At 40.9% G+C, this 56,719-nt stretch overlaps 1 protein-coding gene across 1 annotated transcript; it reads left to right on the forward strand.

The window, feature by feature from the left end:
- Positions 1–28,735: 28,735 nt before the first annotated feature.
- LOC131480817 (alcohol dehydrogenase 1-like) lies at positions 28,736–44,660 on the forward strand. Its single transcript, XM_058667015.1, has 9 exons — positions 28,736–28,887; positions 35,021–35,122; positions 35,687–35,825; positions 36,883–36,970; positions 37,067–37,283; positions 39,649–39,909; positions 41,409–41,544; positions 42,366–42,504; positions 44,494–44,660. The coding sequence occupies exons 1-9, from the start codon at positions 28,870–28,872 to the stop codon at positions 44,516–44,518; spliced, it is 1,125 nt and encodes a 374-aa protein (XP_058522998.1). The 5' UTR covers positions 28,736–28,869; the 3' UTR covers positions 44,519–44,660.
- Positions 44,661–56,719: the final 12,059 nt, after the last annotated feature.

A 56,719-nucleotide genomic window follows, 5' to 3' on the forward strand; every position in this document is an offset into this window, starting at 1 on the left:
AGAGATGAGAGCATTTTATAAAGTTTTCTATAGGGTCCACAATTTTATTTTTGATTTCTTCCTAGAGACAATAACTAACAAAGGTTTTGTTTGCTTACTAATTGGTTGCTTGATTTCTTTAAATCTGTGTAATCAAATTTTAATCTAGTTACTGACTACCTAACTTCTGCAATTCCTGTCTTTTGGAGATAGGAAGAGTTTTGTCTGTAGTCAAGTTAATGGATTTTATAAGTATCCCATAAATGTTCAAAAAGAACATGCTCTTTGTTGGCTGAGTAAGTTGCACGTCACCTCGTTAATTTACTCAAAATTCTTACATATTAGGTAAGTGTATGTCTGCTTGCAAATAAAGCATGCGCATATGAATAATCCAAGCACCTTGTTAGAGCATGGATTCTTAGTCATGAGGTGTGAGACGGGTTCTAACTTCTGCATCTCCAGTGAGTTAAGACAAAGGCTTATGCAAGCCATTGTTAGTATTTTGTAACAGTATCCAGGTACTTCCATGTAGAGCAATCTAACCTATATGCATTTCTTTCCTTAATTGCAACTGACAAGATTATATTGCAACTTCCTATTCCCATTAAATATTTGCTTCTTTGATGTTCTCCTTAATTCTAACTTACAAAATACCACATTACTTAATACCAGGAAGAATTTCTTTTTATCAGTGCAAATTGTTTCTCTGTGTCAGCTCTCATGCTTCTTTGACTTCAGTTAAGCTCTGCCTGATGTTTATGAAACATTCTGACTTCTTTTTTTGTCTGAATTTTCCCAATATGTGCCTAAATATAGTCACTGCTAGATAATACTAATGCAATGCATTAACTTGCATTCAACTATCATATGATTGTGGACCTTCAACTTACTCAAGAAGTGACTCCCTCACTCCTTCTGTCTCAGTTTATTCCAGGGTCTCTTGATGAATACTTCAAGTTTGTCCTCAAGATCACTGATTTGATGTCAGGAATGCATGTCAAATTATATCTTTAGTATTTCCAAATGTATGGTTTTAGTGTTAGTGTTCGTTTTGCTTTTCATTATTTTATTTCTGGCTTATTTTTACTCATCTTAGTTTCTTCTCTCTCTTTCATAAGTTGTATAAATTGAAGAGTCATGAAGAGGCACTGTACAGAAATTCTCTATAATGTAAAGGCCTGGGATATAGTCCAATGCTCAAACATATATATATATAATTTCTTTTTTTGATTTATTTTATTATTTTATGATACAAATCTATAGGCTCTGGAATTCTCTCTTCCCCTAATCCCCTCCCCCACAATATTATTATAACAGTGTAGTCCTTCATAAACAGTCATAAGTCCATTGTTCTGCTATTTAAGTATACCCTGACATTGTCAGCACAGACAATGGCAGAGTCCAGCATCCTATTGTCAAGATACATTTAACAGTTTCCCATTAGGTTGGGAGTCATTTGTGTTACCTTATCTAATGGCTCAAGTACCGATTTCCTGGAAACTATACTATTCCCACTCTTGGTGAAGGTCTATAAAACAATTGTTTTCTAAAGTTAGACATTGCTTCTTATGTAGAGTTATTTTCTCTTACATTTGAGGATATTGTTTTCTACCCTATTATAATCAACGTTTAAATTTTTCTTTTATTTTTTCTTACATGATCAATAATACATTTGTCAAAATCTAGGAGGAGTCAAACAATGTTAAATTCTCATTCTATACACCTGGGAGGTTCTTTCATAGCTAAAGCTAAATATCTAATTTATAAGCACAATTTCTAGCTCATGTTAAACTGCTTTACAATGAAACTGCCACAAATTATGGAGGTTTTTTATTGAACAACATAACACATGGGACTAGAACTTATGAATTGTTCCAACATACTAACTCTATCCACATGTGAAATACTTTCCTTAGGTGTTAGCCTCCCTCTCACCCCTCCACCCCCACTCCCACCCCCAGATATCATGTACTTTCTCCAGCCTCCTGTTGCACCCTCTTGCATGGAGAAAAGAGACAGTGATGTTGCAGGATCTGGCTAAGGGGAGTAAGACTAAATAAGGCCGAGAGAGTTTGGGCTTGTGACTAAGATGCCAGTTAGGATGTTTGCATCTCCAGTCAGGGTGGAGTGCTTGGGCTTGATAATTCCTTTGGCATCTGATTCTGGTACTGGTCCCAGCCATGACAGGCATTTGGATAGTAAACCAGCAAACAGGAATGTACTATTTTTCTATCCTTCTCCCTCCCAATCTCTCTGCCTCTCAAAACAAAGCAAGCAAGCAAACAAACAAAAAAACAAACACAGAGAGATAGAAACATCGATAAAAGAATAATTCTAATGGGGAAAGCCAATGTTTCAAGTGGCCTGCATGATGGTATAGAGGGTTGGACTGCCATTTGTGATGTTGGCATAGAACTTGTATTGGAGGCTCAGGTCCCAGATGCTACACTGTGGAATTAGCTTCTGTTAATACACCTGGGAAGGCAGAAGAAGATGGCCCAAATGAGTGGGTCCCAGAATTCATGGGGGGGACCTAGATGGAGTCCTTGGCTACTGGCTTCAGCATGGCCCAGCCCTGGTTGCTACAGCATTTGTGGAGAGAACCAGTGAACACAAGAATCTATCTTTCCATTCATCTCCTTTGTTTCTTTGTCATTCTGCCTTTCAAATAAGTAAATAAATAAATTATTTTAAAGAGCACAATATTTCATAGTCAGTTCAGGAATCTAAGCAGGTAGAATCCTCTGCTCTGAAAAGGTGTAAAGAAGATAGCAAAAATACTTATGTACTTCCTTTCACACTATTCAGTGCTAACCAAGCTCAAAACCTAGAATATATAATATACCAGGATATACTTCTTACTACAAATGGAAAACCTATTCTTTTTTATCATTACTGTTATTTTATTTTGATGATCTTTACATAGTTGACTAGGGTGCAAAGGGCCAAGGGCTACAGGACAGGGGGTAAGACTACTGTTTCTACATTTTCTTTTTTCCTTCCTATATCTGGGGGAAGGGTAAAGGGAGAAGCCACACCCAGCCTCCCAACCATCCCAGGGTCCCCAGTGCGAGGCATGCTCTGAGAGCACTGCTCAAGTGATTTTGATAGTTCAAACCACTTCCTGAGTTGCTGCCAATCTCCAGTCCAAGCACGATGAAATCTCTTCAAAATCCACTGGCTGACATAGTTCATCTTAGATTCTCCATTTTCCCAGATTTTCACTGCCAACAGTTGGCTGGGGTAGTTGAGCAATTTGTTCTGCCCTCTGTCATGGTACCAAGTGTCCTCTGCAGGCTCCAATGTACTGCCATATTCTCCATGTGCACCTGGATATGCTGTCCACTGCTCTGTCTGAGCCGCTAAGAAGGCTCAGCTTTGACACATGCATTCCATGGTCAGACCATAAAACCTGCAATTTCCTCCATGATTGGAGTTCTGAGTCCAGTCTGAGGTGATCCCAGACCTGATTCTTGTGTGTATTGGCCAGTACAGGGTTTGACACAGTCTGTCACCCTAATCAGCTTATGCACACGCTGGTGGTTGCAATTGCTGGGTCAGTTCTGCTCCAGCCCTATCTTCTACACAAACCAATGGGTGTTGCAGCCCAGCTCAATCCTGCCCACACATTCGACCCTAATGCAAACCTGTGGGAGATGCAGCCTAGTCTGAACCACCCACAACAATGCCCACCAGGCCTACCCCCTGCCTTGGTTCCTATGCTTGAAAGTATGTACAACAGACTGGTCAAGTCTGCTCCACATCCCATTAAGCTCTCATACATGTCAATGAGCATTGAAGCCTAGTTCAACCCAACCAGTCCCACTATTCAGGCCACACATGTACTGTTGGTGCCACACTCTGTCTAACCATGGCTGTCCTAGTCCTAGTTCTCATGCTCACCAGTGGGAATGGCAACGCAAAAAGGAGGTGCCCGCTATTTCCCTACTGGACCCACTACCACTTTCAGATCTTGCACTGTCCAGGTGGTTCTGCACTTAACTTGACAGAATTAGCCCCAAGTGCCAGCATCTGCCAGCTGATGCTGCAGTAGACCCCAACCAACCCACACTCACTCTGACTTATGCTTGCACCAAAAGGAACAGTTAGCCCAGCCTGACTTTTCCATGATCCAGCTCACATGTGGCCAACAGGTATTGTAGACCAGCCTAGTCTGGTCTGCGCCCATCCCAACTCACGCTCTCCAATGGGAGTCGTGGTCCAGCATGGGAGTCCCAATCAGCCCCTCCTACCAGCTTTGCCCTGCAACCCCTAACCCCCACCCCCCGGGTCTCACGTATGCTGGTTGGATGCTGAGGTCCATTCTGGCATTGCCTGCCTCACCTTGGCATTTGCCACTGGGTGCTGTAGCCTGGCTAGGCCCGGCATACCCCCAAATCCAGCTCATGCTGGGAGCAGGTGCTATAGCCTAGACCAGCCCAGCTGGCACCCAGTCCCAGACCCATGTAAACCGTCATGTGTTGCAACTTATCCCGGCCTGACCCATACTCCATTCTGGTGCTCATATTTGCCAGCTGGTAATACGAACTGGCCCAGCCTGGTTTGCACCCGATCTGTGCCAAATGTATGCTGGTGGGTACCATATTTTGGCCTGATCTGGCTGTTCCCTATCATGGTTCTTGCACTCACCTGCAGTGACTGTGTCCTGACACAGAAGTTTCCCAAGCTCTTCCATCAGAACCTCTCCCAATGCCAAATTTTGCCCTCATTGGTGAGTCCATTTGCCAGTTGTACTTAGTCCATCTCCTGTCCTAGCAGGAACAATGGCCTTTCCTGACTGGCCTTCACCCATTCTGGTTTTTATTGTTGGGTGCTACAGCTCAGTCTAGCCTGGTCCACACAGAGACACAGCTCACACATGGTGCAGCAGGGGCATAAACCTAGCGTATCCTGTCCTACACCTACCCTGGTTCTCATGAGCACCAATGGGTGCTGGAGTCTAGCCCAGTCCGGCGCACTCAGTCCCGGTCCAGTCTTGTGGTGAGCAATACTGCAGCCATATCCAGACCAGAATACAGTTACCACTCCAGCCCCTGCTGACTGGTGGGAACCACAACCCAGCCAGGGTGTCCCCTTAGTTCTCCAACCAGTCCTGTTCCCAGCCATAGATCTTATGTGTGTCAGTGGTTGCTCTGACCCAGATTGGTATAGTTCCTCACCCCACTTGACCTTTGACTTTGGATGCTGTAGCCTGGCCTGACTGAGCCTGCCCTCAGTCCCAACTCTGGCTGGCAGGTGCTGGAACCTGGCCTTGCTCACTCTGCTGCCATCCCTGGCTCATGCAAACCAGTAGGTGTGATAGCCTAGCCCAGCATGACCTGCACTCCCATTGGTTTCTGGACCTGCTGGTGAGCTAAGGTTTGCTTGGCCCTGCCTGGTCCACCCCTTCCAAACCAACCCACACATTAGCCAACAGTTGGAACTACCTTGCCAAGCTTGCCCAACCCCCCCAAGCTTGTACCATGTGCTCAACAGGGGGAGCTATGGTCCACTAGGGGAGTTTCCCATGTTCCCCCAGTTGATCTACTCCCAGACCCAGATCTCATGCATGCCATCGGGTACTAGGCCCTTGCCTGATATAGCCTGCCCCTCCATCTTGGCCTTGTGTGAGCTGGTGAACGTTGCAGAGCAGCCTACCTCACACCCTGTTTTAGGATGCACATGTGGGTGTTGCAGCCTGGACCTGGCCAGACTGTTCTCAGTCCCTGTACCCATGAGTGATAGCAGGTTCCATGGTCACACCTAATTCAGTCCATCTCCATCCCAACACTTGAACTAACCAGTAGGATTTGTATTCCCCCAGGGTTGGGCCCACATATCCCCCACAGAATCTACCCCCAGACCTGGTTCTCTCACATGCTGGCTAGTGTCATGGCCCTGCCTAACGTTACCAGTCCCCTGGTTTGACATTCAGTCAGGTACTAGGATCTAGCCCTGCTAGACAGGTCCCCAGCCCTAGCTTTCGCATGCACTGCCATGTGGTGGTTAGCAATATTTCTTGAAAATAAGCACTATTCAGGAATCCCCTGTGGGCTGATGAATCAGTCTGACCCATACAGATCTTCCTGTCTCTCCCCTCCAAATCACCAGGTCTCAGTCATCTCGCTTACCTGCAAGTACAGTGACCCTGTCATTGGGAGTCCCTCAGCATTCATTCCTCACCTACATGCACCTTCATGGCCTTATTCATGGATTTCCCTAGACAACAATTCCACACTCCTATGACCCCAGAACTCACTGCCAGGCAGCCAACAGGCAGAATCCAGTGCCATTGGCATTCTGGCTGCCCAAAAGCCCAGGACCCACTCACTGGCAGCAGTGGCTGTGGCTAGGGCCCCAAGCAATGAGTCTGACCTGGCTCAGGTACCCTCAGCTGCTGCTGGAAGCTCCCACCACCCCCAAACCCTGAGGTTGAAATGCCCTAGGGCCCTCCCTTTGCAAGATGTTTGCAGTGGGCAGAGCCAGGGATCATCCCTAGCTCCCAAGATATCCCTTCACAGCATACTTACACGGAGGGAGAAACTTCTCGGGCCTACGCAAGTCCGGGACTCACTCATTGAGTCTGACCTGGCTCAGGTAACCCCAGTAGCTACCATGCTGCTGGAAGCTCCCATCACTCAAGCTCTGAGATCGAACTGGAAAACCTATTCTAACCATTGTCTTTTGAATTTAAAATGCGGATGCCATTTTTTTTTTTGTAGTTACTGGTCATGCTGGGTGAACAGATGTAAGGAACACTGCTTCTGTGTCATGTTAACCCAATAATTTAACCACAAAAGGCAATAACTTAGAGAGAACTATTAAGCTTGTGATCCGACACGGAGCTTAGTCAGGCATATAGGAAAATGTAGAGTTCCTATTATAGATATTTCATCAACATTTTGCAAACAGAATAAATTGCATAATCCAGAGGACCTTTGATTTTATTACATGCAAAATATATTAGACTAGATTATCTCATTTACCTATGACATGTCATAAGAATCTCAAAGTGCAATGGAAATTATTTTATTTACTACAGGGTTGCAGAGTCAGAAAAGCCATATAGTGGGTAGTTGTTTGCCACAGTAGTTAAAAGACAGCATGCTATGCACATTCCCTATCAGAACGCCTGGGGTTCAGTGCTGGCTCTGCTCTTGATTCCCATCTCCTACTAATGTACATTTCAGGAGGCAGCAATGATGGCTCAATTATATAGGCGCCTGCCACTCATGAGGGAGGTTCAAATCGAGTTGTTGGCCACTAGGTTCTGTCTGCCCCACCCTTGCTGTTATGACTCTGTGTGTGTGTGTGTGTGTGACCCTGTCATTCAAGTACATACATTAAAAAATATATTTTTAAAAGAAGTTTGCCAGCTCCAATGTGGAAGCCTAGTGACTAAAGTCCGTGCATTGCATGCGGCACCAGAATCCCATATGGGTGCTGGTTCATGTCCTGGTTGCTCCACTCCCCTTCCAGATCTCTGTTTGTGGCCCGGGAAAACAGCCAAGGACAGCTCAAAGCCTTGGTACCCTGAACCCGCATGGGAGACCCAAAAGAAGCTACTGGCTCCTGGCTGCTGGCTGCTGGCTCCTGGCTCCTGGCTCCTGGCTTCGGATCGGCTCATCTCCAGCCATTGCAACCACTTTGGCAGTGAACCAGCACAAGCAAGATCTTTCTCTCTGTCTCTCCTCTGTAAATTTGACTTTCCAATAAAAATACCTTTTTTTTTAATGAAAAGGAATTTGTCATGGAAAAAGAAAAATTACATTCTTTTGCCTGATTCTACTTTCTAATATGTTTATGTTCTGTATAGTAAGTTTACCAATATATGCTTTAAAATTATCTACATGCTTTTAGAAGAATTTTGCAAACTTGTCTCATGATTAACTTTGCTGTTTCTTTTTAGATTCTTAAAAAACAATATTTGATGCAGGTTGCCATAACACACCCAGCTATTAAGACTTCCTGGTTAGCTCATTAATCCATTGTCCTGATAACATGATTAAGCAGAAACTAGGACACTTACTCAATGGCTCACATGCTTTGCTGGATGCTTTCCTCTTTTTGGTTACCAAGGGGTGTTCCAATTAGACTTTAATCCATAAAAGTGAGATATGAGATTTTGTGTGTCTGTTTTTCTTTTTTTTTAAGTGTTGGAGCTGTGAAACCTGGGTGAAATGTGCAGTGTCATTCCACCTGGAACATAGCCACACAGGATGAGAAACACTTTTTCCTTGCTTTGGGCAGCAGAGCAAACAGAGTGAACACAGACAAAAAGAGAGAAAGGCACAGATGGCTGCGTGTTTTATTAGTGGATGTGCAGCTCTGGGAGGATTTGTCTCCTCAAGACCAGGAGCTTTTATTTTCCATGCAGTAATACTGCACTTAGGCAAGCACAACAAATCATTCTATAAGCCTGCAATAAAGCTCAAAGAGCATGGAAATAGCACCAGGTGTCCAGAAGGCAGGTAAGCAAACGTTTCCATCAGCAGCCAAGTCCTTCAACCTCTGGCCAAAAAAAAAAAAAAAAGGTTTGAACAACTGGAATTTTCCACCCAGCTCCAACGCTGGCCGGCTGCATTAGAAGTTTTGCTCTTCTTTGACACTATCTACTTCTTCAGCCTTCCTCTCAAGTGATTTGAACTATCCTTAAGACTTGTGGCCAGAGAAATCAAGATAATGCTGTCTTTTGTTGACATTTAAAATAGGACTTTGAAGGAAGACAATTAATTTAAAATCCAAGTGTCACAGGGGTAGAATTTCTAAGATTCTTTCTTTCTTTCTTTCCTTCTTTCTTCCTTCCTTCCTTCCTTCCTTCCTTCCTTCCTTCCTTCCTTCCTTCCTTCCTTCCTTCCTTCTTTCTTTCTTTCTTTCTTTCTTTCTTTCTTTCTTTCTTTCTTTCTTTCTTTCTTTCTTTCTTTCTTTCTTTCTTTCTTTCTTTCTTTCTCTGTCTTCTTTCCTTCCTTCCTTCCTTCCTTCTTTCCTTTTTTTCAAAACCTGAAGAAGACTTAGATTTTGGACACAGTGGGAAGAACTCTCCATGTTGCCCATGGCAGCCAGGGCTTGTTACACAAGGACTGTAAGGGAAGATGACAAGATGCCGAGGAGGGAAAGGAAGAGAGTCTGAGGTTAGGGACAGTGGGGCTAAAAGAGGAGAGGAAGAAGGAGTTGCAGGAAGCAGGTGAAAGTGTTCTGACTTCTCCCTTGTGGCTACAAGGAAAGAGAGGAATCCTGGAGGAAGGAATCTTCCCCACACCCTAAGTCTTGTTTGGGTGTGAAGGTGATGAACTATGGAGCCATCAATCAGTTTGTAACCCAGATGACAGACGTGCCCATAAGGCCTTATTAGTTAACTGGGATGGACCAGCAGGGGAAAGATTTGCAGGATGTGAGGTTTGCGTTACCAGCAAGAGCTAAAGAGCATTGAGTGAGCTGGAGAGCAACACTGGGCTCTCAGATACCATCATAAAGCAGGCCATGTTCTACCAGGTGAAGTCCAATGCTACGAGTGAAGTAGGTACGCATCATCCAAGGAGGTTGGCATCCTCTGGAAGAGACACATGCAGAGCATTGCAAGTGCTGCCAGGCCCATCGTCCCCCATTTCCCTTGATACACTGGGAGAGAATCAGGGCATATGATGACTTCACAAAATCAACTATTTCTTTTTGGTAAAATGTAAAGAACATGATCTGCAAAGATTTTTAAAAATATCATTATGGTGGTACACATATTTTTATACATCAGATTAAACCTACATTTTTACTACATATCTGAGATATATGCTACAAATTTTCAACCCTACTGCAAAAGCCTGTGGAGGGAAAGAAGGGAGAAAAGTAAAGGAAGGAAGGAATTAAGAAAGGAAGGCAGAAGAAGAAAAACAACTTTAATGTTTGAAATGACTTATTTCCTTCAAAGAGTTTCCCAGAAAGGTAAAGGCTAAAATATAAACCATTGCATTAGCACAAAATTTATGGTGCTTTTCCAGGAGTTAGTCCAATAGGGATTAAGATATTTGGGCCCGGTGCAATAGCATAGTGGTTAAAGTTCTCGCCTTGCACACCCGGGATCCCACATGGGCACCGCTTCTAATCCCGGCAGCTTCACTTCCCATCCAGCTCCCTGCTTGTGGCCTGGGAAAGCAGTCGAGGACGGCCCAAAGCCTTGGGACCCTGCACCCATGTTGGAGACCTGGAGAAGTTTCCTGTATCCTGGCTTCGGATCAGCGCTGCACCGTCTGTTGTGGTCACTTGGGGAGTGATTCATCAGACAGAAGATCTTCCTCTCTGTCTCTCCTCCTCTCTGTATATCTGACTTTCCAATAAAAATAAATAAATCTTACAAAAAAGATATAAAAATGTGTGAAGTAGATACAATTTGTTTTCTCTTCTCCCTATGCTCAATGTTTATCAAGTTACCGATACACTTTTTAAAAATCATTACAAATACTTTGTTCTTAGAAAAAAATCTTTTGTGATTATTATTTGTATTGATGATAAATTATGAATATATCTAAAGGTATTTAAAGTAAAACTAAGTCTAATTTTCACAATAAGCAGTGTGCATTATAAAAGAGTCAAAATAGACTCTTACATCATTCTAAAAGTAGTAATCCATTTAATCAGGGGTTTGACCAGAGCCATGGGCCTGATTTAAACATAAGCTGGTGGATGAGATGTTTATAACAAAATCTTTAAGACTCAGTTCTCTCCAAGCAATCAAAACTCAGTAAAGACATCACACAGCACAAGCACCTTTCCCCATGACATATATAACCCTTGTTTCCTAGCTTAATTACAAAAATAAGGCTTCAACTAAAAAGCTTAGCTCATGGAATCATCCTGTTATTTTGGTCAATTAAACACATTAACAAAACAAGAATATAGGAAGCGAGATAATACTGTTATCTGAACATGCAAGACACAGGGGCTGATGTAAAATAATTTCCTCCTAATCTCATATAATATTCAACTTCTGTAAACTTTTTACACTATCCTTATATTGTAGTTTATGTTTTATATGAAAGAATTATTATTTTTTCACCAACAGTATATTTTTATGCTATAGCTTCCTTCACATCTTTCTTATTCTGTCCCATGACTAGTTCCCTCAACCCATATCCTGAAACAATCTCTTAACACTTTTACATTAAGAGAAGAAATATCTTCTAATAAAAGAACACATAACATTATATTTCAAGGTAGTTTTTGAATTTTGAAGGAATTAAGTAAGAGTTTTCTATTTCTTTTTTAAGATTAATTATTTCCACTGGAAAGGCAGATTTACAGAGACAACAAAATACAGAAAGAAAGATCTTCTGTCCACTGGTTCATTCCCCAAGGGGCCACAATGGCTGGAGCTGAGCCAATCCAAAGTCAGGAGCCAGGAGCTTCTTTCGAGTCTCCCATGTGGGTGCAGGATCCCAAGACTTTGGATCATTCTTGACTGCTTTCTCAGTCCTAAAACAGGGGTGGGAAAAGGAGCAGCAGGGACACAAACTGGTGCCCATATGGGATCCTGGTGCATGGAAGATGAGGATTTTTCCACTTAGCCTTTTTATTCAATATACTTTACCAAGGGATGCCAATCCCAAAAATTTCAGAAAAATCTTTAAGCATAGAAGACTAAACATTTAAGCATAGAACCACAATGTTTTTAGTAAACAAACAAACAAAAAAATGACCATAAATTCAATTGCGAATATTTTTCAGAGGATAATCGGAAATATGGATGAAAAAGGACTTAAAACAGTCCTGATCAAAATGAGAACAATTCAGCAATTTGTGTCCTTTAGAAAGTACAACAGGGTTTCATAATTTTATCTTTTAGACTTCAGAGTTATACTGGGGGCAGGAATGGCAGTGTTATAACAAAGTATATACTAGCCTCAACCTCAGAATAGAGGGCTTTAATAGGTAGGGAGAGTTAATGAGAAAGAAAATGGGAACCCGTTGGGTCAGAGGAGCTGGAAGACCTATCCTTGCCAGTCTGGGGGAAAAGCTTAACAGGGAGTTGAAAAACGTTCCATGCAAGGTTGGTGGCAGATATCTTTTTAAAATAAACTATTAACAAAACCAGTGCTTGTAGAGCTTTTAAAAAGTGTCAAAGGTGGCAGGGAAATGAGACACCTGGCTTCCTTTAGTAAGGCCAAGGGGGCTAGTTCAAAAGAAAGCGAATGAGGAAGCCTCAGTCTCTCTAAAATATTTTTAACAGGACTTGTTATGGGGAAGGTATAGGTGTGTGGTTTAAAATGTGCCTAAGGAATGTGGGCATTGACTTGAGGCAATGGGATGCCTAGTGTAACCTTCCTCTTCCCACTCCTGGTTATCCTAACATGACAGCCGTCTTGAAGTAAACACTTTAATAGATTGCTCTCTTCATGCCTGTGTGGATGCAGTGAAAAGAGATTGAGGGTGCTGTTGCATGAGGCAGACAAGCCAAGAGAAAGGACAGAAGCAGGCTTGACATAGAATATTCTTCAAGTCAGTAGTTAAGGCTGCTGAGCTCTCCTGGCTGGCTTGCCAAAGCTATCTTAACTGGAGATGGCTGAGATAGGTTCTTACATACCCATAAAAAAGAATTTCAGACATGAGATCAGAAAGAAGCAAGACAATGGAGTTTTAATGAACAGACTACAAATGGCAGACTGGGTGAAGAACTAAGAGTCAGTTTGCATCCAGATTGGAGTTTTTATTGGTATGGGCTCATGTTTTCTTAAGATGTATTTTTTTATTTCAAAGGCAGAGTTATACATAGAAAAGGTGTGTGTGTGTGTATCTGTGTGAGGAGAGAGAGAGAGAGAGGGAGAGAGAGAGAGAGATATCTGCTGGTTCACTCCTCAAATAACCACAATACCTGGAGCTGGGTCCATCCAAAGAAAGGAGGCAAGTCTTTAGGTCTCCCACGTGGGTGCAGGATCCCAAGGACTCGGACCATCCTCTGCTGCTTTCCCAGGCCACAAACAGAGGGCTGGATTGGAAGTAGAGCTGCCACAACTCAAAGCGACACCCATATAGGATGTTGGCATTACAGGTGGTGGCTTAACCTGTTACACCATGACACCAGCCCCTGCTATGGGCTAATCTTTCTCTCCTTTCCTCTTCTACAGGTATATTGCTGGATAGGAGACTTTCCAGGTATAGAGTTCATAAAATTCCTCCAGAGGCTTTCTTAGCGCAATGTTACTGGACCTGATAGCTCCCTTGACAGAGGCTGGCTAGATTCCCTGACCCAAGGGATGGCTATGGCCCACATATAGTGTTAGCAGCTAGACACAAAACTTTTGATGTGTAAATGCTGCATTGCTTCCAAGGCATACTTCTACATTTCTTCCCTTACCTAACTATACAAACTTCCCATTTTTGTTCTTTAGCTTCTCTCCTATACATAGGCTAATGTCTATTATCCTACTAACAAAGGTAGGTGGAGAGCTAGTCATGGGTGGGACCTCAGATTGGAAGATCATGCTGCATACTTCCAAGAGCTGTGTGGGTAATTTCCCATAAATCCAACAGTAGAACTTCAGCTTTGTTTACAAAAGTGAGAAAAGAAATGAGTTGAAATCAAAACCTTTAGGAAAACAGTTTTCTATAAGGTCACAGCACTGTAATACCTCTCAGCAATATTAAAAAAAAAAAAAAACCAGACTTCTAGAGCCAAGAACTCTATTTTTGTTAGTGTCCTCCACAATTCATTCTTTGTATTCACACAACTATTGGTGGTATTAAGGCACTAATGTTTTTGCTTACTGTTGTAAATGTCAAAGAAAATGTCCCTCTGCCCTGTGGAAGTTCATTACGATAACCAAAGATTCAATAATAGGCATAAGGTTTTATCAATGTGCAAAAGCATTAACTCATAACACAGGGTAGAATCACAGGAAAGTGATTACCCAACATACTCAGAAACTTTTCTGCTCCCTTTTCTGTAAGGGGAAGAGGAGAACGAGGAGTGTAGACAATTATGAAGGCTCATTTATGCTAGGAAGAATGAACGACTTTAGAGACGGTCTCTTTGGAATCTGCATGAGCCCAAGAAACAGAAATTACCTGGCAACAGAGGCCCATCTAGGTGTGGTTGCTTTCCTCAGTTCTCTTTTCTGTGACAGATAATATAAGTTGTGACTGAAGATGGAAGGCCACTGTGTAATCTGGTCTTATTGTGGATAAAAACTCCAGAAGCTTCCTCGCTGCTCTTAACAGGGATGGGAGGAACAGAAGTTAGGGGGACTTTGATTCTGAGTCACATGCTTTAAAGGTTTCCAAATCCCTTTAGATCAAATTGCACCAGCATGAGAAAAAGTTAGGGCATCATTCTCCAAGCCCCAGAAAGTGTTAGCTAAAACAAAATTGCAAATGATATGTATATGGTGATTAATAAGTTCATGACCCACATAACTGCAGCAAATATTCTGTTCTATCACATTTACACTACTGAACATTTATTTATTTGAAAGGAAGATGGACAGGGAGGGAGGGTGGGAGAGAGAGAAAAAAGAGAGCAAGATATCTCCATCTACTCGTTCAGTCTTCCAAATGCCTGCAGCAACAGCAGAGTGATGATGAGTTGCTGTCATGACCCAGAAACTCCATCTGAGGCTCCCATATCGGAAGGAAATCAAATTCTTGGGCCATCATCTGCTGCTTCCCAAGTGTATCAATGGTAAGTTGGTTTAGAAGTGTGGAGTAGCTGGGACTCTAACCTGGCACACTGTTACGAGATTTAAGCACCCCAAGAGACAGCTTATCCTTTTGTATTAAAATACCACTGTCGACATTCATATCTGAGTATCTAAACAACCATGGCAGGTAAGTCTGGGCAGAGGCACAGGTGTCTGAATCTTCCAGACGTCTGGCTGTGGTTGGGAGAATCCATGCCAGGCCAGGCTTCCTGTTGGGGATCCTAGCTCTGTCCACCACTGCCAGGTGGTGGGAAAATCCTGAGCTTGTCCAGGCCTGAGGCCTGAGAATTTTTTCTGTCCACAGCAATCATGCTGTGGGCAAATCTTAGGCAGCTCTGAGCAGGCTCAGGAACCTGGTTCTGCCCACTGCCACCATGTTGATGGAGAGAGTCCAGGTAAGTCTGGGCAGAGGCACAGGTGTCCATGCCAGGTGACCCAGACACCAGTGGTTCCAGGCCACGCCTGCGGGCCACCAGGCAATGCACTCTGGGAACTTGGAGGTGTGGGCTTACAGGAAGTCTGAGATGGCACAGGGATCATAGAGTTCATGCCCAGATGAGGAATGACCTCTCTGGAACTTCCACGGACAAGGCCACTCTACTTGAAGGGCTGCAACATGGAGCTCACCAGAGAACATCAGAAAAGGAAACAGGTGCTGTCAGGCTGGGCCAGGTACTAGGGCCCACCTTCGTAGTGGGTGTCAGGTCTGTGAGTCCAGGGGTGAGGTGTCCAGTGAGGCATGGGTCCTTGGAGCCACCTGAGCAGTTTGTACTAGATCCATAAGCCCCAAGGATGAGAGTCCTGGATGAGCCTGCATTTCCTGGTCCAGGTCACCAAGCCTACCTACATCGTGGGGGCTGGGGTTGTGAACCCCAGGGGTTGGGTCTGGCAGGTCCTGGGTTGCATGGCCCAGGACCATGGGCCTGCCTGTGAGGTGGTTGCTAAATCTGTGAGCCCCAGGGGTAAGAGGTCTGACGTGACCTAGGTTGCCTGTCTCAGGTCCATGAGCCCACGCATGAGAACTGGTTTTCCTCAGTGTAGAAGATGGAGTACTGGATGGGGATGGCAGACCTTGGTGCATATGGAGGACATGGTAGCTCACTGGGGCCTGTAAAGGGCATCTGATACCACAGAAGAGAGCAGATAACACAACATATGGACAACTACCACACCCAAACGATGACAGCAAATATCTGGGTGATTGGAGACAATAAGGTCGATAGTGTCAGCTAGTGGACATTGGAAGGGATTCCTCATCAGTGAGATCGACAGCATTTTGAAACTATCGCATCCATCTGAATAGAACCTTTGGAATGTGAGCCATTGTGACCCTGGTTTAATATGGGGTGGCTTTTCCCATCCTTGGGTACTGGGATAGTGGAGAGGTTGGTATGGTTTATCCTCTTATATCTCTCCTTTCCCTCCCCCGAAAAGGGAAGAAGATATATAAAACTTGAAAACAATGATCACACCCACTTCTCCCTAACTCTAGACCCTTCCAGCCCTGATAGACTATGAAAATATAATCTCAAATAAAAAATTAGCAAGTAAGCCAATTAATTAAAAAAACAGGATTCCATATGGGCACATGTTCTAGTCCCAACAGCTCCGCTTCCCATCCAGCTCCCTGCTTGTGGCCTGGGAAAGCAACCAAGGAAGGCCCAACGCCTTGGGACCCTGCACCCGCATGGGAGACCCGGAAGAGGCTCTGGGCTCCTGGCTTCAGATAGGCTTATTTCTGGCCATTGTGGGTGTTTGGGGAGTGAATCAATGAACAGAAGATCTTCCTCTGTCTCTCCTCCTCTCTGACCTTCTAACCAAAAAAAAGTCAAAAACAAAAACAACCACAGCATGAACCCAACTTAATCATATTATTATCATTGTTATTTATGTATTGTTGACATTTATCTGCAATTTTGATCTGCTAATGCCTTAACGACTTTGCACCTATATTCATAAAGATTGTGGAAGGTGCCACCCCCGTCGGTTTTCTGAAATGGAGTAAAAACTGGTACATCTTCTCTTTAGGTGTTTAGCAGATTTTACTATTGGAGTCACACTGCCATGGGGTTTATTTGTGGAAGGTTTTTAATTAAAAAATGTAATTAAAAAAACCCATAATTTTATAGAGAGAGGCAGAATTGTAGCATAACAAGTTAAGCAGCTACTTACAGTGCTTGTATTCCATATCAGAGGGATAGTTCATTTCTTTCCTACTCTGCTTCCAATCCATCTTCCTGCTAATGAACTAGAAAGGCAGCATAAGATGGCCCAAATACTTCAGTCCCTGCTACCCACATAGGAAACCTAGATGAAGTTCTAAGCTCTTGGCTTTGGCCTGCTCTAGCCAAGGCCATTGTGACTATTTGGACAGTGAACCAGAATGGAGGAGCTCTCTCCTCCTCTCCGATTAAGAATCAAATTTTTGACTAGTCATGCAAATCTTGAGGGTTTTTTTGTTGTGGTTGTTTTGGTCGTTTTTTCGTTGAGCAGTTGATAATTCATGTCTGTAAAGAAATTTTTGTACTTCATTCAAATTGTCAAATTTATTGGCGAAAAACTTTCCATACTAGTCCCTTAGTTTTTTTTAATGTCTCATAGCTCTTGTCTTATTCCTAAAGCTGCTATTCAGGCCATTGTCAAATGATCATATTGGTTAGAGGTTTTTCAAATGTACTGACATTTCTTTTTTTTTTTTTTTTTTTTTTTTAAGATTTATTCATTTTATTACAGCCAGATATACACAGAGGAGGAGAGACAGAGAGGAAGATCTTCCGTCCGATGATTCACTCCCCAAGTGAGCCGCAATGGGCCGATGCGCGCCGATCCGATGCCGGGAACCTGGAACCTCTTCCGGGTCTCCCACACGGGTGCAGGGCCCCAAAGCATTGGGCCGTCCTCAACTGCTTTCCCAGGCCACAAGCAGGGAGCTGGATGGGAAGTGGAGCTGCCGGGATTAGAACCGGCGCCCATATGGGATCCCGGGGCTTTCAAGGCGAGGACTTTAGCCGCTAGGCCACGCCGCCGGGCCCTGTACTGACATTTCTAAGAATTAGTTTTGACTTCATTTTTTTCTGATTTATTACTGTTAACCTTCAGTTTTCTATTTTACTCTTTCTACTTTGAGTTCAGTATGCTTCGGTACTTCATAAGGAGAAAGCTTGAATTTAATCTTCTGTTCCTTTCTTTTGTTATCATCTAAAGATAAACAATGTCTATCTAAATCACGGCATACCTGCATTACATACTTTTTATTAGTTTATGGTTTTACTTTTCAGTTTTAAATATTTTGTCCTTGGATTTTTTGTCCCACATTTCCTAAATAAACAGTTTTTAAAGATGTGTTTGTTTTTATTGGTTTTTATCTTAAATCTGCTGTAGTCAGAATTCTGCTTAATTCTTACAATTTTGCTTAGGTCTGCTGTAATCATTCCAAAATTGTTGGAAATTAATTTTAAACATGCATTTTATTTTTATTCAGAAAGCAGAATCACACAGAGAGAAGGGTGTGTGTGTGTGTATGTGTGTTTTTATATGTGGATGTTTATGAAAGAGAAAACCAAAGAGAGAGAAAATCTTTCATCTGCTAGTTTACTTCCCAGATAGTCACAATGGCCAGAGCTGAAATATTTCAAAGCCAGGAGACAAAAGCTTCCTTTGTTCCCACATATGGGTGCAGGGACCCAATGACTTCAGCCATCCTCTACTGTTTTCCCAGGCCATGACAGGGAGCTGGATTGGAAGTGGAGTAGTACACAAATCGGCACCCAAATGGAATGCCAACAACTCAGGCAGAGGTCCTGCCTATTATGTGATGGCACCAACCCTGGAAGTTGTTTTAAAATACAAGACAGGATCCATTTTGCTGAATGTTCAAAGTAGTTTAAAATATATTCATGTTGTGTCAATTAAGTTATCATCACTATAACAAACACCTGAGAGGAGCTGTTCATCAAGAAAGGTCTATCCTGGCTTACGGTTTTTCGAGGCTCATAGTTCCAGACACAGTAACCTCATTGGTTCAGTGTGCGATAAAGGCAGTGGCTTGTGGGACATGCGCAGAGGACAGTTACTGAACTAGGAAGTAGAGAGGGCAGCTGGATCAGATTTTCATAGCCGGCACTCCCCTTCCTACCTACCATAACTGGACCAAATCTCTACACTTCCAGCACTATTAACTTGTGATTTTTGAGATTAGATGGCTGCATACAAGAGTTCAGAGATCACATGCTATGTCGTTGTTGAATGTGGGGTTCTGTTGATGGTCATTGGCTCAGGTTGCTCAGTAATGTCTCTTTATCCTCATTGATTTTCTTTCTATTTTTATCTCTGGCTAGATTTATATGTTTCCCCTTTTAATTTGCAGCAGTCACTGCTTCAGGTACTTTGAACCAGAGATGGGTGTTTACACAAATTGAATTTTTTGATTGAAATATGATGTTAACTGTGGGGTCATTGTATATGTCTTCTATTGTGTTGAGGCAGATTCTTCCTATCCAAATTTGTTGAGCATCTTCACAATGTAAGAAGTTTGAATTTTATCAAATACCTTTTTTGCATCTGTTGAAATGTCCAATGTCTTTTCATCTGTCAATATCATGTATACTACTTACAGTTATACTTGCATTTCACTTAGAAATCCACTCAAACAGAGTAAAGCTGTTTTTGAAGTGCTCTTAAATTTTTACTGGCATTTTGATGAAGATTTTTTATATTTATGATGATTTTTGTATCAATGTTCATTAGGGATATGGGTATGATTTCCTTGTAGCATTCTTGTTTGCCTTTGGAGTCAGGGCTACATTAATCTTATGCATGACACTGTTTACTCCTCTCAGTTACTGGAAGAACTTGTGAAGGATTGATAGTGGTTATTCTTTGCATACCTGATATAATTCAGAAGTGAATTCATTAGATCCTGGACTTTTCATTTCGTGGAGTTTTTAAAAACAACTGATTTAATCCCCTTAGTCATTATTGGTATACTCAGACTTTCTGTTTCTTTATAATTCAATCTTGGTAGATTATATGTATCTAACAGTTTACCTATTTCTTGTAAGTTATCTTCTTTGTTGGAATATTCAGCACGGTCTCTCATGAGCTCATGCACTTCTACTATTTTGATTGTAATGATCCATTTTTACATTTCTGATTTTGTTTGAGTTTTCTTAGTTTTTTCTCAGTTGGTCTAGTTAAAAACTTTCTGATTTTACTTATCTAAAAAATCAACTGGAGTGTGAATTTGGCATAGTTCGAGTCCTGGTTTCTTCATTTCCGATCCAGCTTCTGCAGGATGTTAACAGGAGGCCATAGGGTTCTTGGTTCCGTCACTCACCTGGAAGTCTTGACTTGAGTTCCCATCTCCCAGCTTTGACCAGATCAAATCTTTGCTGCTGTGGACATTTGTAGAATTAACTAGTGATGGAAGAACCCCTATTCCACTCTGCCTCTCTTTCTCTCTCTCTCTCTGCCTTTCAAGTAAAATGAAAATAGATCAATACAAACATTTTAAAGGATCTCTTACTTTTATTGATAGTTTCTATTGTTTGATTAGTCCTGTTGTGTCCATTTCTTCCCTAATATTTGTGATTTAATTGTTTATATTTATTTTGGGCTTAGTTTGTTCATAGTTTCCCAGTTTGTTGAGGCATAACATTAGGCCATCTGTTTGAGATCTTTATTTCTCTGATGTAGTCATTTATTGCTCTAAACATTCTTCTTATATTGCTCTTGCTGCATTCCATGTGTTTTAGTTTATGCTCTTTTTTTGATCTCAGAATTTTTTCACGTCTCTTAATTTCCTCATTGACCTGTTGGAGCAACCTGTTAGTTGCTCAGGGGATGTTGTTTAATTTCCATGTATTTGTGTGAATTTTCTAAATTCTTGATATTTTTATTTTCATATAATTCTGACCAGAAGGCTACTTGACATCATTTGAATTTTGTGACTTTGTCAAGGCTTGTTTTATAATCTATTCTATGATCATTCCTGGAGGATGTATCATTTTTGTTTGAGAATGATAGGTATTCTGATGCTTTTGGATTGAATATTCTGTATATCTATTCAGTCATGTAGTACATTATGTCATTTAAGTCTGACGTTTCTTTATTGATTTCCTGCCTGAATGATTTGTCAACTTCTACAAGGAAAGGCTGAATTTTCCTTTTTTTGGTGTATTACGACCTATTCTTCCCTACAGATCTATTAATACCTGCTTCATATATTTAGCTGATTCAGGGTCGGATGCATGCTTATGAAGTATCCTCAAAATTTCACAGAAGATGCAGCTCATTTTTAAAATTATGTATGGATTTCAAACATGTTTACAATGAAATAACTGCATTTTCCAATTCATTTTTAAAGTACTCTCATAAAAGTAACTATTCTTGCTCTCATTTGGCTTTCATTTACATGGGATAACTTTATCCCTCTCCTTTCTGCTCATGCATACTCTTATAGGTGAAATGAGTCACTTGTTGGCAACATAAAAGTAGCTCTCAGTTTTTAAATTCATAAACAACCTCATGTCTTTTGTTTGGAGAATTTAGACCAGTTATATTCTAGGTAATTATTAAAGGCATAATAACTTATTACTGCCATTTTGTTTATTATTTTCAAGTAACCAAAGATTCTTTGTTGCTGTCTTGTGATTAAACATTTTATTCTAACAATAAGGTTTGCTTGACTGCTTGCTTTAGTTTTAAGTGTACATATTATAGGGTTTCGCTTTGTTATTACCACCAGGTTTCCCAAAAATGTCTTAAAATTATAAAAGATTATAATGGTTTATTTTAAGCTGATAAAACTTGATTTTGTTAAAAGAAACAACAAGAGCAAACAAGGAGCATTTGTGTTTTTTTTTAAGATTTTTTTTATTATTATTGGAAAGCCGGATATACAGAGAGGAGGAGAGACAGAGAGGAAGATCTTCCATCCGATGTTTCACTCCCCAAGTGAGCCGCAATGGGCCGGTACGCGCCGATCCAATGCCGGGAACCTTGAACCTCTTCCAGGTCTCCCACGCGGGTGCAGGGCCCCAAAGGTTTGGGCCATCCTCGACTGCTTTCCCAGGCCACAAGCAGGGAGCTGGATGAGAAGTGGAGCTGCCGGGATTAGAACCGGCGCCCATATGGGATCCCGGGGCGTTCAAGGGGAGGACTTTAGCCGCTAGGCCACGCCGCCGGGCCCGAGAGAACATTTGTTATAGTAATTATGTCATCACTTCAGTTGCCTATATCCCATACTGCACTGCCTGGGTTCAACTTCTGACTTTATTGCCAGTTCACCTCCCTGCTAATGTGCACCTGGGAGGTAGCAGGTGACTTACAAAGTACTTGTGTCCTTGCCACACATGTGGGAGATCCAAGTTGAGTTCCCAGCTCCAGATTTTCACGTGGCTGAGGCCTGGCTGTTGCAGGAGTTTGGGAAAGTGAACCATTAAGCAGAAATAGTAGAAGACATTAAAATATGGAGAAACCTACTATGTTCCTGGATCGGCAGGAACAACAACATCATGAAAATGTCTGTATTCGTGAAAGTAATATACAGATTCAACATATGTTATGTATATTCATCCCAATATCATTCTTCTCAGAAAGAGAAATGATGATATAACAGTTCATGTGGAAAAAGTTCATCTGGAAACACAAGAGACCATGAATAACCAAAGCTATCCTGAAAAATAAAAGCCAAGCTGAAAGAATCACAATTCTCGACCTCAAGACATATTACAGAGCAGTGGTCATCAAAACAGTCTGGTATTGTTACAGACACAAAGAAGATCAATGGAACAAAATAAAAACTCCAGAAGGGAGTCCACACATATATAGTCAATTAATCTTTTTAAAAAAGATTTATTTATTTTTATTGGAAAGTCAGATATAAAGACAGAGGAGGATAGACAAACAGAAAGATCTTCCACCCTCTGACTCTCCCCAAATGGACACAGTGACTGCAGCTGAGCTGATCTGAAGCCAAGAGTCTGGAGCTTCTTCTGGGTCTCCCACGTGGGAGCAGGGTCGCAAGGCTTTAGTCCATTCTCCACTGCCTTACCAGGCTATAAGCAGGGAGCTGGGTGGGAAGCAGGGCTGCTAGGACACAAACTGATGCCCATATGAGATCCCAGCACATGCAAGGCAAGCACTTTAGCTGCTTCAGCAACACATTGTTCACTCAGTAGCATGCAATGTAACTTCATGTTGTGTTTAACTTTCTATTTTTTCTTCCTGTTGGTGACTTTGTTTTATAGCTTTTCATCTAAAGGGATGTATAGTAACTGTGTAATAGAGACTATCACATATAGAAGTGAAGATACAATGCAGTGTGCATCTCTGCTTTCAAATCAATGATGGACTCCCAATGAAACTGTTGAATGTAACTTTACAATAGAATGCTGGACTCTCTTCCATTGTCCATGAGTACAGTGTCAGGATACACTTAAATGGCCAAACGATGGACTTATGACAGTTTGAAATCAGTGGGGGTAGGGGAAAGAAGATTTGAAGAGCAGGCAAGGGAAATCCCAGAGCCTATGGAACTGAATCATGGGATATAAAATAAATAAATAAACTTCTTTTAAAAAACTGAAAAAGTTGTTGAGAGTTATTTTATGGCCTAAGACATGATCTCTTCTCTAGAATGCTCCATGCTATGATGGGTTTTGATATTTTTGTCCTTATTTTCATTTCTTCAAAATACTTTCTTTTCTCTTATTAAATTCTTCACTGACTCATAGATCCGAGGGGAGCACCATTTTCTCCAAGAAACTTTTTTATTTTTCATTTCTTCCTTGACACATTGGTTATTCAGCAGCATGTTAATTAACTCCGTGGTGCTGTAATTTTTTTTAGCTTTATTTCTGTGTTGATTTTAGTTTACGGCTTCTCATTTAAGGGAACATATAGTAGCTGTGTAACACAGATGATCATATCTAGATGTAAAGATACAATGCAGTCTACATCTCTACTTCCAAAGCAAAGATGGACTCCCAATGAGATTGTTGGATGTATCTTGATAATAGGATACTGGACTGTCTATACTGGCCTTGTCAGGTCACACTTAAATAGCAGAATGATGGGTTCATGACTGCTTAAAAAGGACTATGCTATTGTAATAATATGGGGAAGCCAGTAGGGTGGAGGGAATATGGGGAGGGGTGGATGGAAATCCCAGAGCCCATGGAATTGTAGCATAAAGTTAAAAATAAAATAGAAAAAAATGTTACCATGCAAACTATGTGCTGTGACCATGGAAGGATCAAACTAGAAATCAATCCCAAAAGGGTGACAGGAATATGTCCACAGTAAACACCTTCTTGTTCTTAAGATCAAATATATAGCCTCACATGATACTTGTGTAGATTAATCACCTTCTTGTACCAGCATCCCACATGGGCACAGGCTCCTGTGCAGGCTGCTCCATTTCTGATACAGCCCCCGCCCATGGTCTGGAATCACAGCAGTGGGTGACTCCAGTCCCTGGATCCCTGCACCCACACAGGGCACTTAGGAGAGTCTCACGTCTCCTGACTTCAGATCAGCAAACATTGTGGTCATTGAGGGAGTCAATCAGTGGATGGAAGAGTTCAGTTCCTTCCTCCCTCTACAAGTCTGCATTTCAGTTAAAAATAAATTTTAATTAAAAATAAATCTTTTAAAAATTATTTTATATCTTTGAAAGATAAAGGTGGAATTACTGAGAGAGAGAGAGAGTTGTTGACACTGAAACCAGGCTGAAAACAAGACTCAAATATCTCATTTAGGATGATTAAGTGAGAGAAAGGCCATATGGCTTGTGGACCAACCTCACTGTCTTGCAGGTGCACTATCAGGGAGCACGAGCAGGATCAGAACCAGACAGCCAGTTCTCAAACTATGCTCATGTGTTTTGCATGTGCTGTAAGTGAAGAATTAATCCACTGTGACATAATGCTGTCTCAACAACACACTTGTAAATAATTTATATGTGAAAGAAAGACCTCAATGGTAGGAAAAGCCATTTGTAATGATACCAAAATCATCTTTTTTGCTGTGTGAGATGCAACTACGTTTATAAAGAATTAGGCGTTCACACTGAACTAATGCAAAATTTGTGGTTCTATTTATTTAACGCCAGTATTTCTACAATTCTTAATAGAATGAAACATGGGTAAAATTACTCCATGATCTCTTACACTTTTCTTTTTTTTATTATTTATTATTTTTAATTCATTAATTACATTGTATTATGTGACACAGTTTCATAGGTACTTGGGTTCTCCCCACCCCTCCCCAAACCCTCCCACCATGGTGGATTCCTCCACCTTGTTGCATAACCACAGTTCATGTTCAGTTGAGATTCCCCCATTGCAAGCATATACCGAACATAGAGTCCAGGATCTTATTGTCCAGTCAAGTTCAACGGCTTCTTAGGTATACCCTCTCTGGTCTGAAGACAGAGCCAGCAGAGTATCATCCCAGTCAATTGAAAGCTCCAACATACCATCAGCAAAAATTTACATCATTATGGAATTAATTGACATAGTAATGAATAACCAATATGTTAAAAGTAAATGCGAGTTCTTAACCACCTTCTGTGACCACCTCATTGACATTTCAATTTTAGTTCATACACAACATATAACATACATAACATAACATGTTATACATAACATCATTATCATCTTAAATTAAGGCAAACATGTGGTGTTTAACCTTTTGGGATTGGCTCATTTCCCTTAGCATTATGGTTTCCAGTTTGGCCCATTTGGCCACAAAGAACTGCATTTTGTGTTTTTTAATAGCTGAGTAGTATTTCATGGAGTAGATGAACCATAGCTTTCTTATCCAGTCCTCTGCTGATGGGCATTTTGGCTGCTTCCATGTTTTTGCAATTACTGATTGTGCTGCTATGAACATAGGAGTGCATGTTGGTTTCTCATAAAACAATTGTTCCAGATATATTCCTAGGAGTGCTATTGCTGGATCATACGGTATGTTGAATTTGAGTTGTTTGAATATTCTCCATACTGATTTCCATAGAGGCTGTACCAGCCTACAGCCCCACCAGCAGTGGAGTAGGGATCCCTTTTCCCCGCAACCTCGCCAACAAGTGTTGTTGGTGCTTTTATTCATGTGGGCCAGTCTTACTGGCGTTAGGTGGTACCTCATTGATGTTTTAATTTGGATTTCCCTTATTGCCAGGGAACTTGAGCATTTTTTCATATGTTTATTTGCCTTTTGGGTTTGTTCCTTTGTGAAGTGTCTGCCCATTTCCCGTGCCCATTTCTTGAGTGGCTTGTTTGTTTTGGTGTTTTGGCTGTTTCATAGTTCTTTGTATATTCTGGAGATTAGCCCTCTATCACCTACGTAGTGCCCGAAGATCTTCTCCCATTCTGTGGGTTGTTTTTTTACTTTGTTGATTATGTCCCTTGCTGTACAGAAGCTTTTTAGTTTGATGAGGTCCCATTTGTTTATTCTGGTCTTGATTTCTATTGCTTTTGGTGTTCTTCTTAGGAAGTAGGGACCTACCCCTAGATCTTACAGAGTATTTCCAACATTTTCTTCCAAAAGTTTGAAGGTTTCTGGATGTAGGTTTAGATCTGTTATCCATTTAGATTTGATCTTAGTGTATGGTGAGAGATGTGGATCTATCTTTTTGTTTCTGCAGGCTATTAACCAGTTGTCCCAACAGCATTTATTGAACAGACCTTCCCATTTGCCTGGATTGTCGTTTGTCTTTTTGTCAAAGATTATTTGGCTGTACCTGTTTGGGTTCCCTTCTGGTGTTTCTATTCTGCTCCATTGATCTTCCTCTCTATATTTGTGCCAGTACCAGGCTGTTTTGATAACCACTGCCCTATAGTATGTCCAGAGGTCCGGAACTGTGATTCCCCTTATTAACTTCCTGTTCTTAAGGATGGTTCTAGCTATCCGTGGTTTTTTGTTACACTTTTCTTTTTACCTTTAACCCCCACTATTAAAGAGTATTTCTTAATTTGAGATTAAAGCTATTTTACTAAAAATAAAAGGATGTTTGGAAGTAGAGACGCATGATTAAGTGTTATATATACATATATAACATACATATTTCAAAATGAAAATATTATATTCTTTAATATATATTTTAAAATATTTATACATTATTAGAAGTTACAAAAACATTATATGGAGATGTGATATTTTGTCCCTAAGAGAACCTTTCAATGATGAAAATAGAATAACTATAAAATTTTTCCTAATATTTTCTTGAATACAGTTTTGTTTTTGAAGCTAACTTCTGTTAGCAAGGACATTTAGGAACCTTTAATAACTGAGCTGCTCCTACTTCATGTGTAAAAATTGAAACTAATAGTAATACATTCCTTTGGAAGGCTGCTCTGAGGGTTACACCTGAAAATGAATGAATCACTTCCCACAGAGTTCTACAGACTTAATAGGTGATGAATAAATTGTAGAGATTTGCTCTCTGTAAATTTATATATTAAAATAAGCTACCAATATATGCAGAACTAAAACGGTTCTTGATACCCAACCATGTCTGTCTCTCACTGAGCAAACATATGGACGAGTTTCTCAGATGGATCAGGGCAGGAGCACTACTTGACATCACCCACATCCTCTGCTAAATGGCTAGACTCCATTCTGCACCATGGTCTCCACAAGTCAGGGGAGGTAAAGACGGGTCAAGGAGCAGACTGAGGGTCATTATCAAGCAGTGATTGCAGGCAATGATTGCAAGACCACACTGAAGAGATGAAAGACCGTCTGTCCCTGTGTGATGGCATGGAGCAGCCCAATATGACTCTCTGCACTTCTGTAAGTAAAGCTGGAAACAGACACTTGGTGCTCCTTGACAAGTCTACTCAAACATAAGCCTAAGCTTATGAGTATAGTTGGCTGACTATAAACCAACACATGGTTATCTGCACCGTGTCCCTACAAGTATTGGTGGAAGACTCAAGACTTCCTCAAAATTAAACCTATACTCTGTATTTCCTTTGTCAGTTTTTTAGCATGTGACAATTTGTAGCACTTTGCTTTTATAAACTTTTCAGTGGCTGGTGCGCTTTTGTGTGTGTGTGTGAGTGTGTGAGTGTGTGTGTGTTTTAGCTTGTATTAATACAGTTTGGTAGGAATAGGGATTACACTGAGTATGGTCCCATTTGCCAAAACAGTCATTGATCTGAAACACAAAGAGGCTTCTTTCTCTAAGGCATCTTTGGAATCCTTCAGTGGGAATGCCTTCCCTCTCCTTAGCCCTGCCCAGCCAGGATCATTCTCTTGCTTATGCACCATTCTTCTCCATGGACTGTGCCTTTCCTATGCCAGATATAATAACAGAATGTTCCTGCTTGCCAGTGTTCCATGAGAAGTGCTTCACATGTTTATTTCATTGATATACCAAACAATCCTTTGACCTGGTACTATCGTCCACCCAAATCTTACAGATAACAAACTTCAGAAAACGAAGAGTTAAATAACTTCAAGGTCTCAAAGATAGTCAGGCCTGTTTGATTCCAAAGGCCACCCAGTGCCCTGAACCTATGCTGCCTTTGGCACTAGTCAATGTCACCAACTGACGCCAGTCCAGTGTCTGGAACAGTGGAGTGACCAGTCCACCCTACAGCAGTCAGGGAGGTGATACTGACTGATGTCATGTAAAGCAGAAATGCAGCAACAGTGAGAACCTTTGCTACAACAGTTGGGTGCCTAATTCTGGGCTTTGGAGAGGAGAGAACTTCAGCAAACACACTCATTGGCTCATTCTGTCCTGCTTCATTGGTGCTGCTGCTTTTCCCCTCCTCCTTCCCAGTTGCAGCCTGTAGATTCAAAGTTCAAACTTGGAGCACACAAGGAGAAACAGTACGCTAAATTATCTTAGTGGGATTGAAAGAGGAGATGCATGGACACACACATGAAAAGATATGTATTCAAATGTAGGTGTAGGGAAATGGTTAATCTAACAACAACAACTTGTAATCTGCAGAGTGCATTGCAAAACCAAGGTTTTGAATTCAGGTTTTGAGCTCTGTTTTTCTGATTTGATTTGGTGTGAGGCGAAGCTGATGGGTGTGGCTTAGAAATTGAAATCACAAATCATGTGCGAATTTGATGACACAAGAGCAAACAAAATATCTGTGCTATATATTTGCTTCATGTACTTGTGCAAGCAAGAAGTCCACAAGAATTTGCCAGTCTCCTGGTCTGCAGAGAACTCAGAAACAACATGAGCACAGCAGGAAAAGTAAGCAAAACCCTTTTTCTGTTGGCATTGCAGTTTCTTCATAAAGGATATGACATCGATGAGCAATTAAAAATTCATGCGTACACTAGAAGGGATATACAATGTGAACTATATGCTATATTTACAATGTATGCTGCACTGTAATGGAAAAAATACTTCAAACATCTTTAAGTAGGATGCATAAGATCTGTTTATGTTGTTTTTACTCAAACAACAAATCAGTTTGTAATACTTCGATAGATTATTCTAAGACAATTATACCTAATGTGAAACTTTATAACTGGAACTCTTTAATTAAAAAGGGACCTATGTTAAAGTTGGCAGTTGTTTAAATTTTATTTTTGAGGATGTCTACATATTTGAGTATGATGCATTCCCTGGTGGACCACTGATTAGGGTGCATAGGATCAATAATTATGGGATATGGATGAAATGATGGTTTTCAAGTTTCTTTTTCTTTTTCCTGTATCTGGGGAAACAGAGAGAGAAGGGAAGAAGCTGCAACCAGCATCCTAACTGCATCAGTACACAGGGATAGGGAACAGCCACCTGATCATCCCAGTATCCCTGATGTGGAGAATGCTCCAAGGCTTCTGCTCAGTGGTTTTGAGAATTAGGATTAGTTCTGTGTCCAGTCCCATTTCTTATGGAAAACCATGGGTGTTGTGGCCCAGACCAACCCTCTCTACCACACACCGGGCTCTCACATACACCAATGCAGAACAATCAGAGTAACCCACACTTGGCCTGCTTGCAGGACTGCTTCCTGCATATGTCAGTACATGCAGTAGACTGGTCTGATCTGTGCCGCATCCCATTTGGCTTTTGTACACACAAAAGGGTGCTGTAGTCTTGCTCAGTCCAACAGACCCCACTATGCAGCCCACACTTATGCTGATGGGTACTACTGCTTGTCCAGCCAGATCCACACCCAGCCCTGGTTCTCATACTCACAGTTGGGAATTGCAGCCCATCACACATGTGTCTACAGTCTCCCTACTAGGCTTACTCCCAGTACTGGATATTGTGCTTTTCAGGTGATTCTACAGTCTAGCTTGTCAGGACTCGCCCCCATTCCCGGCACATGTTAGCTGATTCTGTGGCAAACCCAGACTAGCCTGCACTTATTCTGCCTCATGCATGCAGCAGTCAATACAGTAGATTAGCACAGCCTGGCTCTTCCCTAACTCGCTCATATCTACCCAAAGGTGTTGCAGCCCTGCCTAGCCTGATCTATTCCAGGTTCTGGTTCTCACACTCATCAGTGGGAGCAGATGCCCTGCAGGGGAGTCCACACTGGCCCCTGCCAGACTCACCCTGTCCCAGCCTCCCCCAGGTTTATATATGCTGGTGGGTGCTGTAGCCTGGTCTGTCCTATTCTGCTCCCAGTTCCAACTCATGCTGATGGGTGCTACAGACTAGCCCATCCCAGTCCAGTCCTCCCTAATGTGAACTGGCTGGTATTGTGGACCATCAGTCCTATCATGCACTCCGTCCTGGTTCTCAGAGGGGCCAGTGGGTTTTTATGAACTGGCCCTGCCTAGTCTTCCCCTGAAATTGAGCCACATGTTAGCCAGCGGTTATGCAACCTGGCCTGGACTTGGCTGCTCCCAGCCTTGATTCTTGAACTCACCTGCAGGAACTGCATCCTGAAAGAGCAGTACCCCAAGCTCCTCTATCAGATCACCTCACAGTGGTAGATCTCACTCACACAGATGGGTCCTTGGCCTAGACTAATTTGGTCTACTCTCTGTCCTTGCAGCAACAGTGGCCTTGTCCAATTGCACCACACCCATTCCAGTTCTTACCACTGGGTACTACAGCCCAGCCACACCTGGTCCATAGCCAGACCCAGCTCTTGCATGGTCCAGCAGGTCCCAAGACCTAGCCCAGCATCTCCGACATCCACCCTGGCTTTCATGAGCACCAGTAGGTGCTGGAATAAAGTCGCAGTCTGGCACACCCAAGACCTAGGGACACATCCCATACCCATGCAAAGGGACACTACAGTCATGTCCAGCACAGATCACCACACCCATTTCTGGTTCTCACAGTCACCAGTTTGAACCATCACCGAGTCTGGATGTCCCCTTAGCTGTCCAACAAGGCCTGCTCCTAGCCACAGATCTTGTGCATGCCAGTGATTACTCTGAGCTGGATTGCCACAGCCCTTCCTTCACCTTGGACTTTGCTATCAGATGCTGTAGCCTGGTCTGTCCTGGCCTACACCCAGTCACAACTCTCGCTGGTGGGTGCTACAGCCTACACAAGTCCAGTCTGTTCTCATCCCTGGCTCATGCAAACTGCTTAGTATGATAGCCTAGCCCAGCATGACCCATACTCCTTCCAGGCTCTTGCACATATCAGTGTACTAAGATTTGGCCTGGTCTTGCCCCATCTGCACTCACCACCAGAACCAACCCACCCACTTGCTGACAAGTGGATTTACCTTGCCTGGCCTAACACCCAGGCATGAATCACATGCTCTCCACTGGGAGATACAGCCTACCAGGAAATTTTCCCAAGTTCCCCACCAGGCCCACTCTCAGACCCAGATCTCACATGTGTTGGTGGTTACTAGGCCCTCACCTGGCACAGTCTGCCCCCTTCTTTCTTGGCCTTTGTATGAGCTGCTGGATTTTGTGGTCTGGTCTGCCACACACCCTATCTTTGGTGTGCTTGTGGGTGCTGCAGCCTGGATCAGCCTGACTGGTTCCCAACCCTAGTACCCATGAGTGTTGCCGTCTTCTCTGGTAATGCCTAACTCAGTCCACCTCCACCCCCCAAATCTTCAGCAAACCAGCAGAAACTGCAGTTCCATAGGAATGGGATCACATGTCCCCCACAGAATCTGCCCCTAGACCGGACCTCTCACATGCTGGTCAGTGTCATGCCCAGCCATGACACTCACTGGAAGATACTGTGATTTAGCCATGCCAGGTAGGCCCACAAACCTAACTTAAGTGTGTACTGCTGGTAGTGGTCAGCACTGGTCGATACTGGCTAGACCAGCTCTGGTTTCCCACATGGGCAGGTGCATTGGTCTGACCCAGAAAGTTTCCCCAGCTTCACTCTCCAAACCACTTGATCTCAATCCCTTCACTTACTGATGGAAGTCCCTCAGAAGTCCTCACCTACAACATACTCCCTCAGTGGTCCTCCTTCCCACACATACCCTCACTCCCTTCCCTGACCAATCCACAGTCCCTGCACTTGGGAGCAAATGGGTTTTCCACTATAGACTTCTGAGGCCCATTCTTCCAGTGGGGTGCTATGCTAGCCTGGAGTTCTGCCTGCCCACAGGGACCCAAGCTCCTGCCATACATGCTGAACTGGCAGCCTACACCTTTACCCACCCAAGACTCCAGAACATTCAGTTTCCCAAGCCTGGTCCACCAAAACAGCACACCTGCATGCTGAACTACAATTATCCTCTACCCTGTCCCCATACCACCTAGGGCCAAAAAATCAGGAAATCACCAGGCTCACTCTGCCTACGTTGGTGTGAGACTGAAGCTCCTCTCAGGACCCTGCAAAAGCCATCTCACAGGCCCTCTGCAAGCTTACACCCCAGGCCACCATCAACCAACCACACCTGTGTAAGACAGGCACCAACACCAGCACCAGAAGTCCATAATTTCAATGCGCTAGTCTTTGTAATCATACTACTTTTCTGACGTCTGGGGGGTTAAGGGTGACATTATATGAGAATTTGATTCAGAGGACTTTGAAATATGTTATCACTTCCACAAGTATTTTATCAGAGAGCATTAGGATCAACATCTTAGAAGAAGGCAATACTAATTTGTAATTTCTACCAAATTCCAAATGAACAGTTTCTTCTCCACATAAAATCAGCATGATTTTACAGAAAATAAAAACTCACAAAACCCAAGTCTCTTACTAATGACAGGCACAAAGAGAGTTGGTTTTAAATCTTTCATAAATTTATACTTTTTAAAACAATTTGCTTCCAATTGCAGAGAAATGTATTCAGTCTTTCAAAATAATCTGTTCATTTTAAGTGCTTCATTACAAAAGCAATATGATGATATGCAGTGTATTTGCTGTGTTAGGAACAGATGATACAGTGAAATACTCACTATATCAGATCCTCTGAAAGGTTCTGACATTTCCAAACAAAAGGCCTTTATCAATAACATTGGTTGGAGGCACAGGAGCAGCTAACTGCCAGTGTTCTTAATCTGTCTTGATTTCCATTATTACTCTTGAGTATTTACAACAGCATTTTCTATTTAAGTAAAAATAATTAGGAAAAAACCTTCAGTTTAGTCATGCACAGCTTAGAAAAAATCTTAAATTGACACAGTCAAAGTGTAAACCACTTACATTAATACATTACACATGAAGAAATGGGACATCTAGCAAGCCTGTCCTCTCAGGTACACATCAATCACTCAGCCTGCTGATAGTGCTTCCTTTATGTTACACTCATTTCCTTTCACTTTCCTCAGATGGAAAATAACATTGACATAATAAAGCAGTCGTGAGAGGTTAATAAATTAACACTGTCAAGCACTTAGAATAATAGCTGGTACATAGAGTAAGTTATTACATGTAGGTCATTTCTATTATTGCTGGTGTTGCTTAACATTTTGTTGACTTTTCACCACTACAACGAGAGGAAAATTTCAATTCTCTAGGAGCCAGTATTTTTGACTTTAGAAAATTGCTCCCTAAATCAGCTGAGCTTCAGTCTTTTCATTCCAAAATTAAGGCAAAACAATGCAATTATACTCTTCATTCTTAAATCTTAATTCTTACAGATGAAGCTTGTAACTCATTACAAAACACCATGTAAGTGCCTCTGATTATCAAGACCTCAAAATTATTCGTGTGTCAACGTCAAGTACTATTATGTTTATTGACTTAGTTGAGAAGCTGTTAGAGAGATTGACTGGCCAACCCTGGTACAGTCTCAAACACCACAGCAAGGTAGCCAAAGTCAGGATCTCAATCCAGGCCTCTCACATGTGTGGCAGGAAACAACTCAAGACAACAGTCCTGTTTCTTAAGGGCTGTGTTATCAGGAAGCTGGAGTCAGGTGCTAGAGGGAGGTATTGAACCCAGGCCCTCTGATGCGGGATGTGGGCATCTGAATTGGTGGCTTCATTACTAGATCAAACACCCATCACAAAATTTATTTTGACACTGATGATGGAGAACATACTCCATAGTAGGAGCATTTGAACATAAATTAGGAAAACAAACTCTCAGAAGGATAAATTTCAACTAAATTCTTGACATATTTGCAATTATATTAATTCTCTTTCAAGAAAGCTCACAATTGTGTTTGTCTTAAAAGAGTCAGTTTGAGGAGCTTCAACTTCTTAAATAATTAATATCATAGAAAGAACAGATTTCATGTGTTTCACATGTAAAGTTCGAAGAATATAACCATACTTCCTTCTCTTCTTCTGCTTCTCTGAATCTCCCTCATTGCTTCCTTCCATTTTTATTTAATATTGACAAAACATAATTTCAACCCACAATATGTGCACACGCAAACAAAATACTGTGAGCACAAATCTTATCCAAGAGTCTCTACACATAAATAACAAAATTAACAACTCAAAGTTTTAAATCACTAATGCAAATAAAGAGAATGAAGATGTGCTCAAGAGAGAAAATCAAGAATGGGCAAATAAAGAGAGAGAAGTCATCCTGATCAATTATCCAAGATCATACACATAACATCAGAACCTTGTTTTAAGCAGAAAATTAAGCAACGAAATAACAGCTTTTATGTGAATGTAGGCTGACTTTCAAAAAATAATTCTTAGAGTTTCATGTACAAAACAGCATTTGTGCATACAGTAGCAATCAGGAACGACCAGAAATAAACACTCTTGGTGAGGGGAATCAAACAAATGATGCCATTGGTGAATATATTCCTGTTTATCTCAATATCATAGTAGAGTGTTTCTCCTTATAGTATTGCTTTGAATATGACTTTCAAACAGCTCTTTAAATTTTCCTTGTTCATTGCTGTGATACACTTCTTAGGATTCAAACATGATGTTACATGCATGTGACATGCATGTTGATGAGAATCACAATCCCTGCTGTTAGACTGGGGGAAATGGCATCATCCTTCTGCTTGACTTTCCAGGTAATAAAATGCAAAGCAGCTGTGCTATGGGAGCGAAACAAGCCCTTTTCCATCGAGGAGGTGGAGGTCGCACCACCTAAGGCCCATGAAGTTCGTATTAAGGTGAACCACTTTTTATACTTCAGCAGATTTTTACATGCAAAACTTTCAGAAAATATTAAATGGAAAAATTTTTTAAATACATTCAACAACACTGAATACATGTTTATCCAGGCAACAGAATTGCATTTGTAATTAAGGAAAGATAAACACTTGCTTTTAATCATTTTAAAACTGAGCAAGAGCATGTATAGTGAAAGTGGAGAATATTAAGAGAAAATGTATGTATTTATAGAAAGAAAGGATGCATGATTTCAAAATTGACTACTACTGGGTACTTCCATGAGTTAATGCGCAAGTTTCATTTGTACAACTCATACATTCCTGCACCCTAGATAAGACATATATGTCAGGATAAATTATTTCACAGAATATTCCAAATGGCTTACTTAAGGGGATGAAGGCAGACTAGGCACAAAAGGCTTTAGATTCACCTTCAGACTCAACTGAATTGTAATTGGGAAAAGTAGGGAGTTTTAGTAAAACTCCTTAGAAGTACACCTCCACGAAATGATACAATCCATCTGAGGATCACATCCTCACTGAATCTACTCTTTTTCTCTTTAGATGGTGGCCACGGGAATCTGTCGCTCAGACGACCACGTGGTTAATGGAAGCATTGTCTCGCCTCTCCCTATTATTCTAGGCCATGAGGCAGCCGGCATTGTGGAGAGCATAGGCGAAGGGGTGACAACCGTAAAACCAGGTAAAGAATTCACACTCAGAGACGGTGCCTTGCTTTTAGATCCCAAGAGCATCCAGCTCAAAGAACACACTGAGGACATGATAGAGGAGACAACTTGCACAAGTTCACTAATGAGCTGCTTTCCTCTTTCTCCTCTGCCTAACTTGGGCATATACATGCATTCAGGCACTCAGGCACTCTCTTCTGCAGTAATTATGTTTTGAGCATCTCCTAGAGGCTAACTCACTTGGAAAAGTCAAGAATTGGTTATCAACATTCTCATTTTTACCATAACCCAGGCTACAGCAGATTATCCAGTCTCCTCAACATGTAATGGAAGTATGGCAGCCCACTTGGAACTAAATTACTACTTCTGGAGAAAATACTTAGGCTTCAATTCACGAAAGAATAAGTGAAATTGTGTGTGGAGAGAACCCAGCAGAAATCAGGGAGTGCAAAAGTGAAGAATTAATACATTGGAAGTTATTTATAAAAGTCTGTGTTGGGCCCCAGCGGCGTGTCCTAGCGGCCAAAGTCCTCACCTTGAACGCCCGGGGGTCCCATATGGGCGCCGGTTCTAATCCCGGCAGCTCCACTTCCCATCTAGCTCCCTGCTTGTGGTCTGGGAAAGTAGTCGAGGACGGCCCAAGGATTTGGGACACTTCACCCGCGTGGGAGACCTGGAAGAGGTTCCTGGTCCCGGCTTCAGATCGGTGCCAATCGGCCCGTTGTGGCTCACTAGGGGAGTGAATCATCGGATGCAAGATCTTGCTATCTGTCTCTCCTCCTCTCTGTATATCTTATTTTGTAATAAAAATAAATCTTCAAAAAAAAAGTCTGTGTTGACTCTCACATTTGAATTTCCTGTATGGGGGTGTCCAGGTACAAACAAACCCACTGCTGATAAAAAACCTTTGTGAAAGAGTGATTAGTGACAGCTGGGATTAGAACCTATTTCTTGGAGATTTCTAAAAAAAGAAACCCAAATCTATATTACATACTTTGTGATGAAAACCTTTTGATCATGCTTTATTTATTCCTGAGTAAAAACCTAAGAATTTATTTTCTGCCTCTCCAGGTGATAAAGTCATCCCACTCTTTACTCCCCAGTGTGGAAAATGTAGAATTTGTAAACATCCGGAGAGCAATTTCTGCATGAAAAATGAGTATGTTTCTGACACTCTCCTTGCACAACAATGTGTTTACATATTCATTATGCTCCTGCCTCATGTCCTTGTGTGTTTCTGTCTTGCTCTGCACAGTTTGGCCCAGCGGGGGACACTGAGTGATGGTACCAGCAGGTTCACCTGCAAGGGAAAGCCTGTCCATCACTTTATGGGCACCAGTACCTTCTCCCAGTACACAGTGGTGGATGAGATTTCAGTAGCCAAAATTGATGCAGCTGCACCACTGGAGAAAGTCTGCCTCATTGGCTGCGGATTTTCCACTGGGTATGGGTCGGCAGTCAAAGTTGCCAAGGTAGGAATGACACTGACCAGTAAAACCAGTTCTATTCAAACTATCAGGAAACAAAGGGGAAGCCATTTCTTATAGGAACTAGAGGTTCTTCTGCAAACTTCAGCGGTGGTAGTGATGGATATGAATAGAACTCTAGCCCTGGAAGAAATATGGGAGCATGTCTTATAATACGGCCAGTTGTAAAAATGGTTGAGCTATTGATAGTTAAGAAAATGTAACAGTTTAATTTTCAATAATTATAATTTAACTAGCATTTGTTGTTGATTAAATATTAGGCTCTGGGACTCTCTGAATCATAATTTTAGAAATAGAAATCATCCATCTGTACACACGTGACACAGCTGGCTCTGTCAGCCTCGGAGGCAACGGGAGGCCCTGAAGTCTTCATGTCAGTGCTTGAAGGGGGAAGCCTGTCTTCAGACGTGCTCTTGAGGGCGGCTTATTTTCTCTTTCCAGAATTAGTTATTAATAGTAGATTATAAAGGCTTTTCTGTAACCTGCCATAGAAAGGTCACTTACCATTTGTATTTTTAAGAATCAGGAAGTGAAGTTTTATTGATATTCATTCCACTGAAATGGAATTTCACTACCACATTTCCTCCTCATCATGAGCACACACTCTCTCTCTCTCTCACACACACACACACATATTTGTTAAGTGACATATGTGTAGTAGAATTCTAATCTTTTTCCCCTGTTTTGTTTTTTTATTTTTATTTTTTACCCTATGTGTTAAAATACACTATTAGGGTCATTTTTGAAATTGAGATCCAGAGACATAAAGCTATTTGTCATATTTATGATCGCTGATTTAAAAAGTGTGAGGATGAAAATATTTTCCTAAGATTTCCTGCTGGATTTTAATTCAAAATACATGATTAGAAACACTTTCAAATTATAATCATAAAATCTACATTCTCCCAGAAATTATAGGAGGTGATTTCATAGCTTGTGGCATTGGTTTTGAACTTACTTGTTCTTGTTTATTGGAAAGACAGAGTGACACAGACACAAAGGGAAATCTTCCACTCACTAGGCCCTTCAATCCCCAATTGCACACAGCTATTAAGGCTTGACCAGGCTAAGCCAAAGGCCCAGTCTCTTCCCAAGCCAAGAGTTTCCAACAGAAGTGTCCAGGACCAAAACTTGACACCTGCTGTACGCCAATGTGTAAATTAGCAGGAAGTCAGAAGAAGAGCTGGGACTCTATTCCAGGCACTCCAACAGGGATGTGGATGTGCTAAGTGCCCAGCCTTACTCTGGCATGCAAGAATATTTGGTGAATGAAAGTGAATGAAGACCAACAAGAATACATAACAATAAAAATAACTGGGTCAAAGGGGTATTTTATCCACTCTGAAAAATGACGAGAGGATACTAAGACAGGTTCATTAAATATTTCCTAGGCAATTGAATCAATTTAGAACATGTCTTTCCAAAATTTCTGTGACTTTAGTTCCAGGCGCCTGGTGCCATTGCTTACTCAGTTTTAAGAGATGATATAAGTGAGCCTACATAGAGACTAGAAGCTAAGGGTAATCATATTGATGGATTTTGGTCAACACTTAAAATGACATCTTTTCATTACACTATTTCATTACATTATCATTTCTGGGCATTTAAACTCAAAGATCAAATTAATGAAGAGCACATTGGTCTCAAGGTGTGTTTCTTAAGTGTTTTATGCTGAATTTCCCCTGTTGTTTAGGCTTTGCTTTAAAACAAGATTAATTTGGCCATGTTTCACAGCTAACTTTTGTTTTTGTTTTACTGTGAATGAACCAAAAAGGAGTTAATTCTTGAGGGCGTGATTGTGTCATTTTTCAGTCTTTGGGCATGACCTTGTCCACATATTTCATTTCCCAAAATTGCTTGCATGTGTGTATGAGGTACTGAAACTGGATGATGATGGATTTGAGCCATTGAGGGTCTTATGTTCCCTGGTGGTCTAATGGCTAGGATTTGGTGCTTTCACCATTAAGGGTCTCATCATGACTGGAGTCATTGACATTGTGAAAATCATCCAAGCCACTGGTTCCTAGTTTGGGCTCCAGTTGCATCATCTGGGGGTGGATTTAGTCCACAGAGATCCTGATTTAACTGACACAACTCTAACTTAGGCACTGGGTTTTTGAAAAAAAATAAAATAAAAAAAACTCCCCAAATAAGTCTTAAATACAAGAAAGTTTGAACAACTAACTCTTTCAACATACTCCAGATTAGACATGAAGCAAGAAGAGGTTTCCACAGTGGGTTTGATGGAAGACTATGAGGAGCTGCTAGTAACAGACATGATATGGCACTTCACAGCTTAGTTTTTGAATAAGTGTCACTTAATCCATTTTTGCCTTTTCTGAAAACACAGGTCACCCCAGGGTCGACCTGTGCTGTGTTTGGTCTGGGAGGAGTTGGCCTCTCTGTTATTATGGGCTGTAAAGCAGCTGGGGCAGCCAGGATCATCGGGGTGGACATCAACAAAGACAAGTTTCCAAAGGCCAAAGAGGTCGGTGCCACTGAATGCATTAACCCTCAAGACTATAAGAAGCCCATCTATGAAGTGATACAGGAAATGAGCGACGGAGGTGTGGACTTTTCATTTGAAGTGATTGGTCGGCTTGACACCGTGGTATGTATTAAAATATACCTTGAGATTTCTACTTCCACAATCTGGAATCTGCTTTAAGCAAAAAATATATATATAATATATTAAGAATTACTAGAATGATGAAAGACAATTGTTTTGCCTCCATTTCTTTGATCAGGACTGTTTCATTTATTGTTAGGAGAAATTTTTCATTTAAGCATCCCATGGAAAATCATAGCCTTAATACATCATTGTATCTTAACAGAAACAGCACAAAGCCTAGCACTGCACACACCAGGATCAATGTGTTTAACTTACAAGTTAGCAGGTTTTATTAGGCTACAAGTTTCCATTTTGGCTATGGATGACATGACACAATGTGTGTGAAACACTTATAACATGTAAATGACCGTTGGTTTTACTGTTTTAAAATTTCTGTTCCTAATCTTCAGTAGCAACATTTATCATACATGTAATATTACTTCCATATAAATTCAAATGTCATCAGTAGCCTCAGGGCACATTCTAGCTCTAAGTCATCTAACCTGAATTCTTTTGATTCCTATACTTGAAGTTCCCAGGGACTACACATCTCCGCTGTTGAAGTTCTTCAGTAAGTTGCAGCAATGTTGGTAACAAGAAGCTAATCTGTAGTTAAGTCTCTACAGCTTTGCCCTACTGTGATAAGGTATAAATGAATTAACTTCTGGGAGAATCCAGCTCTTTCCAGACTGAAGGGTTTTTTTTTTTTTAACATTCCTTTTACATGATCCCTCATGAAAAAAGGTATTGACTGTATTTGAAGGCATCAATTCCTAATACCTACCTGTTTAATGGAAAACTATTCTTCAAGCATCATGGAAGGAGTAAGCATTACATAACGGGGGAGAACCCAGAGATTTCTCGTTCTTCAGCAAATGTCCCCCAAAATGACGGGAGAGATGAATTTCTGGATTGTCCTTTAACTTTTCACAAAAGCAGGTGCAGTTTAAAGCAAAACCAATATACATTTTCAGAAGGTAAAAATACACTTTGATATGTCTATTTTACATGGACACAACACTGATCCATTGGAAAGGGACATGAGAAAATATAAGAAAAACTGTTAATGATATCATAAAGTTATCAGACTCACAGGTTGAAAATGCTCACATAGTAAATCGAAATAAAATGAATTAAGCAATTCACAGTTTGCCCAACAACCATATGATGATCAAACTGTAAACTTACTTGAGGAAACAGTGTTGGTACTTTCCATGATAATAAAAAGGTTTTCCACCTTATTACTTTCAAAAGAAGACACAAAATACATAAAAACTCATCAATTCATCTTTCCTTCAAAAACATTTCTTTATGGACACTTTCTACAGTGACCATCCTACAGCACAGTCGCTGGCACCATGGGGAATTAAGGAAGTCAGGAACATAATCCCTTCTCTACACACTTTCTGGCCTGGTCTATATTACACTATATTACATGAGCAATATTAGGAACTATCAGGGAATCTACTTTAATAATGCTCAATGTGCTTTTATTCCAGACTGCTGCCCTGTTATGCTGTCATGGGTCGTGTGGCACAAGTGTTGTCGTAGGGGTACCCCCAGATTCACAAAGCCTCACAGTGAACCCTGCGCTACTACTGACAGGACGCACCTGGAAAGGAGCAATTTTTGGTGGTATGTAGACACAGTCAGCCTTGAAGAGCTGAGTCTAAGAATTTCCCACCTTCTACAAGTGACAAGTCAGAGACCCAACCATGGGTGCTGACATAGTTGGAGGGCAAGGAGTAACTCTCTCCCCTTCTCTCCTCTCCCTGCAATTTACACAGGAGAAAAAAAAGGTACTGAGATATTAAAAGCACCCACCTTCCTCCACACCTTGACCTCTTCACTATAATCAGAGGCCCCATGTGGTTATGCAACATTCTCACCTATGTAATCAGTAGTAAACATCACATCAAATTACAAAAATAAGCAACAAGGTCAGGTTTGAAAAGCAATATAATCAAAAGAAAATTTGATTTCCTCTTGCATGTATACATTCCATCAAGACAGGAAATAAATGGACAGAGGAAATCCTAAAACAGATTTTCTGGTGACCTCAAAACCTAGTCAAGAACTTTCAGTACCACCTCTTCTGATTTTTATGACTGCATAAAGCATCCACATTCCTAGTAGGACATAGGAAATCTATAGCTATCGTTCACAACATCATCCATGTCTCAAGGATAAGCAACTGCTCAATTTGCTCCTTAACCTAGGCTATAATCAACTGTGCCATAATTTCTCCATGAAAGAGTAAAGAACTCAGCCCCTGGAATAGCCAGGGAGAGTTGAAAAATAATTGAAACCCTACAGAAGGATGCTAAAGTATTACCTCTCTATTAGGCTCAACAATAACAGTCTGTACTTGTAATACTTCTATAAACATTCATTTGATTGTATTGAAAAGTGTATTCTCCGTGTTGCAACTAACAATAATGCTGTCTTCTCTTTAGGCTTTAAGAGTAAGGACTCTGTTCCCAAACTCGTAGCTGATTTTATGGCTAACAAGTTCCAATTGGATCCACTAATAACCAAAGTTTTACCCTTTGAAAAAATAAATGAAGGATTTGACCTGCTTCGTGCTGGAAAAAGGTAGATTTTAAGCTTCTTGTTGTGGTAGAAGGTGGGCTCATTTTGAATGAAAATGTGGAAGGCTGAGAAAGCCTTGGAGTGGTTTGCTTTTTCTCTATCACTCAGTCTTTTGAGGTAGAACATCTAAGATCAGGCTGTAAAAATTACTGTTTTGCAGTTCCTGTTGTGCTAAAAACAAATGCCATTGCTTACAGCACATCTGACTGATCAGAACCACTCAGACTTCTTCACAGTAGAGCATTCATCCTTCAGGGAATAGAAGCCATCCTAATTCCATCATGGAGTCACTGAGGCCTCTGGCTGGACACAGACACCCCCTTTAGTATGTGTACATTTGAATTCCATTCATAATATTCCCAATTTGCACTGTGCTACTAGGTGTCGTTACTGTGCGACTGCTTTCTATACAGATATTACCAGCATTTAATCTTAAAGCTACTGTAATTTTTACCTCTTCTTACACTTGATAGAGACTTTTCACAGAGAAAAGTTGTTTTAAGAGTACAAAATGCTATTTGAAATGTAAGTTTAGTTTGGGAAAAGCCAAGTTCCTTTCTTATTTGTACCATTTAGCATTTAGAACCATCGCATAGCATGAGTTTAGGCACCTGCATGTACATGAGGCACAGCTGGTAACAGCCAATAATAGCGCCCTTCCTCTGGCCCCATTGGCCACAGTGGAGCTTCTTTTCCTGTCCCACACTTACTGTCTTGAAGCTTCCAATGATCAAAGACATTTCTTGGACACTCATAACATACACTGGATATATCAACAATCTTGACAAAGAAAAGAAGTCAGCATCCTTAAATAAGTGTTTAAGTAAGGGTCTCATTTTAATTATCTAACATGGCTTTCAACCAGTGCTGACATGCTGATCCCAATTTCACCATCAAAGGGGAAAAGTCAGAGGAGTCACTTGGCCAATTCAGGCAGAGGGTAGGCTTGGAGGCCAGAAGTCCAAGTTAGATGAACTGCTACCAAAGTCACTTTTCTCTCTATTATATCACATTGACGCCTAAGCTCTAAAGCAATGAAGTCCAGTAGGTATGAAAGGTCAGTTACCAGTGACTAGTATCATCGTTATTAGGCAGTAAAGCTGATGACAAACACGAAGGGACTTTAAGAACTTGATGAAAAAATGGTGTCAAATGAGACATTTATGTTGGTACCAAAATTATTGCAAATCACAAATTCTTTTATAATACACAATTCCTCAAATATTTTGAAGATGTCTGTCTAGACATCACCAAAATAAGAGAGCAGCATTCAGCTTCAAATGAATTTGTTAAGCACGCTTCCATTCTCTTTCTGTGAATGCTACATGGGTGATCATACATATTTAAATAAACAGAGCCCCGTTAACAAGCAAAGATTCAAAACTATAACTTTCAATTTTGATAAGCATAGGGCAACATGGGCACTTTAATATACTGCTTACAGAAATACTGTTGCAGAACAATTGGGTAATTTCCACCAGAAACCTTTAGACACAGAGACACTTTGTCCAACAATTCTACTTTTAGAAGTCAATTTTTCATAGAAAAAGAATGAAAATGGTAACCCACATCTCTGATTGAATATACATATTGTATAGATCCATACATATATATATGTATGAGTAAGAAATTGTTGAATGGCTCACATTAAGGCACTGATTAGATTCTAATCATATTAGAAGTGAAAAAACTATTAAAATTATTTCAATGCACTTAGAAATCTCATACTCTCAGGCTCAGAAAAAGAGAATATGAACTTATATGCATAATGTGACCCTAAATTTTCAACAGAGTAGCAGTAAAATGGGAGAATACTCAAAATAGAACCAGAAAAGAACTGCTCTTCTACTTGACGTGAAAGCACGGGAAGGAAAGGGGAATGGCTGGGAACATAGATTTTCTCTGTGATTTACAGAATGTTCCTTTGATTCTAGTGTGCCAGAGTATGAACTGTCTAAATGTTAAAACAGTATCTGTTATTTCCTATTTCAGTATTCGTACCATCCTGACATTTTGAGATCACACAAATGCCTTCCTTGGACGCAGTCCTCTGATTCCTGTGCTCTACATCACCTGCAAGACAAGCCACACATCATTACCTGTACTTCTTCTTTCTGTGAGATGCCCCAATAAACGAGATGTGAAAGCTCTACCAAAAAGCTGATGTGAAATAATTTTTCAAGCACTTGCTTAAGTCTTACTGAGATCTGGGTAGGATATTGAACATAATCTGGGAAATAGGAGGCCAGTAACTGAGCCTTTGTAGTCATTCTACACATGCCATCTTTTCCACTGAGGAAAGACATTTCCTGAGCTGTTCTGAATTTTTGCATCTCTGCAATACTTAATCATTGACCCCTAGTGGACAGGATCATTCATTTCTCCTAAAACATACATGATAGACTATTGTACATGGGCCTTCAACCCCTTTGGGAAGCCATGCAGTTGGGACAGATGGAGTGAGGCTGTGACTAGCACCACTCCTCAGTTAGCAAGGCTACAAGGAGATTCTGGTTACGTGGCAAGACCCGGCAGAATGTCTCTAATAACCCCACTGCTGACTCATCCCATTGAATGGACACTCGATGACTTCTCTAATATTTCATACAATACTGCTGAGGCTGTTGTTTCTGTTTTTCTGCAAATGTGCAATGATTCCTGTAACCGGTATAACACCTCAAAGTGATCGATCATGTTATGGTGAAAGGGTCTTTAGCAACTTAAGGCAATGACACGCAGCTAAAAGCATACAATAGTACAAGAGAACCTACACTGTCACCAAACATCCTGTTACGTGCCCACCTTTGTCCTGGAGCTTGCCCTAATATAAGTAATGCTTTCCTTAAGAAATGGCTTGATAATATCTTGGAAGAAATGGGGCAATCATGGAGGCTCAAAGACTTTGTCTACTGTGCAGCCTCAAACTCTGACAACACATGAAATGACACATTTTGGTTTCTCACCATGAAAAGCAGAAAGTATATTGGGCATCTTCTAAAGGGAGACAAATGTGAACCTCCAAACAAAAATGGCTTAAAACTTCTACCTTATATTGACACTTATGTTCAGCAAGAGAAAATAGTGTGGAGAGATAAGAAGAAGTTTTTTGTAAAGGCCCCTCTGTTCACGAAAAGGTTGAGTTGCCCTGATCCCTTTCACTGACACTTAACAAATGAACAAAACACAATTGAATCAGTACTAGGTGAAGGTGATGGTAATTAGTATATGACTGATTATAAGATTTAATCAAGAATCTAGGCTCTATGCCTTTGTAAATTCCTTCCATTTATGAGTGTTCTTTTTAATTCTGCACTCTTAATATTTTAAGTAATGTTAGTTTAGGTTTAGTGAAAACTGATTTTGGATATAAGTAAACCACTTGTCACTATGTAACCACATGTGCTGCCAACCATGGAGTTCCTGGCTTCAGCCTCGTGAATGCAGGTTTGAATGAGTAAGGGTTTGCTGAAAATGTTTTCTTTGAAGTACAATAATAATGTTATTTTAGGATTCTTCTCGTATTCTCTTAACCATGAAGTAAAAAGGAAACAAATGGATATCATGCAAAAGCATGTCATGAGTTCTGTATAAATAAAGAAGGCAGCTTTATTGAGTTGTCCATTATGAGCATCTTGCCATAGTGGTCCACGTCTCCCTCTGTCTTCTTGCCAATCCACGCATCCTTTTCAAGCGATCAAGTCAGCAGGAGCTGGTCTCTGGCAACCCCTATTTCTGTTTCCTCAGTCCGTAATCTCATTTCTTCTCTTTTCGTTTTCTTATCTTTTATTGGAAACTTTCCAGCACTTCTCTTCCAATTCTTCATATAGTTTAGCAAACATTATTGTGAACCACAGTTACCCATGGAACCTCAGAACTTGTCACTCCTCTTTGTGTTGTAAATCACTACCCAACCCCACTGGACCTTGCTCTCCCCCACCATTCTAAACGCTTATAATGCCTCCTCTAACTTCAGACCTACTTCTTAAAGTTTTACACGTCAGAGAGAACATGTTCTTGTCTTTCTTTGGCTTATTTCACTTAAAATAATGGTTGTCCATTTCACCCATATTGTGGCAAATGTCAATATTTTAGCATTCTCATGCCCAGACAGTATTCCATCGTATAGCTTTACCACACAGCCCTTGGAAAGTTCCTGAGACAGCATGTCCCTAAGATAACCACTTATCTTAGGGATGCTCAGTCACTTTTACATTAGAGCTAGATTATGTCTGTTCCAGAGAAAGACAGGCAGTGCTCAATGCCTGCCTCACAGCACGTGCATGTAAACCTTGAGGCCTGCATCCTGCTCCCACTCCTACTTCCCAGGTTGGGCTGGGCAGTGAGGAAAGAGCATAGAGGTAGGGGGTTGAGGTGGGGAAAGAGGCGATGCCTAGTGTTGTTGTAGAATGGCACAGCCCTCAGGGAACCTTCAGGACCCCACACCAGCTGTTGGTTACGTTCACATTGGTAGGGACAGAATGAATTCAAATAAAAGTTCACAAAGGGTGCCACATGGGCCAGGCATTTGGAGCAGTGACTGGAACATCTGCAACTCACATTTGAGTACCTCGCATCAAGTTCCAGCTCCCCTCCCATTTACTGCTTTCTCCTTATGTGCACCCTGATAGACAGCAGGTGATGGCTCAAGACGTTGATCTCTGTTGTCCATCTGGGGGATTCTGTTGAAGTGTACAGCCTCCTGCCTTCAGCTGGGCCCAACTCTGGAGGTTGTGGGCATCTGAGAAGTTAGCCAGCAGATGGGAGGTGTGTGTGTGCTTTTCTGCACATGTGTGCATGCACTCGTTATCAAATAAACAATAAGTGGAATCATAGAGTGACTAGTCCTAACATTCATACACTCAGGATGTGCTAGTAGCTTCTGTCAAATTTTGACTCTGGCATCAAGAGCTTAACTTCCATGCTTGCTCATCTCCAATAAGAAATGTAACTTTGTAAATGTATGTGGTTTGCACTCACTTGTAGCCAGCAGGACACAGCTTAGTAAAATGAATGTCGATTACATTTAAAAGAGACAGAATTCAAGGTTGATAGTTTAACTGCTCAATAACCCCAATACACTGCTTTAGCACCTCCAGAGAATGTACATAAACAAAAGGAGTAATACCACATAAACATTATCCACGCACTGCTTCACAAATCACACATCTGCTCTAGGTCCAGAAAGAAAGATATTGATTAAATTTTCATGAAATCATTCAAATGAGGAAGTAGAGTGAGAGCATGTGTGTATTTTGTGATCATATGTTCAGATATCATTCATCTTTATTCACAAGTGGCATTACACAAGTAACTGGAACTAGATTTTTTCCTCAAAATGTTAGGGGAGAAATAAGATTTTACTATAACAGTGATTATACCATTTTCTTTTTTTCTTGTTCTGAATTTTTTATTTTATATGATTATTTTCCCCCAGCCAGATATGTTGAAAATCTTAAAAATTAAGAAAAACTAGAAATAGGTATTAGAATAGATACCTAAGTACCATTTATGAGGATTCATTTATTCACATCCTGTCACAATCGTTCATTTCATGTACATATGAATATGTATTTCCATTGTAGACATTGTGCTATCCTGACATCTAACCTTGTATCAGTTAAAGTCAATATGCAGCTCTGTAACCATTATTACACCTAAGAAATTTAACATTTTTTGATAATGTTATGTCCAAATGTCTCCATTAATTTCCCTTGTACTTGCGATTTTCTGTTTTCCTTGGTTCTATATTACTTTTAAAATATCAATAATTGACATTTCATTTAGTTATTGAACTTTGTTAGACCCTTTTTATCCAAGCTAGCTCTCTTGCTTGTGTTTCATGAGTCTATGTTTTAGAAAATTCAAGCCCTTATCTTTCGGAAAGCCATGGAGGCTGAGCCTGTCCAGTTATTTCCACATGAATTTTTAAAACAGTTCTGACAAAATTCCTGCAAATTAATATTATGTTTTATCAGAGGCACATAACTGGTTCATTCCCATTATTGATTCAGCTATTTGATCTCTTAATGAACATGACACTTTCAAGACCAACTCATGTTTTGAATTTTTTTTTTTTTGCCTTGAGCTCATTAACTAATGTATAGAGTGTTTCTTGAGTAAAAGGTAAAAATTCTGCATCCTAAGAACCGTGCATCTAGTGGCTTTGTCGTCCATTGATGATTCTTGCCTAAGGGTACTTTTTGGTTTATATTATTCTTGCATATCTCTTGATTGACAAATGAGGGTTCTATACCATTTCAAGCATCACAAAGGAAGATCCACAGACCTTTCCAAATCAATATACATAACATAGGTACAGGAAGAGACAAATCCAAACAAATGATTTCAAGCATTGAAAGCTACAGCTAGTCACGAGGAAAAATATATAAATAGTTTGGAAAGCAAATGCTGCTATTTTTCCATGAGAAGCATTGTAGAAAATAGTATGTGTGAATATGAGTGTACAGTTTTATTAAAATGAAAGCAGGGAAGGTAAAATGCTGGAAAGATGATGACTCTAAGTGTTCATTATATTCTAGCATCCACAAAATATAAAATAAATTAAAACTGAAAAAGAACTCTTTTCTATCTGCAAACAGATTGGAACTAGCATTTTCAGTGGCGATATCATACAAGAACTAGAAAAGCATTTCATTTCTCAAATGTCTCAGAGGTGATGAGTGATCTGGAAAACTTCCCTTTGAAGGAAATGAAGGGTAAGCAAAACACTGTAGATCAAGGCAGTTACTAAACCTGTAATGGAAAGAGCATCTGGCACTGGTAGGCATCTCCACTTGCTTCCCCTTTGTTGAATATTATGGCTATTTCCACTTCTCAAGTCCCAGAGACATACTCAGTGCAATGCTTTCTATTTCAGAAAACTACAACCACTAAAAGACATCAACTCAAGCTGTGTAAGCATGAATGTTTACTTGACAGTCAGTTACTGAGACAACTGCTTCTGCCAATGGCTAAGCCATGCTTTCAGTTAGGAAAATAAAAGACTGCAGGATCAGGAGTGTAGTGTACAGGTTGAGACACCTGTGTCCAATGTCTGAATGCTGGGTTTGACTCTTGGCTCTTGCTTCAAATTGCAGCTCCCTGCAAAGTTAAATCTTGCTATGTAGTGGGGATGGCTCATGTAAGTGGATCCATCCCACCTGCACACAAAACGTACATTGAGTTCCTGGGTCTTGGCTTCAGCACAGCACAGTCACATTCATTGTGGACATTGGAGGTGTAAACCAGCACAGGGCAATGTTCTCTCTCTCTCTGCCCCTAAACCCTCAAATAAATAGATGATTATATTTCAAACAAAGCAGATTTATTGTATAAAACTGATTATAGATTTGTTGGAAGCCGAAACGATTATAAAGGGCATTTAGAGGCGACTCATGCCAAGAGAGCTTGACTCAGCCTTGGCTGCTCCCTCTGAGGAAACCAGGCAAGGCTGGTGCCTGGAGGAACGAGCTGCTGCAGGATGGAACCCCATCCATGATACAGGATGGCATTATTGAAAACTGAAAAGAAATACCTCCTCCCTCTTCCTGCCTTCACAGCTCTCTAGTACCCTTCACTGGCAGAAATGTTAGGGAAACTGAGTGTCAAGGAGGTGTGAGATACTGTTTTTACAGGGTCACAGTTCAGTGGCATAGGACAAACTATTAAAGACTAGATGCTGTGAGGTAGTAGGCAAACAACAACAACAACAACACCACAATACACATGTTTTTGTGTTTATGTGATACCCAGACATAATCCTTTCGACTTCCACCAGATTGCTACATTCAACTACAAGGAAGCTCTAATTTCAGAATGCTAAGCTCTGCCATTTGACCCTCCCTGGCACTTGGGGAACTATTTCAACAGGCATCTCTTCTCCAGTGTGATGAGCAGATCCAGTCTTCCTAGCTCTATTTCCATTCCACCAGCACACAGCATTAACAGTTGTAAAAGAGAACCAGGCAATGCAACTTCCCTCCAGCTGCTCTCCTGTTTCCTTCCCTTCCTCTCAGAATGGCTTGCATGCTCTCTGATCCTTTCTGGCTGCCCAGTCTCCTGGATGCAGCCCACCTCTCTCACACATCCACACAGGTCCTCCAGGAGCCAGGCACCTACCTCCATTAACCACTCTCCTCCTGTCACTTGCTGTTGAGTTCTCACTGTTCCCTGACACACTTTAAATGATAAAATGGTATTAGGTAATTATATCAGTTTCAGATTCTTACTCATCTCTTTGGCCTTTTGCTGCCAATTTTCTTGAATCCTGCTCTTTCCAAAACTTCTCTTTCAAGAAATCAGTACACATGAAGAACTAGAAAGTATCATCTTTCTCTGGAGACAAATCCATGTGTTAAGTCATTTTGTGTTGGCCAGATGTTCCCCAACACCCAAAAGGAAATGCTAATCCGGGCATTTCAAAATTACCCAAAATTTAACATGTTGAAATCAATCTCCCCAACCCTGCTTTTTAAATCAACAAGATCACTTATGTTCCTGAGTACTCTTTCAAGTTGGGACGTTTGCAGTTGTTTTGCTATCATCACCAGTACTCTGGTTCCCCTGAAGAATTTATCTCTTCATCAGCACTCCTTTGCCATTCCACTGAGTCCTAGGAATACAACAGGAGTGTAGACATGTTCTAATCTTTTCTAACCCAGAGTTCTAACCCTAATTTTGCTGCAGCCAGTTGGGAGCACAGTTTTGGGCCTTTCTTTCTGGCCCCATACAAAGTCATAATAGACTATAATATTGTCATAACAGGGGGGAGAATAGTGGGACAGTTGTAATGAAAGAATGCAAGAGGAAATCCCAGAGCCTATGGAACTGTACCATGAAATAAAAATAAAGGTTAAACATGGAAAAATAAAGAAGTCATAATAATCATACCTCAGTCTCATTGACTGATGTGAAATAAAACAAGTTAATAAATATAAAGCATTTAGAACAATGCTTCACACATACTGGGTACCTCTAAAATGTCAGCCACTGCTATTATTACTTGCAGCTCTGATAAAAACCTCTTACACTCTTACCTCAGGCAACTTTCTTCTTTTCTTTTAGCATCTCTAAAGCATGACTTGCAATAAGATTTTCCTAATAAGAGTTAACTTTTCCAACGTAAGTAAGATACTTAGTTGTTACTACTCAATAAACTGTGGGCAATACTAGCGATAGGATATGATGAAATAAGATGTAATATATGAAACATGACCAAAAAACCTTCACCCTTAAAAAGCTATCTTTGAGGAACTAAACTATTGTAATACTGCAGGGGAAATCAGGGGAGGGATGAGATTTGTGAAGGCGAGAGAATCTCAGAACTTATGGATCTGTATCATAAAATTAATTGGTTAATTTAAGAAAAGAAATTTGAAACAAGCCAAGAGAAAAAAAAAGGTATCTTTGTTTCTGGGGGTGTTGAGCAGTGGGTAAAACACTGTACATGAGGCTAGCATCAGTATGGGTGCTGCTTTGAAACTCAGCAGCTGACTTCCAATCCAGTTTCCTACTAATGTGCTTTTCAAAAGCAGCAGAAGATGGCCAAGTTTCTGGGACCCCTGTAAACCATGGGGGGAATCTGGATAAAGTTCCTGGCTCCTGGCTTCAGTCACTTAAGAGAGAAAACAGCAAATGGAAGAGCACTCTATTTCTATAGCTCCTGCTCTCTTCAAATACTTTAAAATAAATAAATAAATAAATTCTGAAAAAAGTTATTTTGAATTTATAAGCCGCATTCTCTTATTGTGTGCATTTCATGTTTTGATGTTTTTATTTTATTAAGATTATTGGATTGGTGCCATTTTGCGCAACATTTAAATCACTATATAATTTTTGCTTCAGTATTTTCTTAAAAATGATCATTTGCCTGGTACTTCATCAGTACTTCACTAAAATGTTTTTGAGTTTGGCATTCAGTACCAAGAGTATCTCATTAGCTTTGCCTGCTGCTCCTCTCAGAGAATTCATGAGGAGATCCAGGAACAAACATTTCCAAGAACCAAAACAAGCTCTTTATGCCAGGGTCCAGATTTCAGTAGGCCATCCAGGTTTTAAATTATGGGAAAGGAAGTAATCTTAATTCTCTCACCTTCCTTGGCTTTCACATTTAAATGAAAGAATAAGAAAGGACCAGATGCATGGTGTTAGATTTGGGTAGATGAAACACATTGCCTTAGCAACTTAAATCTTTGCTCCTTATCCTGCTTAAATTTCATATTTTAAAGTTTTCTTTGCACTCACAAGAGACAACATGTTTTTTCATTCCAAATACCTTTTAAGTAAATATTAACCATATTATACTGCCAAGTCCTTTGACCTGCAAGTGAAGGACTTTGGACAGGATGATTCCTGGCACCTTGTCAGTTACTGTGCTTTTTATTGGGTCTTGCAAAATGTGGGGGTGGCCTTTGTGGGTGGATGGCTCACTCCAAGGCTCTTCTGCCCAGGTCCCCTTCGGCACAGTCGAGGACAGAGTGTGTGCTTCTGAGCCACACAGATGTGCCTTGGGATTCTGTCACTGCTACATAGCATTTTCACAGCACTTTTCAAGATGGTATGCCTTTGTACACTCACACATCCTCAACCCTCTGATTTGAGTGGCTTAGTTCATGACCAGACATCTGACTTAGGCTTAATACTTGACCCAATAGCTTCTGAATAACAGAAATATTTTCAGAAGAACAGAAAGAGTCTGTCCAGTTAAGACATATTAGAATTGTGTCCAGGGTCCAATGAGGGTATGTGTAGGTCGGTAGAGGAGGGATAGTGGGGTTTAGGGAAGGAAAGAGGGTTGGACAGAGAGCAAGAGAGAGAAAGAAATGTGATATCCAGTCAGATTTTGATGGCCAGTAGTCAAAATACATCACTCACTTGTCTTCTTGTCTTTTATGCTAATGTGATTTTCTTATTCTTCCTGTAACTTTCTAAAATTTTGCCATGAAATTTTTTGAAATCCTCGTCCAATTTCGTTCATGATTCAGAATGATATTTTGTACTGAGTATGTAACATTTATTCAGTTATATGTTGTTAATACTTAAATGTATTGGATTAAGGAAAAGAATATGCAGAAAGCATATGATTCTAATATTGAATAAATGAAAGCAACCATTGTTACATCAATATAGAGTAAAATAATCTTGATTAAAGAAATATTCCAGGGAGGGAAAAAGCATCATATACTAACAAAATGTCCAAACTACCAAGGAGATATAATAATAATCAATGTCATGCATTTAACAATACAGTTTAAGCATATTTAAAACAAAAACTGAAAGACTACAAAAAGAAAATCCACAATTATACTCAAGTTCTCCAATATCACTCTTTCAACTATTAAGAGCATGATTATACAGGTATTTAACAATATTATCAAGCAACAGAATCTAGCCAACATTTATAGAAGATTTCATGCAAGAGGGAAAAATTCATATTTTTTTCAAGTTTCTGGAAATACATACTTCAGACCATAAAAGAAATAATTTTTACTATTATTTTTATAAGATTTATTTTTTTGATTTTGAGTTGTTTGAATGTTCTCCATACTGATTTCCATAGAGGCTGTACCAGCCTGCAGCCCCACCAGCAGTGGAGTAGGGTTCCCTTTTCCCTGCAACCTCGCCAACAAGTGTTGTTGGTGTTTTATTCATGTGGGCCAGTCTTACTGCCGTATGATCCAGCAATAGCACTCCTAGGAATATATCTGGAACAATTGTTTTATGAGAAACCAACATGCACTCCTATGTTCATAGCGGCACGATCAGTAATTGCAAAAACATGGAAGCACCCAAAATGCCCATCAGCAGAGGATTGGATAAGAAAGCTATGGTTCATCTACTCCATGGAATACTACTCAGCTATTAAAAAAAACAAAATGCAGTTCTCTGTGGCCAAATGGGCCAAACTGGAAACCATAATGCTAAGAGAAATGAGCCAATCCCAAAAGGTTAAATACCACATGTTTGCCTTAATTTAAGATGATAATGATGTTATGTATAACATGTTATGTTATGTATGTTATATGTTGTGTATAAACTAAAATTGAAATGTCAATGAGGTGGTCACAGAAGGTGGTTAAGAACTCGCATTTACTTTTAACATATTGGTTACTCATTACTATGTCAATTAATTCCATAATGATGTAAATTTTTGCTGATGGTATGTTGGAGCTTTTAATTGATCAGGAAGATACTCTGCTGGCTCTGTCTTCAGACCAGAGAGGGTATACCTAAGAAGCCATTGAACCTGACTGGACAATAAGATGCTGGACTCTATGTTTGGTATATGCTTGCAATGGGGGAATCTCAACTGAACTTGAACTGTGGTTATGTAACAAGGTGGAGGAATCCACCATGGTGGGAGGGTTTGGGGAGGGTGGGGAGAACCCAAGTACCTATGAAACTGTGTCACATAATACAATGTAATTAACGAATTAAAAAAAATTTTAAAAAAGATTTATTTTTTTTATTGTAAAGTCATATATACAGAGAGTAGGAGAGACAAAGATGAAGAAATTCCCTCAGTTGACTCACTCCCCAAGTTTCTGCACTGGTCAGAGCTGAGCTGATTCAAAGCCAGGAGCCTCTTCCAGATTTCCCACCTGGATATAGTGTCCCAAGATGCCTACTGCCTTCCTGCTACAAGCAGGGAGCTGGACAGAAAGTGCAGCTGACAGGATGAGAACCAGCACCCATAAGGGATCTGGCATGTGCAATGTGAGGACCTTAGTGGCTAGGCTACCGTGCTGGGCCCACAAACAACTAAAAAAAAAGTTACCATAAGACAGGCTTGTGGAAGAGTGGTACTTGGAGACCACTTGATATAGGGAAGCAGCAGTAACAGTTCAGTAGCGCTGCAGTGACCAGATAACACAGTATTAGTTAGCAAGCAATGGTCTGAACTCCAGTGGCATCCAGAGCTTCACTGTCTGCCAGCTGGAAACAGGAGTTCACTGGTAGCTTGAGAAATGAACACAGGCAAAAAAAACCTTTCCATCCTTCTTACTTGTTTGACCTAACCATGAGCATAGAAAAAGCAGTAGACACGAAGGGGTAATGCAGGAGCAGGGTGGATCTCACAGCCCAGACTCCACCAGTGCTGCACTGGGTGCCATTTGGTTTAGTGGTGCAAAGAAGGTGGATTTGGAGGCATGGGTGGTCACAGGCTAATTTCTGGCTCAGTGCACTGTACTAATTTCACAAACAAAGAAGTACCAAATTCACATCTTTCAAGTTCGACACACAGTGGGTCTGTGCGGTCCCCAGTTCTAACAGCCAGCAACCCAGAGTTTCACTTGTGCCATCTCAGGCACCATTTTGTGCAGTGGAGCGAGGGCTGAGGGATGGAAGGAACAACAGTAAGTTGTGCATTCCCTAAAATAGGAGCAATCAGTCTCTAATTTTATAGGACAAGAGGGTGTGGGACTGGAGGCACAGCAGCAAGCTGTGAAAGTGTTAAACCAGGAACAAAATCACTTCCACCTCAGTATATTGCAATGGTCCCCCAAACAGTTCTGACATGGCATCCTACAGGTTCCACCCAAAATAGGTCTGGGTGGCTCCAAGACGTAATGGCTAGCAAGTACCACCAAGATCAGCACCACTGACAACCCAGTTTAGGACTGCTGGTGTCCCCTTAATCTGGGACACTGCTTGAACTGGAAGTTGGAGAAAGCCTGTACACACAACAGTGTGGCAACAGCATGGGATCACAGGCAGTGGAGGGTGGTGGGCCAGTGGCTAGGGCTATTGAGAGAGTCTGTGGTGAAAACCTAATAGAAGAGCGCAGGCCTGAAACTCAATGGAGGGAGTGGCACAAGTGACTCCAATGAAGAACCAGGTATCAACCCCAATCAATAAAATTAACCTGCAGACCTGTGGGTAACACAGCTTAAAAACCAGCCCTAAGGAGAAAAACCTGCTAACCAGAATTGCAATGACGAAGAGCAAATGAAGAGACAGAAGCATAACGGATATTACTGAAGACTCACAGGCAAAGGAGCAATAGCCTCTGCCACCCTCAGAGTTAACTAAGGAAGAGATCGAGAAAATAGGAGATGCAGAGTTCAGAAAATTTGTCATTACCTTCAGCAATGAGAAGCACATACAGGAGTTCAAAGAATTTAAGAAACATGTCACACAGAAAATAGCAACACTAAAACAAAATCATGCAAAATTATTGGAAATGAAGGACACAACTACCCAAATCATAGGCAAATGT

Source organism: Ochotona princeps, chromosome 7 (assembly GCF_030435755.1).
Source record: "Ochotona princeps isolate mOchPri1 chromosome 7, mOchPri1.hap1, whole genome shotgun sequence".
Taxonomy (NCBI): domain Eukaryota; kingdom Metazoa; phylum Chordata; class Mammalia; order Lagomorpha; family Ochotonidae; genus Ochotona; species Ochotona princeps.

Excerpts from the sequence above, each read along its gene's own strand:
- LOC131480817 (XM_058667015.1), top strand. Across the intron at positions 35,123-35,686 it reads CCCATGAAGTTCGTATTAAG|ATGGTGGCCACGGGAATCTG; the intron begins GTGAACCACTTT and ends TTTTCTCTTTAG. Across the intron at positions 36,971-37,066 it reads AATTTCTGCATGAAAAATGA|TTTGGCCCAGCGGGGGACAC; the intron begins GTATGTTTCTGA and ends TGCTCTGCACAG.